The sequence below is a fragment of the Gadus morhua genome, chromosome 19, assembly GCF_902167405.1.
Source record: "Gadus morhua chromosome 19, gadMor3.0, whole genome shotgun sequence".
Taxonomy (NCBI): domain Eukaryota; kingdom Metazoa; phylum Chordata; class Actinopteri; order Gadiformes; family Gadidae; genus Gadus; species Gadus morhua.
In genome coordinates, this window is record NC_044066.1 from 19,393,991 (window position 1) to 19,466,079 (window position 72,089).

The 72,089-nt window shown below is 45.1% G+C and overlaps 1 protein-coding gene and 3 long non-coding RNA genes across 5 annotated transcripts in view; all 4 read right to left on the minus strand.

Annotated features, from left to right (window-relative positions):
- Positions 1-23,305: 23,305 nt before the first annotated feature.
- Positions 23,306-27,110, minus strand: LOC115532132 (uncharacterized). Its single transcript, XR_003973989.1, has 2 exons — positions 25,694-27,110; positions 23,306-25,042 (listed from the first exon to the last, which is right to left on the minus strand). It is a non-coding gene; the product is annotated as an uncharacterized LOC115532132 (long non-coding RNA).
- Positions 27,111-27,946: 836 nt separating this feature from the next.
- Positions 27,947-29,387, minus strand: LOC115532134 (uncharacterized). Its single transcript, XR_003973991.1, has 2 exons — positions 29,175-29,387; positions 27,947-28,523 (listed from the first exon to the last, which is right to left on the minus strand). It is a non-coding gene; the product is annotated as an uncharacterized LOC115532134 (long non-coding RNA).
- A 914-nt stretch (positions 29,388-30,301) lies between these two features.
- On the minus strand, positions 30,302-33,009 carry LOC115532133 (uncharacterized). Its single transcript, XR_003973990.1, has 3 exons — positions 32,921-33,009; positions 32,736-32,825; positions 30,302-31,503 (listed from the first exon to the last, which is right to left on the minus strand). It is a non-coding gene; the product is annotated as an uncharacterized LOC115532133 (long non-coding RNA).
- A 26,249-nt stretch (positions 33,010-59,258) lies between these two features.
- Positions 59,259-72,089, minus strand: part of tmem168a (transmembrane protein 168a) — a 20,132-nt gene continuing 7,301 nt past the window's right edge. For both annotated transcript variants that reach the window (XM_030341858.1, XM_030341857.1), the window contains exons 5-6: positions 65,485-65,762; positions 59,259-61,323 (exon numbers count right to left, since the gene is read on the minus strand). In XM_030341858.1, coding sequence (XP_030197718.1) covers positions 60,767-61,323; positions 65,485-65,762 — 835 coding nt within the window. In that variant the 3' untranslated portion in view covers positions 59,259-60,766. The remainder of the gene's footprint in view (positions 61,324-65,484; positions 65,763-72,089) is intronic.

The following is a 72,089-nucleotide window of genomic DNA, read 5'->3' on the forward strand; positions in this document are numbered from 1 at the left end:
CGCCGTGAATAAATTGAACTCGAAAGTTTGCTCATGCAGAATATATCAAATCAAAACAACAGGCGATCGCAAGCTTATTTTTGGCATTTATTTGCCCACCGGCTCGATTGCAATACATGGAATGACATGGAAAAAATAAATACACTATCGCTATGACAACGGCTTCGCTCTAATAAGACAAGGGTTGAAGCGAGGCGTTTGAAGCCTTGGAAAGACCAACAACTCCAACAACTTCAAATAGAATATGGAGACCTCTCTAAAACAGATTGCGATGACAAAGCTCCTCACCTTTCTCCTTCACATAATCCGTCTTTTACTTTCTTCAGCGCGATCGAGGAGAAAGAGGATGAGCTATAACGAGTTAAAAGGCCTCTGTGTGTGTGCGCGTGTGCGTGCGCGCGCGTGCGTGCGTGTATTTATGCGTGTGTATTTGTGTGTGTGTATGTGCGTGTGCGTGTGTGTGTGTGTGTGCGTGCATGCATGCATGCGCGTGCGTGTATTTATGTGTGTGTATTTGTGTGTGTGCGTGCGTGTGTGTATTTATGTGTGTGTGTATGTGTATGTGTATGTGTATGTGTGTGTGTGTATATGTGTATGTGTGTATGTGTGTATGTGTGTGTGTGTGTGTGTGCATGCATGCATGTGCGTGCGTGTGTTATCAACGGGGAAGGTCGGTGACGGGGCAGCCGTTCCTTCTACCCATTACCCCGGGGACAGGTGGCCGTGAACAAGGGGGGATCCGGGGGTCCCCCCCTACTGAATATGCAGGCTTCCTAATGAGGGGTTGCCCTTGCCTCAGACCCCACCCCATGTAGCCCCCCCCCCCGCCACGGCCACAGCGTCCTTTGGAGATTGTGTAATCATTTCTCAGGGCCCTGACGCCCCCCCCCCCCCGGCCCTGATTTACAGTTACTGCATGCAGAGGTCACGGGAGGTAATTTGGAGATGGAAAAAATGCATGGACAGGAGGAAGAGGAGGAGGAGGAAGGGTTTGAATTCTATAAAGATTTGCACAGGCGTCCTCTCCTCCTCTTCCCAATTTTGCTAACTCCTCTTCTTCCTCCCCAACCCCTCATCCTCCAAACCTTTCCCCTTATCTTCCTCATCATCATCTTCATCATACTCTTCCTCGCTCCCCTTCCTCTTCATCTATTTAAACTCCTCTTCCTCATGCTCTAACTCTTCAGCCCCGCCTCCTCTTCCTCTAACTAATCCTCCACACCCCCTCACACTCAAACTTTTCCCCCTCATCTTTCTCATCCTCCAGCTCTCCCTCCTCCTCTTCCTCCCCGCCCCCTCAACCTCTAACTCTTTCCCGCCCCTCTTCCCCCCCCCGCTTCCACCTCCTCCTCCTCCTCCCTCTCTTCCTCCTCCACCTCCTTCTCCTCCTCCTCCTCCCCCGCTTCCGGCTCCCCCCTTCCTCCTCCTCCTCCTCCTCCCCCCTTCCACTCCTCCTCCTCCTCCCTCTCTCCAACCTCCCCCCATCCTGCTCCTCCTCCTCCTCCCACCTCCCTCCTTTCTCCTCCTCCTCCTCCTCCTCCCCCTCCTCCTCCTCCCTCTCTTCCTCCTCCTTCCACTGTGTATTTTATTCATTGCCATCCGGCCACTCTTTATTTGCTATTCCGTGTTGTATAGCATGGTACCGCGTGCTCCGAATGTTTCTCTGCAAGCGCTCCGGGTTATCTGAGCATTTCAATGCCAGGAACGCCGGCACTGTGTGCACGAAGAGTAAAGTTGGATTTGAACCTGAAGGTCGTGTCGCGCTGAATAACGAGCCATGCAGGGTCCGGTTGTTGTTAGTGTTGTTTGCGAGGGCACCAATCCGTGTTAGAGTGCTCGACCACAGAGGGGGAGAGAGAGCGAGAGAGAGGTAAAGTGTCATCTGCTGCTACCTTCATTGTATTTGTCCCCCACCTGTGTGTGTGTGTGTGTGTGTGTGTGTGTGTGTGTGTGTGTGTGTGTGTGTGTGTGTGTGTGTGTGTGTGTGTGTGGAGATGGATGTTTTTGTAGGTGAACGTGTATGTGTTTAGGTGGGTTTGCATGTACGCGAGTGTGCGTATGTGTTCGTGCGCATGTGTGCACGTGTGTATGTGTGTGTATGTGTGTGTGTGTCTGTATACGTGTGTGTGTGTGTGGACGTACATGAGTGCACGTGTCTGTTTCCTTATGTAGAGGCTGATTACTCAGCCGGTGGAGTGGGCCCAATCAGACGCTGACAGAGAGAAACACCTGATCATTGTAATTACGTCTCTCCCTACTGGGAATAGCGCGCGCACACACACACACACACACACAGCTAAGTACTGGTTCTACATTTCAATCCGTTTCCAAGTAAAACTGGACAATACCAAATGCATCCGTGCGCTTGAGTGTGTGTGCATGTATGCGTGTGTGTGTATGCGTGTGTGTGTGTGTGTGTGTGCCTGTGCATGTGTGCGTGTGCTGGTTCATGCTTGTGCATGTTTGTGCGCATGCGCGTGTGCGCATGTACAAGTGCGTGACGGTGCACGTGTAAGTGTGAGTGTATGTGCTTGTATGTGTGCGTGCTTACCTGCCCATTTGTGTGTGTGCGTGCCAGGGCCCGTGAAGGAGAGAGGAGGATGAAGAAGAGGGGGGTGGGGGGTGGGGGGGGGAGTTGGGGTGGATGACAGAAAGGTCACCCAGCAAACGTGATGAATTCATCGCTGTTTGTTTCTTGGAGGCTGAGGGGTTGTCTGCTGTCTCCTGGCTTATATCCAGGGAGGCTCACTCCCAAACCATCTTGGCATAGGTTTACCTTTTAATTCTGCTTTTTTTAGAACTTTATACATAGAAATCCATGTGTATTATGTTAATCATTACGATTCATCTACAATATATATTTCCATAATTGCTTCTGTGTATTTATTTATTGCGTTTCTTTGGTGCCATTTTTGTACGTAACCGTGGTGTTGTTTTATTCTTTTAATTCTGCTTTCTTTCGCCCGGCCGCTCTTGAAAAGGTAATTCTGAGTCTTGACGAGACTGCTAAATAACAAGGCTCTATAGAATGTCGAATGCTGGGGAGCCTCTTAGCCTCCTGGGAAATATACACACTCCCCAAAGCTATCAATGCATCTCTCTCTCTCACTATATATATATAGATCATGTTATTGCAGAGGTTAATCTTCTGCATGTATTACATTTAATCACAATGAGTTTCACCATAGCCTTTTTATCCAAAGTGACATAAAATGTGTGTGTATGTTAGCGTGCATGCATGCATGCACATGTGTGCGCTTGTGTGTGTGAGCGTGTACATACACACTTTAGCTTTCCCTGTGTGTTCTACACGCAACATACTATCCACTCAGCCATTGTTGAGCGAGAGAAGAAGAAGAAGAAGAAGAAGAAGAAGAAGAAGAAGAAGAAGAAGAGAGTTTTCCGGGAGGTGATTAGTTACGGTAATCCTGACGAGCTTTGGAGCTTCATGTTTCTCCCCCCTCCCGCTCCTGTGTCACACACTTCCTGCCCGCGCCCCGAATCTCAACTCACCGGTGATGAAACAAATAAGCAATCTGTTCCCCGCTGGGCCGAGGTGGACAGCTCCCGCTCTGCTGCCTGTCGCTCCCTCTGATGAACGCTGGGACACACCAAACAAAGTTGGTGAGCCGTCTCTGGATCCAACGTTCAATGGAGCGCCGTGTTAGAACCCACACGCATCAGGTTATTATGTCCTCGGCCTGATCTGTGAGGCTATTGGGAGGTTCGTCCCCAGTGGGAGGTGAAGAATGGGAACGTGGCCAGGGATTCGCTGCAGTGATTGTCGTCGTTTCATATTGTATTTTGTATTAGTCAAGTGTATTGCGTATACTGGCATTTGATAGGACATATTTCTCCTATCCCCCTGTCTGATATTAACAGATGCTGGATTGTCCATACAATAGTTTGGATTGGATACAACTGTTAAAAACTCTCCTGTCATGGACACATATTTTTTTACATCCTTTTATTCAACCACACACGACACTGACTTTTTTAGACAGCGTTGTGCATTATATGCCCAAGCAAATATGTTGCAATGTGCAATATTGCACTCCCCTGTATTCTGCCCCCTTATGGGGTAAGTTAAAAAAATCAAGTTTGCACAGACTACAGGTTGCTTACACTGATGGTTTTAGAATCTTACTTCAAAAACCAAGGTGGAGCAGTGCAAGTGAGCTATTTGTGAATGCAGGAGTTGACACCTCACAAGCTTTATGGAGGAACCTCATGTACAGATTTATCGGTCGCTTGAATGACTAAAAAAATGAAATTATTACACTGCTGTCGAATCCAAGTTATAGCGCAGTGCGCTACCAGTCATACCTTTGGAGACATTAGTATAAGTGGTCGGAATCATTTTATTCTTATTCATGCGTGTGTCGTCTATTTATTTTTGTCTTTTAATTGGACCTTGAGTCTAATAATAAAAGTTGATGATGATGATGATGAAATATGTCCTCGGTCTATTGAATTGTATTGTATTATTACATACAGCTTTGTTCAATACTTGATTCTGATTGGTCAATTAGGGCATTCAATGTGTATAGCAGACCGCTGCTATGAATAATCATTGTGGATGCTTTATCCAATCGCAGAATCAAAAGGACTGTATTTTTTAGCCAAAACAATACAATACGTTTCATAATCAATCAAATATTGAAGTTGTTTTTATATTTTGTGTCAAATGATTGAGTAGTAAGTGACAGTGTAATAATTGGGCGAATGCACAGCGAGCTGGTCGTTATCGCAGCATAAACCCCGATAGGGTATTGCAGGCCCTGTACATCCTCCCCTACACATCATATTATACTGCTGGGACCACCCCTACTGTACATCACAATGTATGTACTCAGAAGTCACTCATGGGAGGCGCTTAGAATGAAAGCGTCCCTGTATAGGGTGTGCATGGTGTTCTGTTGTCTTCTATTAAGCGTGCTTTTGTTTTCCGGAACATTCCCCCCCATGCCTCCCCATTGATATGACAACGCTCTGCCTGCTGTCTGCACTCCAGAGGTCAGCTTAACCAGAGACAACGACAGGGCTGGTTGGAACAATTACCAGGGGCTCGTCTCCCTTACGCAATGCTGAGGAAGGGAAGAGGCCATGACTCACTCACTCACATGCACGTACGCACGCACACACGGTGGGAACGTGTCCATGCCAATCCCCCTGCAGGGGTCCCTTCTCTTTGAAACCAAGTCGCACTATCTGAGTATTTCGTCTGGCTTCTGTGTCCAGCGTATATCCTCACACCTCGTCATACATTAGAAGGAATATTGGGACGTTTTTGAATGTTTGGTGGGGCGACGTCGGCACAGAAGGTAAAGGCTGCTAGACGTAAGGGTGCTAGCTCGATCCCCGACCTTCGAGCGGGGTGTCTGAGTGTCCCTGAGCGAGGCACCTCACCCTGACTGCTCCTGTCACCTTGCATGGTTGACTCCGCCGTCGGTGTGTGAATGTGTGCACAAATTTGGTTGTAATAAGTCGCTTTGGACAAAAGCCTCTGCTAAATGCCCTAAATGTAAATGCAATGTGAAATGGTCGGAATCGCTTGTTGAGGTTGATTCTGATAGTTCCGAGAACCCGATATTCCGATGATCGGTGAATCGTTGCCCCCCTCCGACAGCATGGCAAGAACACCTAGAGCTTCGGGGAACTCCACTGAAACCACATCTGAAATAACCAGTTTCAGTGGAAAGGGGCTGATGTTTCTGGTATGTAAGGTGGATACCCCAAAAGCAAAGCAGAGTGAAATCGAAACCCAGAAGGGTGCGGCGCATTTAAACCGTCTCGCATGCGATTAAAATGTTGCAACGCAGCACAGAACTGAATGTTTTTTTATGCATTGTTCAGCCGCAACATCCATAACTCTTGGTTTGAATTATGGATAGGCATAATGTGCACACATGAATACATACACACACCAGCACCAATTGTGATATATATAAACATTACTGCTCATACCGGAGCAAATTAGGACGTTTTTGAATGTTTGGTGGGGCGACGTCGGCACAGAAGGTAAAGGCTGCTAGACGTTAGGGTGCTAGCTCGATCCCCGACCTTCGAGCGGGGTGTCTGAGTGTCCCTGAGCGAGGCACCTCACCCTGACTGCTCCTGTCACCTTGCATGGTTGACTCCGCCGTCGGTTTGTGAATGTGTTCACAAATTTGGTTGTAATAAGTCGCTTTGGACAAAAGCCTCTGCTAAATGCCCTAAATGTAAATGCAATGTGAAATGGTAGAAATCGCTTGTTGAGGTTGATTCTGATAGTTCCGAGAACCCGATATTCCGATAATCGTGATTCGTTGCCCCCCCCCCCCCCCCCCGACAGCATGGCAAGAACACCTAGAGCTTCGGGGAACTCCACTGAAACCACATCTGAAATAACCACAGTTTCAGTGGAAAGGGGCTGATGTTTCTGGTATGTAAGGTGGATACCCCCAAAAGCAAAGCAGATTGAAATCGAAACCCAGAAGGGTGCGGCGCATTTAAACCGTCTTGCGGGCGATAAAAATGTTGCAACGCAGCACAGAACTGAATGTTTTGTTATGCATTGTTCAGCCGTAACATCCATAACGCTTGGTTTGAATTATGGATAGGCATAATGTGCATACATGAATTCATACACACACACACACACACACACCAGCACCAATTGTGATATATATGCATTACTGCTCGTACCGGACCAAATACAAACTGTGTGTGTGTGTGCGTGTGCGTGTGCGTGTGCATGTGCGACTGTAACGCTCGGGGAACAGGGTGGGCCGAATCTGAGGTTAATGAGTAAGAAAGAACAGTTTTAAGGTAGAGTAGCTACTGCCACCCTTGCACTCATATCTCAAGATGGAGTAAAGGGGATGTTAGGCTCGGCTTAATCACCCTTGTTATAACTCCCCTACCCTCTAGATGAGAAGAAGCCTTGTATGTAAGAAAAACAATATGATATAGCGTTTTTTCATCTTTTGCTCAAGTCACCCCATTCAGGGGTTGATTTGGATGTGCACCAATTCGGTGGAATCGCCCAATGTTGCCAAAGGGAAGTACTATTCCGGAAGGTTAGACGCCCATGATTCATGCGGGGGTGAGTGGCGTGACCCTTCACCCCTCTCTTGGCGTCACGTCGGAGCCGTCGATCGCCCCGTCAGGGGGTTCGCACATGGTTCAGGGGGCAGGGGGTTCAGCTCCGTCGTAGCGATTGATGGCGGCTGACGGCTGGACTCACTGCTTTCGCTCAGGAACGACGACAACGTTGGTGTGTCACACAGGAGCGTAACACACTAGCACACACAAACGGGAGCACAACAGACACACAGGATTGTAACACACACACACACACACACACACACACACAGGAGCGTAACACACACACACACACACACACACGCATGTACTCCACACACACAGTTGCGTAATACAGACAATATAAACACACACACACACCCAAATGGGGACACGCAATTATCGAGGTCGACCCGCAAAAGTGCACCGAAAACCAGACGACCCACCACTTTCGTTGGGCCGGGTCGTCACGGTAACGGTGAGGTCGACGCGGGTGGTCGCGAAGGCATCGCTCTTCTACGAGGACGCCTTTTCAATCTACGAGTGAACGGAGAGAGAGCCCGGGTGAAGGGGGATCCCTGGCGACGTTCCAGGTGGAGCGTCACGCCCGAAGACGTCCATTCGAGCCGTACTCAGAACTGTCAAAGGTTCGCCGTTTAATTCCTCTTTTATTGGCTGTGATTTCCTCAAGCGCAGGGATCATCAGCGCCGACCAGACAGCACGGAGGGAAAAACGCTGAGGCCATTCTCTTTAAATGTCAGACAAAATACCGAGTCACCAATATCGCACTCCACCCTGAAAATAAGGTTACACAGACATTCTCGCCGTGGGGAAACAATGTTGTTTATTGCAAAGTGTCGGGAGTCAACCGTGCTTATTTGTCTGTTTAGGCTCCTACCGATGCAAATGCGTGTTAGCAGGGTTGGGGTTACCAATAATTACGATTGAACATCTCTGTCAGTTCAGCCAACGAATTGAACCCCAACAATGAAGGCAATATTGGCAAGCCATCCGGAAGACAGAGCTAGGAAGGGAGGAAGGAAAGAAGACTAGAAGGAAAGAAAGCAACAGAGGGAAGGACTTTGGGACCAGACGGCGGCAAGCTTGTCACTGTGGGCCTGCCGTTGCAGGGAACGCCCCACAGCGTTCAGCGCGCACACCCCTAAATCAAGACCATAACAGCCTCCCACACACACCCACACTCAACACCAACATCCCCCCCCCCCCCCCCCTATCTAAACCTGCCACACTTGGGGGAGAAACAACAGCCCCCCCTGCCATCTCACTGTACCCCAGTCCTCCCCGGCCCTCAAAGCAGAAAGCAATTTCAGCTGTGAGTACAGACGTTATTAGGGCTCCTGATGGAAATGAATGGAGGCAGCGGGAGAGCCCGACGTGGTCATAGCTCACACGGCTTGTACTGCTTTCTGGGTCATGTGTTTCCTAACCTCTCGCAATAGGCTAGGAGTGGGGGGGGGGGGGGGGGGGCAACAACACAGACACACATGCACAGGAGTGTGACACACACACGGGAGGGTAACACACACACACACACCTGAGGGTAACAAATACTAAGAAGCAAAACACACACACACACACACACACACACACACACACACACACAGGAGAGTAACACACACACACACACACACACACACACACACACACACACAGTTTCCTAACACAGACAGCATAAACACACACACACACACACACACACAGGAGAGTTACACAAGCACACACAGACAGACTCAGGAGAGTAACACACACACACAACTCAAATGGGGACACGCAATTATCCAAGTTGACCCATTGTACGCGCACACGCACGAAAATGCTCGAGCACACACCAAATGGGGACACGCAATTATGCAGGTCGACCCGCACCCGCACCCAAACCCAGAAGACCACACACACTCAAAGACACACAAACCGAGATAACACACACACACACACACACACACACACCTCAAATGCTGACACACAATTGCGCAGGATGACACACACACACACACACACACACACACACACACACACACACACACACACACACACACACACACACACACACACACACACACACACACACACACACACACACACACACACACACACACACACACACACAAAATGGCGCAGGATAACCACACAAGCACTCAATACAAACAAACACACAGTCACACACACACACACACACATATAAGTTGGTATCTTTGTGAGGTCAACGCGGCGTCCTCTGTGTGATTCTGAGGCTGCTGACGAGAACCGTCAGCCCAGCGCACCTCAGCCTGGCGCCCAGAGAGTGGCGGTGGCGGAACTAACGACCAGCGGGGGATTATGGGAAATGCATCCAATAGGCCTTAACAAAACGACCACTGCTAATGGACATGGATCGTTTGTTTGGTGAAATACTCTGATTTCTGCTACGGAATGGATAGGTTATTGGGTTAAGGCAAGCCTTAGTAGGTGCGTTTCTATCCCCCTGATTTTATGCAAACTTTGAAGTATCGAATCGGTAAACGGTGATGGAAACACCAAAATTTGCATAAAAATCCTCTAATTCGCAAAAAGGTTTATCCGCTCGCTTGACGTGGTTTTTGAGAAATGCGAAAGAGAGTAAATTCGCAAAATGGGAGATGGAAACACACTTTTCGAAACAGCTGTGACATAGCGAACTTTGAACACACAGGACTGACAGTCTTTCCGATTTCCGCATAACGACCGGCCATAGCAACCCTGCCGACATCAACGCGTAACGTCAACCTATTCCGCTCCAACCACTTGATGGAAACGCACCTAATTCGAATTACTTTTTTGCGAACTTTCTAAAGATTCGCATCACCTTTTAGATGGAAACGCAGCTAGTGCTTAGCTATGGTGTTCCACTCCCAGTCACCTGGTACTGGGTTCGTTGCCCGATGTCATCAGCCTACCTGCAGGCTTCCTTGGGCAAAACCCCAAATCTATAAACTGCTCCTTAAAATGTCTGCTAAATGGTAGTATTAGGCCTCGAACATACTGATTTAGTAGAAAGTTGATGTTTCCTATTTTAGTACCTGACGTAGTACCGGTTTGTACCACTCAGCTACATTGAGATTCTGCGTGGAAGTCTGTGTGCGTCACACATGTGTTTTTGCGCACACTTTGTTCAAGGCTTGGCAATGCAAGGTTACAAGCTCCACAGTGCCTCGCTTTGGAAACTAATGGGCTTTTTGTGAGACGCTTCGGAACCACCACAGCAGTATGTACAAGGCCTTAGTACGAGCGACGCTATTGGTTATTATTAGTACTGATGCCGACGGCACTCCAATGTGACCCGACCACACTGCCTTGTTATTGGCCTACCCTTCACTTAATTCCTACCTCCATCGTCATTAATCCCCTAAGTCTAGGAGCCGGATGTTTTGATATTGGTCTTAGCGAACATCCTTGTGTTTAAAAAGGCCCGCCGCCCCTCCAGAACGAATGACTATCTTTGCCCCAGCTGTGCAGTGTGTGTGTCTGGGGGGTTTTAATTAGCACAGTGAGAGCTTTCTGCCGGCGTACTTGCTCACTACACGGCAACACACAAATCCCGACAAGAGCTGGAACACCACACAGCGCCCATGAGGGGATTATGTGGTTTTCTGGGCACATGCGTGTGCATGCACACACAAGCACGCACGCACGCACAAATAATCACACATGCAGACACACACAACTACACAAACACATGTACACACAAATAAGCACACGTACATACACATAAACACACAAAAACCGACACACACATACATTCAAACCAAACATAGTAAAACCCTAACACGTACACAAACAAAATAACACACCTACACAATATACACACAAATAACCATTCTATCACACACACAAGACATACCAATAACACTATCGAGCACACAAACACACAAAGAGGTAAGTGAGAGTTAGAATGGGAGAGAGACTTAAAGAATGAGACAGCAAGCTAGTGAACAATACATGATGGTGGACAGAGAGATAGATAGAGAGAGAGAGCGATAGGTCGCATTTGTAAGAGAGTGGGAAAGTTATATGAGGGAGAGAGAGAGGAAAGCAAGAGAGAGATGGATAGGAAGAGAGTGAGAGAGATAACTTTTGACAGCGAGAGGGTGAGAGAAGGAGCGACTGAGAGAGATATATAAAGAGTGCGAGTGAGATGGTGATAGAGGGATAGAGAGTGAGATAGCGTTTAAAGAGTGAGAAAGGAGAGAAATAAAAGAGATTGAGAAAGCGATGAAAGTAGAGAGAGAAAAAAAAAAAGAGAGAAATGGATAGAGAGAGAGGAAGAGCGAGAGGGTGGTAGCGATAGAGAAAGGGAGAGGGATAGCAATACAGACAGAAAGATAGAGATAGAAATAGCAATAAAGAGTGCAACACGAAGGTCGGGGTACAAAAGAGGCTGTTGATCATTTGGAGCAGCCGGAGAGTGGGGGCCCACACACTCCAGCCAGATAAACACACGCTGCCAAGGACCCGTGCACGGCCACGTGCACGTGCACGCGCATCGCGCCTTGCCATCCCCTCCCAACCCCTTGACGGATACACAATCGCAGAATTATAGTTATGAATTCTTGTTTATTGCGGGTGCAGCCAATATAAAACACCGCCCCCTGGGGTCATGACCCCGTCAACCCCACCCTTCCTCCATCCCTCTCCGCCGGTCTGGGGAACGCCCTGGAGGAGTATGTGAAGAACGCCCGGAACGGCTTTTGTGTGTTTGGTTGGGTTCACTTCAGCAGGTGGATTTGACTCTGTGTGCGACTTGGGTAGTGGCGGTTTGTCATTTGATCAATGCGGTCCCGAAACGATGGCTAACAGGATAAAAGGTCTAAAAAGCGCCTGAATCCACTCACCTAACTTTAAGTGTGTGTGTGTGTGTGTGTGTGTGTGTGTGTGTGTGTGTGTGTGTGTGTGTGTGTGTGTGTGTGTGTGTGTGTGTGTGTGTGTGTGTGTGTGTGTGTGTGTGTGTGTGTGTGTGTGTGTACGCGCACGCCAGCATTGCAAGTCACAGGTAGATTAAACATGTTGATATTTTCCAGACAGGCACTAAGGGAAGTATAACTTCTTTGTATTCCACACAGCACTTAAGAGGCAATAAGACTTTAAAATTTACAAACCAATAATCCTGAATGCGTTTGTCGGCCCCCCCCCCCCCCCCCACCCAAGTGCCTCTGTAAAAATGCATGATTCCTCCATTTGGTGCCATATAAAAGAAAAGTGTTGTTGGTCATTTCTGTTTGATTTGTTCTACTGGGTTCAGCCGTGTTTGAAATGAGACTTCCTTTACTGCGTCAAAGGACTTTATATGTGTTGTGTGGTCCATTCAACCACTTAGACCAGACTAAAGACACAGTCTAGTACTGGAGGTCTTATTGAGATCTATGATTGGACAGCCATATCAGGACGTTGAAGTACCATCAATTAAAGTTAAGTAGCTTTTTTTTTTATAATTGTCGTTATATACACTATGGTTTATTCTATCAGATGTATTGTACATTACAGATTCCACTTATATTATCATGCATAATTGTAATTCCTATTTTCTTTTATTTTGCTGCTGAAACACATTAATTTGTGATACGTGTTCAAAACACATTCAGACATGGAGACTTTTAATATTAAAGATTAATTCAATTTTCTTGGTGACATCGATATCAATCGCATGTCACTATCCCTAACCATTGCTTAGCAACTGCGGTAGTGGAAAGGTCATCCATTCCCAAAGCCTTTGAGGCGGAGATTAGTTTGCGCGCTAAGGACAGCCGTTCAATTTGCTGTTTAGGTCAATTTATTGAAGACGCATCAGAGCTGCAGTTTTTTTATTGCTCCTCCCTTCATTGTGGAGGTAATTAAAAACCAAGTATGATCCACTGACGGACATTAAAACAGGCCAACCTGAACCACCTTGCATAGCAACAAGAGGTTGAGCGGGTATTATGGGATGGCTGAAAGGGAAAAAGGTCGGGCGTTCTTTAATGGTATAGGACAGAAAGTCAATTAGACACGCGCGATGGGAAATAAAAAGGGGGGTGAGAGAAAAGACAAAATATGTTGCGTACAAAAGCCGCGACCTAGCAATGTCCTTCAAGGTTGTAAAGGGAGAAAGAAAGCCAGAAGGTATATGTTCATTTATCAACAAAACCCAAACAATGACACAGTCTGACAACCTTCTAAACTTGTTGACCCCAGCCTCCCAGCCATGCGTCTGCAGGGAGAGCGTCCATTTTCTACGCAGTCTACCGCTTGAAGGGCCATAAATAAGAAGGTACGTTAGCAAAACAATGTTTTCATTTACCAATTGAACCCGACAAATTCCAGGTCAACAACCTTCTGAACTTGTGCAATCCAGCTTTCAAGATCTGTATTATAGGAATACAGACCTTTAGTCTGAATGTCTAAAGCCTCCCTATTGAAGAGTTTTACATTGAATTGGAAGCACATCAGCATACTATATGTTCATTTATCAATCTAACCCACACATCTCCAGTTCAACGGTCTTCTGAACGTCCGAAACCCTGATCGTATCTCAAGGAGGACCGCCTTGGCTGAACTCAATTAAACCAACTTTTGCTCAGAAGTAAAGTCAAAGAGTCGGCCTTCAAAAGGTTTTCCGCAAGTTTCAGTTAATAATTGATTGCGATATGCATTCTCAGAATTTGTGCTAATTAGCATAATCCAGATTCACATCAACTGAGCTGGAAATCTCCTTGCCCAAGAAAGCAGCAGTATTTTTCCCCCCAAACATTGGACCAGGCTATCTCTGTTTTTCTTTATGAGTTTTCATTACAGGGCACCACATTCCGCCTCAATGTGTTTACCTTTTTTTTCTCCTCTCCTAATTTGATTACTCTTACTCGATTGGCTTTCAAAAGGCACCTCTATCATCGTCCATTTCACACACACTCATCTGTCTGGGTAAATGTGTCCGTGTTACGATGCTGACCTTCCCCACTCGTTATTACCCGGGTAGGTGGCCCGTCACCTATGTCAGTCCCTACGTCGTGCGTTTATCTTGAAGTATGGTCCTGATCTTCCCCTGGGTGAGTGAAACCTTCCCTCTCTAGGGGGTTAAGTGTGTGAGGTACTCACCAAAGGCCCACCGTAGGCCGAACATCTCTCTCCCGTGACACGCCGCACCAGCACTTCGTCTCAAAATGACCAACCCGCGCATTGATTCCAGTTCGTTCCGGTTCCACGTGTATTTATGACCAAAAGTTCCTTCATAGAAATGTCTTGAGCCAAACGTTTGTCCTTTGTTTTAATCCAAGAAACTCGGGAGTCTCACCTGCAGAGAGCCACCTCCACAGAGTCTCTACCCAGAGGCTCACAGCCTGAGACTCACCTGTAGACTCAGCTGTTGCAATTTAACGCTAATGAGTGCCTCAACACCGCTCCCTCTGTGTGGAGTCAGTACTGACCCAAACCATAAGCATCCTGAAGCTTAACCTAATCTAAACAGTCCGACTCAGCAACAGACTCAGACGTGGTCGGAGTCTTCCCAGGACTGCACACGACTGCTGCCTACGCAATGTCCCCCGGCAGCAGATAAGTTTTTTTTTGTGTATTTTCTAATTGTGTGTGTCCGTGTGTATACGTGTGTGATATTCTCATTGGATTTGGTGTCACAAAACAAATGTCCCCTTTTATTTATTTTTTGCCATCCATTCTCTCCTACTTTCTGTTGGATCCCGGCATCGGGTTCATAAATGAGGCCGGTTCAATGCGTGGCCCAGTTGGCTTCGCTCGGGAATCTGACCGCTGTGGTCCCACTCACCACCAGCACGCCTTTTATACCCCAAAATAACACATCTCTATTCGCACACTGTGGTGGCCAAATCCTTACAACGGGTGACAACAAAAATAACCCTGTTACTTTAGTGCTTCAAAGTGTTCATGATGCACAAGATACCAATAAAACGCACAAAAACATGGGTTGTCGCCGGGCAACAAAACGACGTATGAATAAAATAAAAATAAAAATATGTATAAAGTTGAGTGATCAGCACACGATTCGTGCGGTGCCGCGGAAGTGTGTGTATTAGTCACATGCTGACGGACCAACAACACAGACACAAATACACACAGCACACAGCCAACACACATCCCACAGTTTGAGTCATCGTGTTCCGTCCACTCGCACCCCAACTCCCCCCCCCCCCCCCCCCCCACACGCACGCACGCGCACACACGCACAAACCCACACACACAATTGAAGCTGTTTTAAAGACCCTTCGGAATACAATTTGTGTGGCGTCATGTCGTCACTTTTTATTCCGCGTTTAGTCAAGCGTTTTTGGGAGGAAATCTGCGTTCATACGGTGACGCAAAAGTGTGTGGAATTCGATTGGGTATGCATGTCAGGCGGCTAGATGGTGCTGTGATACACTATCACACAACACCGCCATGTCTGAGCACATGCGTAGAATCTTCCTTCTTCTCTTATCTGCGCCGCAAAAACCTAAACATAATTACAGATCCTTCTCTGTTCAGTAATACTGTCTGTACATATCCTGTACATTTCGTGGAAAGACTCCTGTACGTTTATTAGAGCTGCCAGAGCAGCTTGACGGTCCGACGCATGGAAATAATCCAACATGCTTGTTTATTTCCCTGTACTGACGCTGTATGTGATGTAAACGCGTACGCGACGTGAGCAGATCTGAGTAGAGTTTTGCGTCTTGGCAGTGTAGACGGAAACGCTACGGCGGAGCGTATTCAAGTTTTCCACTCTGGAGGGTGGTTTTAGATCTTTGCGTTTTTAAGCCCCAAAAACGCAGTCACCGTCTAAACGAAAGGCGATTCCGATAAAATATTTTGTTGTTTTTACCCGCAAGCGTCCTCGTGTAAACGGGGCCTTGGATGTGAGGTGAGTGTGTAAAAGCTGTTCACACAAACGGAAGTCACACACACACACACACACACACACAAACACACACACACACACACACACACACACACACACACATCCTTGATCCATCCAGCTGATCTCAATGCCTGTACAGTCTGTACACACAAGCCAGTCAGCATGAGTACAGATTGTGTACAGTTCAACTTAAACTATTTGAGGAAACCGATTGCCTTGAACTAGTTAAGTTTACTAACTCAAATAAATTAAGTACCAGCAATTATTTTATGTAAGTAAAGATAACTCTTATATCTAGAGTTATTGTGACATGTGTATTATGAGTTAGCATTACTTATTCCATTTACTAAAGTGAAATGTAAAGAATTAGCTTTTTACACTTAAATGCAGCAATTCATTCAACGTATATAACATGTGTTCATTAAATGTATGTGAATTAAGTAATACTAACTTAAATGCCTCTTGTTGCTAAATCTTTTTACTTAAGTATAATCAACTTTGTCTTCCTACTGAAATAACTTATTACATTCTAGTTGCGACAACTTAAAATTACATTTCGTCTACTCAATTCATTTGAGGAAACCGATTTTTCTTAAAGGCCCACTATGCAACTTTTTTAGCCAAAATTACATTAAGTATGCAGGTTGAGAGTTATGCTGATGGTTCTGCATCCATTTCTGGGTCGATTGGTGGGTGTGTCATTTACCCATGTCGCCTCTCCAGTGAAAAAGCGCATATGCAACTTGCTCTGTTCGGACCGACACAATCCGGATGTGACGCAACGGAAGTATCCTCGAAAATGTAGTCAGATTGTAGTTTCGAAAATGCTTTACGGCACAGACACACACCCAAACATGGCACCGGCTAGATATAAACAGCCAGTTACGAGGCAATTGTTGCATTCATCATGGATCAATCGACTAATGGTACGGCCACACCAACCGCGTTACGGTGCGGCCACACCAAACGCGCTTGATCATTGTGTGGTGGTTACTCGGTTCAACGCTTCCAACGCGTCAACGCAGCTAGATGAGTCCATGTCCATGCAAGTGAACGGAGCGTTCCCTCTTCGTCATAACTATCAAACCAAACATCCTTCACATTCACCGAGCGAGTATTATGAAAGTAAAATGCACATTTCTCGCTAAAAATGTTTCCATAAACGCATTTAATGGCGTAACTATGTTACTATTTCCACCCTGAATAAAGATAGTTGTCGGCCGTGGCTGCGCTGGAGTCCGAGGTAGGAAACACAAACGCCGCCGTGTTTGGGTGATAGAGTTTAGATCGGGTTAGATTAAATAATCTCTGATATAAATAACAATAATCGGGTTGAATAACTTCACATGGTGTGTCTGGTGTGTTTCCAGCATTCGTAGTGTTGATCAGGAGAGAAATAGTCCGCCAAGACGTTGAGGTTGCTTAGCATCCAGAGACTCTGTCCATGCAAGTGAACGGAGCGTTCCCTCTCCGTCATAACTATCAAACCAAACATCCTTCACATTCACCGAGCGAACATAATGAAAGTAAAATGCACATTTCTCGCTAAAAATGTTTCCATAAACGCATTTAATGGCATAACTATGTTACTATTTCCACCCCCAGAATAAAGAAAGATGTCGGCCGTATGCTTCTGTGCAAGGGTCACTACTCTCTGTCGGTCATGTCGGGTCAAGCTCCACGCTGATTGGCTATCGTGGCTAAGCGTCACGCGTTGGAGCGTTGAAAGTTCTGAACTCCGGGCGTTGGTGCTTTACGGCACAGACCCCCAAACGCGGAACCGGCTCGATATAAACACAAGTAACTAAGGGATTGTTATATTCATCATAGATCAGCCGACTAAAAAGAGACAGAGAAACCCAATGTCGGAGGAACAGAAGAAGAGAAAAGGGAGACTGACCGACAGAGAGGCCAGACACGAGTAAACGTTGAGCAAGCTTTTCAGGAATAGCGTGAACTGAAAGAAAAAGAAGACTGCAAATCAGACGCCGACTCGGCCGTGTTGCTTTTGAAATTGAAAGTACCTTTGGGTGATCTTTGTCTTCGTGGTATTCTTGATGTTGATAGTCTCTGTACAAATGTGTTTGCTCAACCATTTTGTTGTGAGCCCTGTAAAAATTGTTTTCTCGACCGTTTTGTTGAGCCCTGTATGTTTCTAGCTTGCTTGGTTGCAACCATATAAACACCTTTGTTTCCATGGGTGTTTTGCTGTTCGTCCGTCTCGTCCCCCAGATACAGACTGAATCCCCGAATCCAGGTTCTTGTTTATTTAGATTATTATGTTGGCCAAACCTCTTACACTGATTGTTCTGTTCAACCTAAGATATAACAATTATAATCTAGGATATACATTCTCCCCGTCAACTATAAAAAAAGGATGGATTTATGTTTATTGCAATACAAATACACCTTTTTAAAAATGTATAACCTTGCCTACACTTTATGAACATCTACTTCGGACATGGCTCCACGCATTCGCCGGCTTCTTTGAAAACAAATGCACATGGCTCGCGTAGAAGTGCATGGGGAAGGGTCGTCAACGAGTTGTTACGACAGTGTTGTGAAATATCTACTACGAAGCTGTAGGGGGCGCTGTGTAGAGAAATGTGCGTGCCAAAACCAAGAAAACAGCCAAGAAATGCCCGAAGTTGCATAGTGGGCCTTTAAACCAATCAAGTTAAATGAGCACAATGAATTCACCAATCTCTGATCCAACTTAAATTACTGTGGCGAGCAGCGCGGGAAGGACGAGACAGGAGCCCAGGTTTAAATGGCGGCGCAACTCTCGTGCCTCAGTACTACGCACGACCACGAGAGCTGCCTTTATTGAAACACACATACAGAAAACACGGCACATCTGACCAACACACACAACACTCTCAGTAATGGTCCCGATCACACTACACATCACAATTAACATACAAACAATAAAGAACCCAAACCCGTTAACCCCACTTAACCTAATAACACAACAAGTTATACAAAGACAATAAAACCCCTTTTCCCCAAACATTATGAATACCCAGACTCCCCGGGGGTAGGAGTCGCCACATTATTTATTAAGCTGAATGCAGAACATTCATAACATTTCCATGTTCATTTCAAGTAGTCATTAAAGCAGCTTTACTAATTATTATTATTTTTAAACATGCCATCTCTGTATGGCAATATAACACAAGAAACACACTAAACTAAACACATAGTCCCTTGAAAGGAAGAATGTTAGGCAAAACAGCTTTATACTCAAGGCCGTCCCGTCCATCGAAACATGTTAACACGGCTCAACAACAGTACAGCCAGCGGGACTCGAGCAGACAATAAAACTTCCTGCACACTTGCACAAGGCCAACCTACCTGCACAAGTATCACTAATTAGAAAACAATCACAAAGCTTCAGTCCCTCTGAACCTTGACCGAAAGATTTTGATTTTTTAAATTTTTAAGAACTACTTATCAGGAACAATAAAAAAACAACAAAGATCTTGATAATTTACTCCGGCTCATTTCTCAATGCCTGCAACTTTGGTTTGAGCCGCTTTCTACGACGTCTTCCTGTTGGTGTCGGGTCAGCCATCTCTTCTTCGCTCGTTACCCGACTCCGGTTGCATTGTGGGATAGCGTAGTGAACTCCGTGGTTTACTTTGGCGGTAGCACCAGGCCCCCAGGATAGGCATATACTTCCGCAATCCACCCGTGCTCAGAGGCCAAGCCTGGGCTGTGTCCCAATTCCTAGGACGCATCCTTCGAAGGCTGCATTCGAAGGATGAGTCCTAGGAATTGGGACACAGCCCTGGTATTGCAGCTGTTTTAGCTGGGAGTGGACGGGGGTCCGTCATTTCATGTGGCCCAGAAGTAGATATCGCCGTCCACTCCAATACAAGTGGGGAACAGGATTGTGTCTCCGCAAAAAATGTCTGGATATCAATCAAAGGCTCATAATTATCTTTCTACCCTGTTCTAAAAAAATGTAAGTTTTTTCTTTTCAAAACGCCTCCTCAAGCGTTTTATTAGCAGTTGATGTTGGGTGGGCAGCTGAAAGGAGCCGTACTGAAACAAACGGCTCCTTGCTATGGACCTATTTTTAAGTGCACGGCTCCATTAACTTCCGAATTAAATTAAATTCCGAATTAACTTCCATTAACTCAATGTGACAATGTGGTATTGGCATATATATTCCAGAATTTGAAAAAGGATATGGATATAGAGTGGGTGACTTTATCAGTATACTCAATCGAGATGGCCACAATAATAACCGCTCTTAGATGGGTTAGACTAAGTTTTATAACAAATAATTCAAAACGTGAAGATTTGGTGATAGAGGTAAAGCATCTTCTTTTAAATATTATAAGCCTTGGTTTAGTTATTCAGTTCTGTTGGATTCCAGCCCACCATGGAATATATGTCAATGAAATTGCTGATAAATTAGCTAAAAGATACTAACCTAATTAGAAGAATTTAACCTTAACTATATATATTTTTTATTTTTATTTATTCATTTCTTTTGTTAGTTTGTTTTATTTTGTTTATTTTGTTTCGTTAGTTTGGTTTTTTCTTTGAATTTATTTGTATGATTTAAAGTATGATTTGCCAACGTCCTTGTCCTTGTCAACGTCCTTGTCACAAACTCCTGTGTAGTAGTCCAGTAAGTCGCGGTATATGGGGAAAAACTATGATCCGCCACTAAACTAGAAGAAGAAGAAGATCTCTGCATCCGGTACGTCACGGACTAGGTCACGTGTCCTGGCCACATACCGCGGAAGCAAATCGCTCCTGTATGTTACCATGCGCCACTGAGCAGTTTGCATAGGAATGAATGGGCGGCCATTTTCCAGTCCGTGGTCCATCCTTTATTATGTCCATGGGTAGCACGCATTCGGAAACGTCTTCCGTACTACACAATGCGTACTGAGCATTCCCACGCGCTATATTTTTTGGCGTACTGCAAAATGCATACTATATAGTAGTCAAGTATGAGTATTCGGATTCAGCCGTTTTAGATAAATGGGTTTCCCACATATAAAGAGCTAGCGCCTGTTAAAAGACACACAAGCTGTTTCAGACACAATCAAAAAAAGTTGAACGAAAATGTGTGTCATAAGCTTATTTATTTATGCCAATATTCTGTGATTAACTTTAAATCTTTACACTGTGATCATTGAAATTATGTCACAGTAATTATTAGTTTTAATTGGGCATTGCATAATCATCAGAAATAATTATAAATAATAGAGATAGCAATAAAAACGAATTACACAAAGTGTAGCTTATATAGTCTAATGAAAATGATATAGCTACACTTAAGTTAAATAAGTCAATGGAACACACTGGAATAAATAAGTTAGACTTAAAATGTTCCATATTTGAGCAGCACTCAAAACAAAAGAGTTATTACATCAATTATTGATTCTTAAGTTCTGTTCATTCAGGTGAATGAGTAACCCCAACGATTTTTGAGATTTAAGTTACGTCTACTTAGTTCTTTTAGTAAGATGTACTGTTAGGTTTTACAGTGTGGCCCGTAGTTACAACAACACAGCGAGGACAGCAGCACATTGGGTGGTCGGATGTTGCTGAAGGGACAACACAGCACCTCGCACCTACGTCTCCATCACCTTACTGTTATTATTTTGGGGACAGACTCAGCGAAGATGAGGATGAGGAGGAGGAGGAGGAGGAGGAGGAAGAGTGCTGAGTGAGTCGTGCATCGTGGCCGCGATAGTGTGGTTGGGGGTGTAGAGAATATGCACAACAGACCATAATACTATGGACAGATGGTGAGGGGAGGAGAGCAACTCTGTTGCTCGGCTGGCAGATGTCATACTTGGCTTGTTCCCGTAAAACGTGTCTCTTATCTGGAGTGTCACACGAGGACATTGCAATCGGCCTTAAATTATTACGTGCTGGAGGTGCATCAGCTGCTTCACAGCCCTGAGCTAAACCGCTAATAGAATACCAGAAAGCTCATCTAAAATAATGTCATCAAATATGTAACGGTAATGTAATCAAATGATCAATCAAATGACTAAATTTTTGTTTTTTCAGATTTGATTGATCATGCCATTAAACCTTTAACGTCGGAAATAAATGACATTTTGTAATTTCTTGTCTTGAGGACTACACTGAAAAAATGCTGGTAAAAACCAAATCAACAACTCAAAAATCGAAATCATTAAGCACTGTTATTTCCCCTTATTTCACATCTGGTACACTTCCTACGAAGACCACTGAGTGGATCGGCCTTCTCAAGAAGAAGTGTGTCCCAGATGTGAGATGTGAAATGTTAACCTAATTTGTTGTCGCTCATAACCCTGGCTTAGACCTGCCCCTGCCAACTGTGGCAAGGGAGGTAATTAAAGCTCTATCAGTCACATGTCATCATCAGTCCTGTTGGCCCTCCAATTTAAACTAGTAATTGAGTGGCGGTCATCATCTGGCTGATAATATATAGAAGTATATTTGGTTCTGGAGAGGAAGTTCTCTACGGCATTTTGGTCAGTAATGGAGGCTTTTACATCAACAACTACACACTCTTTTAAAATCCAAAGAGGACCTAGTTCTCTACTGAGCACAAAATACAAAGTATGATTAATGTGTCGCCGACTTGAGTTTAAAACTTCAGGTTGAATATGAGTAGGCGACACGTTTATTACCAGTATAACTTTAGGCCCAACGTATTCTCAAAGCCTTTTCCAAGAAAAAGAAATTCTGCGTCAGAAAAATCCATAAACAATTCCTGGCTACACTCAGTCATCAAGCTTTTAATGAATATTAGTCACTTACAGAATGACTCACTTCATCACAACCTACAAAACAACAATATGCTGCACCGATATCGGCCTTTTTCAAGAATGCCTTATTAGAAATGCTACAAGCATCACCTACTTCCCTGGTGAAAAGTAAATGTACTAAGTATACTTCATCTCAGAATACTTAACGTACTTAAAGCCCCACCTACCTCCCCCTGGTGGCATGGACAGCGGTTAGGCTGCCGGAGTGCTCCGGATCGAGGCATGCCTTGATCTGGCAGCGCACTGTTGACTGGGGGTATTCTAACGGTGCACTGTTAGAATACCGAGACGGGACTTCCGTTTCTAACAGCGCGCTGCTAGATCGAGGCCCACGTGAACAGGCACGCTATGTGAAATGCGCATGCGCGAGACGGGACGTCCGTTTCTAACAGCGCGCTGCCAGATCGAGGCCCACGTGATCAGGCACGCTATGTGAAACTGTCCCCGGGTGTGACACGCCAAGGCAGGAAATGAAGCACTGAAGAAAGAGTAGATTTAAATGAAACCATTAGGAGGATTTTATAGCTTGAAGACGTCAAACTAACCTAAAAAATGTTAAGCATGACCAAGATCTCAATAAACATGAATGTTTATTTTCCCCAACAATATGCCCAAGTCATTTTTTGCACATAAAATACTTTTGTGCATTAGATTGGAAGTATTCGTTTGAAAATGCTTATTTCAGCACTGCATGCACATGTGAAACAGCAGAAACATAACTGCCAGAGTATACAAGTAATAACCACGGCAGGCGCACTGTGCGAAACCGTGCCGGTTGCATCAAAGACGCACATACACTTTACCGGAAATATATTGCAAATAACCTTTAAGGAAGATCAGTTAAGTATACTTGTAAGTACACCTACATTGAACTCAAATAGATCTCAGGCAGGCACGCTATGCAGAACCCTGCACTGAAGCACTGAAGAAAGAGTAGATTTAAATGAAAGCATTAGGAGGATTTTATAACTTGAAGATGTCAAACTAACCTAAAAAATATTAAGCACGACTACGATCTCAATAAACATGAATGAATGTTTATTCATTCATATGAATAAACATTCATCAAACATTTGATTCATAAAACATTCAATAAACATTCATTCACATATGAATAAACAACATTGACTTATAGGCATAAGTCATTTTTTCCACATAAAATACTTTTGTGCATTAGATTGGATGTGGCCTCCGCACGCGAGGAGGGACTCGAGACCGACGGTCGAGCCAATGGAGAACGACGCACCCTGCGTTATGGGAGTGCAGCGCCCCCCTTTGGCCAAGACCGGAATGGCTGGAGAACTAGCAGCTGCCTACCGCCCCCTGGTGGCATGGACAGCGGTCAGGCTGCCGGAGTGCTCTCGGGCAACGGCACTGGAGCCTCACCTGGCCCAGTTCCGGCTTGCAGAGTGGCACAACTGCTGGGGTGCCGAGGAGGCGGTCATCCACCTTGCGCTGGCCTTGGAGGGGACGGCAGCACGGGTGCTGCTCGACCTGCTGACCTACGCACTGACCTACGCACAGATCAGCCCCTAACCACCTTTCCCGGCCCCCCACATCTTTTTTTTCTTTAGACAAACCAGCAACCCAACAAGCCAGTCAGGACAGCCAACCATCACCTCCAAAGATGCATTATAGCCTCCAACGCCCCAATTTCCCTAACCCCAATGTCCCTATCCCAATAGCGTTCCCAGGAGATGAATTGGCCTACCCTCCACCCGGTCCAATGCCTCAATTCCAGAGGCCATCTCCTGAAGGTATGTTTGAAGTAATTCATGTCAATTCAAACATCCAAAACAACTGCAGTATATCCAGTCAAATGGTTTAATTTCTCTCTTCATACTTGTTACAGATTCTCCAGGCACTGCCAGAATGGCATTAAAAGGCAAGTACAGGAATGTTATGTTCTAAGGCTATTTCTAGGCTTTCATTCATGTGTAAATGTTTCCTCAATTCTTTGAATCATTGAAGGATGTACCATCTATCAACAATTAGCTTAAACCAATGGCATTGCTTAAATATATATAACTCTTCAAAAGTTGTTCAACACTTTCTGAAATTTTTAAGTAAAAGGGCGTCAGCTTTTACATTCAAATGTTATTATTTTCTTTGTCAATAGATGTGGCTATGCAGAAACTGCTGACTGCGGTGACGGAGTTGTCCAAGGAGGTGAAGGAACTGCGGGAGGAATTCAGGCAATACGTCCACTCCTGCAAGCGTGGACAGACTGTGTCTGTGGGACTGGCCTCCTTGGAGCCCTTGGAGCTGCCCCTCCACACCATGGAGGCCCTGGACCGTGCAGAGGAGACACTGCAAAATGGACCAAACCGCCAAAATATGGTAGTTTAATAGTTACATCATTCTTCGGTCAGAAAACTTCAATATATCCTAAAAACTGTTGTTTCAGTACGACTTTATCAATCCAAGTTATATTCAGACTGAAAAAATATATAATCTGCACAGTCTATGAATATGTTGGCATGAACAAATATGATTCCAGTCTGCGTGTGTTTACCCTGCAAATGTGTTATACTATGCCAGACTGCCCGTCTCGCCATTATCGGAGGGACTACCCTAGAGGTGAGGGTCCGCCGGATGATGGCCAATTTGTTGACCAACGAACTGGCTTCAGGACTGAACTGGGCCGGAAAGAAGCAGGGCAAGGAACAGGCCAAACAGAAGCGGCCCTTTAAAGACTTGGCACTCTGCCGATCTATGTTTGGTAAGTCCTGCTACATTTTCAATCACCATAAGAATATTCTATGTCATGAAATTGTGGACACTTTCTTACCACGCGCCTGCCAGTGTGATGCTGCTAGCAAGCACGCTACGGCAGAGCGACTCCTCCGTTTTCAAACCAACTACTTTTTCAAACTTTCGATGCACGGCTATAACACTCTCGGCATGTTCCCTAGCATTTAAACATAAATACATAAACAGTTACACAACCACTGTTCGTACCTGTATAGAAAGTTGAAGTCCAAAGTTGAAATGGCCGAGGAGACGGCAAGCACGCTATTCCCCTACAGGCTGCACGAGGCAAAACAAAAGTAATCGAACACCATCTAGACTAGAGATTGAACTCAGAATGAGTTAACGTGCAGAATAACGTGCAGCGTCGGTAAAGAGCTTTAGCGCAATGATTGACATTACCCCGAATCAATGACCATTAGTGGGTGGGGTGGGGGGGGGCATACAGGGTGGCCAATCAGATTCAGATGGACAGATGGTGAGGGGAGGAGAGCAACTCTGTTGCTCGGCTGGCAGATGTCATACTTGGCTTGTTCCCGTAAAACGTGTCTCTTATCTGGAGTGTCACACGAGGACATTGCAATCGGCCTTAAATTATTACGTGCTGGAGGTGCATCAGCTGCTTCACAGCCCTGAGCTAAACCGCTAATAGAATACCCAAAAGCTCATCTAAAATAATGTCATCAAATATGTAACGGTAATGTAATCAAATGATCAATCAAATGACTAAATTTTTGTTTTTTCAGATTTGATTGATCATGCCATTAAACCTTTAACGTCGGAAATAAATGACATTTTGTAATTTCTTGTCTTGAGGACTACACTGAAAAAATGCTGGTAAAAACCAAATCAACAACTCAAAAATCGAAATCATTAAGCACTGTTATTTCCCCTTATTTCACATCTGGTACACTTCCTACGAAGACCACTGAGTGGATCGGCCTTCTCAAGAAGAAGTGTGTCCCAGATGTGAGATGTGAAATGTTAACCTAATTTGTTGTCGCTCATAACCCTGGCTTAGACCTGCCCCTGCCAACTGTGGCAAGGGAGGTAATTAAAGCTCTATCAGTCACATGTCATCATCAGTCCTGTTGGCCCTCCAATTTAAACTAGTAATTGAGTGGCGGTCATCATCTGGCTGATAATATATAGAAGTATATTTGGTTCTGGAGAGGAAGTTCTCTACGGCATTTTGGTCAGTAATGGAGGCTTTTACATCAACAACTACACACTCTTTTAAAATCCAGAGAGGACCTAGTTCTCTACTGAGCACAAAATACAAAGTATGATTAATGTGTCGCCGACTTGAGTTTATAACTTCAGGTTGAATATGAGTAGGCGACACGTTTATTACCAGTATAACTTTAGGCCCAACGTATTCTCCAAGCCTTTTCCAAGAAAAAGAAATTCTGCGTCAGAAAAATCCATAAACAATTCCTGGCTACACTCAGTCATCAAGCTTTTAATGAATATTAGTCACTTACAGAATGACTCACTTCATCACAACCTACAAAACAACAATATGCTGCACCGATATCGGCCTTTTTCAAGAATGCCTTATTAGAAATGCTACAAGCATCACCTACTTCCCTGGTGAAAAGTAAATGTACTAAGTATACTTCATCTCAGAATACTTAACGTACTTAAAGCCCCACCTACCTCCCCCTGGTGGCATGGACAGCGGTTAGGCTGCCGGAGTGCTCCGGATCGAGGCATGCCTTGATCTGGCAGCGCACTGTTGACTGGGGGTATTCTAACGGTGCACTGTTAGAATACCTAACAGTGCATTCTAACAGTGCACTGTTAGAATACCGAGACGGGACGTCCGTTTCTAACAGCGCGCTGCCAGATCGAGGCCCACGTGATCAGGCACGCTATGTGAAACTGTCCCCGGGTGTGACACGCCAAGGCAGGAAATGAACCACTGAAGAAAGAGTAGATTTAAATGAAACCATTAGGAGGATTTTATAGCTTGAAGACGTCAAACTAACCTAAAAAATGTTAAGCATGACCAAGATCTCAATAAACATGAATGTTTATTTTCCCCAACAATATGCCCAAGTCATTTTTTGCACATAAAACACTTTTGTGCATTAGATTGGAAGTATTCGTTTGAAAATGCTTATTTCAGCACTGCATGCACATGTGAAACAGCAGAAACATAACTGCCAGAGTATACAAGTAATAACCACGGCAGGCGCACTGTGCGAAACCGTGCCGGTTGCATCAAAGACGCACATACACTTTACCGGAAATATATTGCAAATAACCTTTAAGGAAGATCAGTTAAGTATACTTGTAAGTACACCTACATTGAACTCAAATAGATCTCAGGCAGGCACGCTATGCAGAACCCTGCACTGAAGCACTGAAGAAAGAGTAGATTTAAATGAAAGCATTAGGAGGATTTTATAACTTGAAGATGTCAAACTAACCTAAAAAATATTAAGCACGACTACGATCTCAATAAACATGAATGAATGTTTATTTTCCCCAACAATAGGCATAAGTCATTTTTTCCACATAAAATACTTTTGTGCATTAGATTGGATGTGGCCTCCGCACGCGAGGAGGGACTCGAGACCGACGGTCGAGCCAATGGAGAACGTTAAAAGGCAAGTACAGGAATGTTATGTTCTAAGGCTATTTCTAGGCTTTCATTCATGTGTAAATGTTTCCTCAATTCTTTGAATCATTGAAGGATGTACCATCTATCAACAATTAGCTTAAACCAATGGCGTTGCTTAAATATATATAACTCTTCAAAAGTTGTTCAACACTTTCTGAAATTTTTAAGTAAAAGGGCGTCAGCTTTTACATTCAAATGTTATTATTTTCTTTGTCAATAGATGTGGCTATGCAGAAACTGCTGACTGCGGTGACGGAGTTGTCCAAGGAGGTGAAGGAACTGCGGGAGGAATTCAGGCAATACGTCCACTCCTGCAAGTGTGGACAGACTGTGTCTGTGGGACTGGCCTCCTTGGAGCCCTTGGAGCTGCCCCTCCACACCATGGAGGCCCTGGACCGTGCAGAGGAGACACTGCAAAATGGACCAAACCGCCAAAATATGGTAGTTTAATAGTTACATCATTCTTCGGTCAGAAAACTTCAATATATCCTAAAAACTGTTGTTTCAGTACGACTTTATCAATCCAAGTTATATTCAGACTGAAAAAATATATAATCTGCACAGTCTATGAATATGTTGGCATGAACAAATATGATTCCAGTCTGCGCGTCATTACCCTGCAAATGTGTTATACTATGCCAGACTGCCCGTCTCGCCATTATCGGAGGGACTACCCTAGAGGTGAGGGTCCGCCGGATGATGGCCAATTTGTTGACCAACGAACTGGCTTCAGGACTGAACTGGGCCGGAAAGAAGCAGGGCAAGGAGCAGGCCAAACAGAAGCGGCCCTTTAAAGACTTGGCACTCTGCCGATCTATGTTTGGTAAATCCTGCTACATTTTCAATCACCATAAGAATATTCTATGTCATGAAATTGTGGACACTTTCTTACCACGCGCCTGCCAGTGTGATGCTGCTAGCAAGCACGCTACGGCAGAGCGACTCCTCCGTTTTCAAACCAACTACTTTTTCAAACTTTCGATGCACGGCTATAACACTCTCGGCATGTTCCCTAGCATTTAAACATAAATACATAAACAGTTACACAACCACTGTTCGTACCTTTATAGAAAGTTGAAGTCCAAAGTTGAAATGGCCGAGGAGACGGCAAGCACGCTATTCCCCTACAGGCTGCACGAGGCAAAACAAAAGTAATCGAACACCATCTAGACTAGAGATTGAACTCAGAATGAGTTAACGTGCAGAATAACGTGCAGCGTCGGTAAAGAGCTTTAGCGCAATGGTTGACATTACCCCGAATCAATGACCATTAGTGGGTGGGGGTGGGGGCATGCAGGGTGGCCAATCAGATTACAGGGGGGGCGGGTTGCCCCCCGTGCCACCATGGAAGCCCCCCACTGGATATGTATATCATTTTAAGAAAATGTCTCCTAGGCTGCCGAATTTGTTTCAAAGTGTGCATATATGTGGGAGTTCTGTTTAACTTTAAGGCTAATTTTTTGCATTGTGCTTGTATTCTCTGTTTTAGATGCTATTACACAGCAGCTCGGGACAGCCGCCGTCACCCAATACATTTTTGCCCAGGCTGTTCAAAAGTGGCTGCGCTATGCCCCAGACCGGGCAGGAGGGAGTGGAAGACGTGACGTCATGTAATCCTGTAATAAAATGTTGTTGTTTTTACCTTAAACAGTGTGGTGTGGTCCGTGTTTTAGGCTAGGCTATACACTGTAAGACATTTCAGGTCAGTTCAACTTGCAAATGAAGGTTCACCTGCTGCCTTAAATCTGCAAGTTAACTCAATTTAAGATTACCTTTGTTTCAACTCTGAAAATAAAGTTCAAAAGGTTGATTATACTACACTGTTCTAGTTGTCACAATGTTGTTTTTTAAGTTGTCAAAGTTGACTTAACTTTTAATCACTTGTAATCATAACTTGATACCATTAGTTGAAACAAAATATAATTATACATCATTGATACATGAAAACTTTTAATCACATCTTGTTTAAACTTGATACTGTGAGTTAAAACAACATTTTTTTAAACATTATCAATACAATAACATTCTTTAGCTAGTAAAACAAACAGATATTTCATTATTATTGTAACTCACAGTTCTGAGTTAAACTAACTTAGCCGTATTTATACGACTCCTCATTTAAAGTTAAGAGGATTAAAATTCTAAATTTGTTTCAACTTGCATGGTAAATGACAGAGCTTCACACTGAATTCTTGCAGTTGTCCAAGAACATTTATTTTATAAATACATTTATATAAACTTTAACAGAAGTTAAAGGTTTTAACATGCCATACCCAATGTATGTCTCTGTAATGTACAGAGGGTGGACTTGCAGACAGACATGACAGTCAGACAGAGGGTGGACTTGCAGACAGACAGACAGACAGACAGAGGGTGGGTGGACTGACAGCGAGTGGACTCGTAGAAAGAAAGTAGGTGAGGTGGGGTTGAACAATGACGTATGTGAGATAGTAAACAGATAATCATAAAATCTCAACATGAATATGAACAATGTGGAACATTGATACATCTTAAACATGTCTTTGCATCAAAACAGGCCTCACTGAGGTTGACAACCGAGAGTGCTGAGGAAAGGGGGACAGATGGGCAGGTGTCATAAGTAAGCAAAAAGTGAGATAACCGGTCCATATCGTCATATGAACAAAAACAATGGTGTACATTATAAATACTTACTTACATTTCACTTAATTTAACTGTTAATTGAACACAATTTTAAAACTGTGAATGAGAGAATAAGTATGGCGAAGTTGTAGAGGAAAAATGTGGTATACGCAGAGCTTTACAAAACATCAACATCCACGTCTAAAAGATTCTTTAACCACAATTCGAAACAAAAGTTTGTTTTCATTATACCTCAAAATGTTTTGCACATTTAAACTATTTTAGATTTTTCAACAATTTCAGATTTTTCAACTTCACAAGTGACACATCTGTCACGCATACCTGACTTGTGCTGAACAAACTAAGCCGATGAAAACCTGTATGCTAGTGTAAAGAACAAGGCAAGCTTCCCAGATAACTGCTGCCTCCTAGTAGTTGCTTGACAAGTGCATTTCTTTGTTTACATGCGATATCTAAGCATTTTATTTCTGAGTCCATGGATTCTGGCTGAACATTGGTCCGGTTTAATGTTCATGACAACCCTCTGAAGGAACTCAAAAGAATACTTCATATTACGTGGGTACTCAAGGTTTAGGCAGTAGATTGCACCCAGTAACATGGCAAAGCCTGTGGACACATCTCGGAGGTCATGTAGGATTATCTTCTCCTCTATTACCAGAGCCACGTTGAAAACATCCAATGGAAATGCATCATGCAGAGGGCCTTCGTGTCCAATCAACAGTCCAACTTGCATCCCGCTCATTAGCACGTCAAGGGTTTCACCATGAGCCTGAAAACATAAAGACAAAAACACACATCTTAACTGACTTAAACATCACTGCTAGGCTAATAGAGAAAGGCTACAAATGTCTTTGACATTAATTGAGTGAGTGTTGTCATTGCCTTTCTGAATGTTCATTGTTAAGCCCAAATAATAAAACAAACCAACAGTAATTTTGAGAAAATGTACTGAATGTTAGCCTGGCGATGTCATACTCATAATTCTAGTCAGAATATGAGTCTGAGACCGAACCATTGGGCTGTGATTATAGGGCGGAACCAGGAAGGAAAATGCCTCTTCGCTCAATTGGATAGACCTAAAACCAATCAGAGCAACGTAGTATGTGACGTATGTTGTGCGAAGCACAGCTATTCTCAAACTAACTCAACTGAGCGCACGTTCGAAGAAGTAGAAAAAGAAGATGGACATAAACGATTTATGCCTGTTTTGTAAAAAGAATTTAAGGATACACGGACAAATTGGCAACACGGTCAGCATTTTTGGGAAAAAAAGTAAAAGCGCTGAGCGCTCTTTGGTGACGTGGTTGATTACGTTAATGTGTATCATCTGTCCATCAACGTATAAAGCCCGCCCTTACAATTTGATTGGTCAGATCACTTTTTGATCTGACCTAATACCTCCCAACGAGCTCAATTCCAGACTGAATCTCCAGACCAAATATTTTGTGGGCGGAGTTCAGGCTGGTATCCAGGCTAACTGAATGTGCTCCATTTCTCAAAAATGTAGTATATTCTGATTTTAAGTATGAATAACAATTCAATGTTATATACATTGCATTTGAAATGAAAGAATGATTATAATAGACTATGCATCACACAGCTACATGCACACGGACAGAAACTCCGGGACACACCTCTTAACTAGCATATAACATGTGGTCCAAAAAAATAAATCTAGGATGCAGCCCACTACTTTATCATCCCAGCAAACCCTTCTCTGATATACTATACTACATACTAAGCTATTTTAAAAAGTAGCCTAATGTGATATGTTAACATTCCATTATTTAAAAACAATATAAGTCTGGATATTTTATTACATATTGGTTAAGTTACTGCATTTTAGGTTTCATTACATTTTCAATTTAAATTAAGGGCACATTTCATTAATTTTTCACTCATTTACTATTTTATTTGTAAAAAATTACCCCTTACGACTTATGAAAATAAAAAATGTTAAAACAAAACAATGTCATAAAATGTGTAAATACGGTGTCTTACATCACACATCCTGATTATGTCAGAGGAATCTTCTGCAAGGTAGCATGGAAGACCAAGTAGGACAGCTGCTCTTTTGTTTTGGTTCGTGTCCTACAAGAACAAGACAAGAGTTTGTGAATAAGATACCCAAGCCAGAATACTAATTTTAGTACATTAACAAGAAATGATTTCTGTGCAGTACATACCTCCTTTTGAAGACAACTGAGAATACTGCTCAGGCGCACCCTCCTGCCTGATGCAGCAGCTTCTCCGTACATTTGTAGAACACCTGGCACCAAGTCCATCCAGGAATGACTCCAGCAGGTCTTTGGTGACGATTCTACTGAACTCAGCACTGAGCTGAAACCAATAATAAAACAGCAGAGAAAAGGGCAATGAGTGAGGGAAAAATAAGAGCAGCATAGAGCTCTAAGGGACACAAAAAAAACACAAATATGATTGAAACATATAGTGCGTAGTTTGACTACCTAAAACAACAAAATATAGGATTTCTATGCTGTACTCAGTTGGCAAAGAATTACCTGTCTCTCACTAAACAATGCAGGCCACCTGTCCTTGACTGCAGAAATGAGTGGCTCGTCACCAATGATCTCCTGTCTTCGCTGGGAGAATGTTGCAGTCATCAATTCATCGAGCAGGTGCAAATCTGGCTCTCTCTTCTGCACTTCCAAAAGCATGGTCTCACGATCCTTATCTGATTTAACAGTACTTTGTCCATCAGGTGGCTCTGGTAAGTAGTTGATCTCTCCCTTTTTTGCCTTCTTGACTGGCTTGGTGTTTCCCTTTCTTTTTCTTTTATTTACAAGAACTTCAGGGCATCCAGCTGCCATCATCCTCTGACGGTAATTGCCCATCTTGAATATCAGGCTGAATCTCCAGCAGTACCATCCTTTACCTGAACCCGGCTCCCTGAGACAAGGATGCTTTGCAACAAGAGCTTTGGCTACGCTTTCTAAATTGTCTTTACTTGGATAGCAAGTGATTCTGGTTATGCTATCAGCCAGTCTGTCCAGTATTTCACTCTTCACACTCTTTGAGATGACCATCACAGCTCCATCCTTGGCATAGGCATCATTTGCTACCCTCAGCTGAAACTCAACGTCATGGGAGAAATCTGAAATAACAAAGTGATCAGGCCATTCTGAAGAATCACCACTACGAGGGGGCTCGGGGCTTGCACTATTCTGGGAACTGGGGCTTGCACTATTCTGGGAACTAAGGCTTGCAGTATCTAATGTCGAGTCAGAAACTGGTTCAGAAAACGTGAACAGAACTTTCAGTGTGGCTCGTTCAGTTGGTAGGTCCTTGATGTCTGTCAAATTGCAGAGCTCATTCCCAAAGTCTGGATCTTCAAACTGTAAAAGGAACTTCCCACGGAGGCCCAGAGTGTTGCCCAGAACTACACATAACTCATCAACTGATGGGGGAACCTCCTGTAGGGTGACACGTCTTATTTCCTGAGGTGAGACGATGACTCTGAGAAGCATCATTGATGAGATACCAAGAACTGAAACACAGTGAACAAACAAGAAAACGCTTCATTAAACAGTAAATAACATAAATCTAAAAGCTGTGAATGGAGTTAAAACAGCAGAGAGATTACAACAGATAGGGAGGGTGAATTCAGAGATCAGGTAGCCATTTCTACACTACATCGTTATATAGCAAATAGTGTCGTCTAACCTTTTAAGTGCAGTTTATATCCCGTTATGTGGTCCAAAGATTAAGAGTTTGTTTAAATGTATGACAAACCAACCCAATCAAATATTACCTTAATGTAACATGAATGTCCTTGGAGTGACGAGCAGCTTTTCCTCAACAGGGTATGCAGCAAGGGGAATGTAGTCATTCAGACGGTCCGGATCAATGACCACAATTGTTGCAGGATCTCTTCTGGCGAGCTGGTAACACCTGAGATGCTCTTGGAAGGTCGCTGTGAATAGTTCAGTAATGAATGATATGCAACCATCCACTACACAGATCTCCAATACTCTCCCAAAATCTGGCAGTCCACACGTATGTCCAACTGAGAGTACCATGCCTTTAGAATATTTTGTCCCATTCAAGTAAGCAATGGAGGTGAGTGAAACAGAGTCCAGACCTTCAAACTTATTCCATACAGCCTCTCTGATTGCAGCATCTAGGATGCCCACAGACACAACTGATACTCGTCCAGTCTCAATGCTTGGCTTGAAAATAGTTGGCATCTCCAAGTAATATGACAACATCAGTTGATGTCTTGTGGCCAACGTGTGCAGAATATTTTTGAAATTGCCAGTATTGTGAACCATTCTTTTAAAAAAAGAATGTTTTGCCTCAAATCGTATTGTCCAGAACTCAATTAATGGTCCAAATTTCTGAATCAGAACAGGATAATGTTCAAGATAATGATGTTTAGGGCGTAATTTAGTAACAGGAAATAATTCTAAGAGCAACTGTCTGTGGTCAGAAATTTTGGCTTGTAGGTAGCACAGGGTTTCTGTTGTGAATGAGGGGCTTGATAACACCTCCACAATGTCTTTCAGTTCAAGGATCACAGACCAAGTCTTTTCACTCTCTGGAATATGATGGCCAATCAACAGTGGAAGAAATCTCAGAAGTGCCCAGTTCTCGTGTCCGTTGCCACCAATTGTTCTTTTTTTTGAAAAGTTTGTTGGTATTGTCTGAGGCCTGTTAGTTTTGTCAGAAAACTGAAAAGGAAATGATGCTATTCTATCATTAAGATCATTCAATTTGAAATACTTTTTAGCAATAAGATCTGAAAGACATATGCATAGTTCCACAGGTACAATTCCCTCCAATAAATCGTGCAGAAAATCAGGTGGAAAACCTTTTGCAGGATGAAAGTGGGCAAGTCTGCTTAAAGGACAGTTTCTCTTCAAACCATGAACACACGAGGCATTAGTTGTGTTAAGCACATTAATGGCTTCATCAAACAGTTCTGGTGTTCTCAAAGTAAATGCCCCACTTCTGACATCATGATGCTGAATATCTTTAAGGTTAGCCAAACAAAATCTGCAAAATTTCTCCACGTTGAAAGACTCTTGGTATCCAGCAAGGGAGTGTGCACCTAAGTTATCGGCAGACACATACAAAACAGTACCTTTGACACAAGACCCAAGTCTTTTCACAAATACACCAGTCGTCTCTAAATGCTGAAGGTCTCTAATCAGAGGCTCCAAAACTTTGCTGTAACCATATTGTTTTATATGTACAGTTTTGCACAATGCAGCTAGATAAATTGATGATAATGTTGATCTAAGTCTTATGGGTAAGTTAGCTATCACCCAATATATACCACACAATTTATGTTTCTTTCTTGAAGTTCCCAATGGATTACAGATTTCAAAATCATCAATGTATAAGCCAAGAGCTATGCCTAATTCTTCAGCAAAAAGTTTGTTTTCTTTAAAGTATTCACCATCTTGAAATGAGCAGTAATGACCTTCCTGTCCATTGGATCTCTGTAATGTCTCTAGAATCTCACTTCTTTCCAACAACTTACTTAACAAATCTAAAATAGGAACATAAACAAATGAATGATTTTTTTCTTGTGGATTTAGCACATATTCAACCGGTTCAATCACTGTAAAAATCTTTCTGTAAAATGACTGCCTTTTACGTTCTGTGCCCAAAGGCCCTGCTCTTGAAAGAAATTTGAGTGGGTTCAACGATTGTATTTCATCAGACAATGATGTTACAACAGAGGCATCAGCTGCACAGTTATTTTCCTCCAAAACTTTCTCTATAATTGTTTTAATATTTTTATAGGCAAAGTCTCCAATGTCAAATAACTCATCAATTACTTCCTGTACTGCAGAATTTGAAACATGCAGAATTGTTTGCATACGGATAAATAAAGATGCCAACTGACGTTTAATTGACTCTCCATTTTCAAGAGGAGGTACACCCTCGGGTACTGAATCATATGAAGTTGATGCCTCAGTCCCAGAAACAGAATCCTCTTCTAGCACTGCATTTGTAAGTGCATGGTGTACAAAAAGCTCTGGTCTTAAACTGTTTATGGTGGACAACCTATGATAGCGACTTCTATGAGAAGTAAATGTTGACAGTACATTGGACTTGAAAGAGCAACCTGCAAACGGACATTTAACTGTTTCCCTGTTCCTCAAATGAGTCTTCAGATGGGCACAATATTTGATAATGTTACTAGGCTCTGAGAATGTACACAAATCACAGCATAACTTGGTCACAATTTTATGACCTTTTGAATGTTCTTTCAAGTGGTTTTTAAGTTCAGTTTGGGTTTGAAATGTGTTCAAACAGTCTTGATAAATGCAGACAAGGCCTGAACACCTCCGGTGATGTCCATGATGCTCTTTATAATGCTGTATTATTTTTCCTTGGCCACTGGAGGAAAAGGTGCAAAACTTACATTTCCGGAATGAACTGGAAGTGCTTGAATTCTGTGAACAGAAAAATTTATAATTAAATTAACATAACATTTATTTAGACAACTAGTGGTTAAGAACAGTTATCTATTAACCTCAAAAAAACAACAACTATAAACCAATATTCTATGTTATTTTGAATTACATTTAGTTTATTGGATTACATTTAGCTAACACTTATGCAGTATGATTCAACAACCCTGCAAGAATTAAAACCTTTATGGTGTTTAAAATATTCAGTTTGGGTTTGTTATAAGTAGTGTTGCTGCTAATTATGAAGACTGTAAATTGTGATGTTGAATATTACCGTACATTATAAACTGAATAAAACAAAAACACAAATCAATATTATTATTCAATTCATCAGTAGTGCCAACATGAGTTAAGTAGGCTCTAAAACCTCCAACCTGTTGATAATGATTAGTTAAGCATTTAATATATCCTATCCTTCCTTTCCTACCTCTCTGACTAAACATTAAAATAAATATATTTTACAATCTGTTCAACTCAATGGTTTAAACTGGTAAACAGCCCTGTGCCATCACATATCCTCTCCTCTGTCATCAGCCTAATCCTCTGTCAACCAAAGTAATAATTCAACTGTTCTCAGACACTTAACGTTAGCTAAAACAATATATTTTTTATCTATAAATGACGTTCATTTTCAGTTAATTCATCAAATTGCAAGTTGTCATGGGTAGATGTGTTCGAGCGACTTGAACTAGGTGGTAAACACTCAGTCGTGACGTGAATTTAAACCACGTTGACGCGGCACGCAACCCCTAATACAAACACAAGACGAGACGAACATTTACGCTGTGTTAACATGTAACTAAACTAAATAAACGGACATGGAATTTAACAACGACATACTTGTTTGAGTGGTTATTGCAAAAGAACAGGTGACGTTAATGGTAAATGGTATTAAACAGAAAGTTGTAATGATGGTACTTGCAAGATTATAATAAACTGCCGTAGCGCGTCGTGGTTGATAAACGATTTGAAAACAGTATGAAGATAACGATTTGAAAACAGTATGAAGATAACGGAACACATAGACAAACACACAGGCAACATTTACACTCAAGCTGTGTTCGAAATCGTTCCCTGTACACTCGTTCCCTATTCCCTATATAGTGTACATGATATAGTGCACTATATAGGGAATAAGGAACAAGAATTCGGACACTACGCTGAACATTTCTAAACGTCATTTGCGTCAGTAAATGCGCCGGGTATTTGTGTGACGCAGACAGATGCGCCCACATCAAGTAAACAAACCGGGCACTCACGACGAAAGCTGGAGGTTGTATTGATGTTGAATGTTACATTTCCTTGATTAATTAATTTTTGAATGTTAAATATTCTATGTTATATCCCAAATAAATTGTTGACATTTCTAAACGAAAGCCGGAGACTCCATCATTAAATGTATTCGTTTTCGCGGTTATTCGGCTTCTTCTTCTCCCCTGGAAAAATACAACCGCATTGCATTGTGGTATACGGGAGTAACATGTAGGGAACATCGTATGTACCCTATTTTAAGTCGAGAATTCGAACACCCTAGAAAATGGCGTGCACCCTATTTAGTGCACTACATCCATGATAGGGAACGATTTCGAACACAGCTTCAGTCTCTTAATAATGTCCTGGGTAGCGTATCGCTACCGTGACGGTAGCCATACGTCCCGTCACACAAGCTCCATCTGTCTGTGTAAAACATACCGGTAACAGGGGACCGCGGAAAAAAAACAGCGCATGCTGCTCATTATTAATTATCGGCATAATATCCATGTTAAAACAACTTTACTAAATGAATTGGAGTAACTAGTCAATATAAAATACAAAGTGAGCAAAGCACGAGCACGAAGTGACAGCAGCCCTAACACGCAGCCTCAACCGTTAGGTGGCTAACTAGCAAACTAGCCAACTCATGTCGGGCTCGAATAAAAACTAATGTTGCAGTCACATTTTCCAGGCTATTAAAAAAGCACAACCTACACATTTAACGTTATTACGTTACTACACATGAGGTTAATGTTAAAAGACTTAATTAGAGATAGATACGAGGCTAAACTCACCTGCTGTTCCTCAGCCTCGTGTAAAGAAATCTACTTCGACACGTTCACCACTCGTCACTTCGGTCCCCGCGTCGTGTTACTCCGCCTCGGTTCTAGGCCGTTGTCAGGCATAGTCTCTTCCCGCGTGTCGAAGTAGTCCTTGATCATTTACTACAAAGTGTCTGTATTTCGATATGATATATGAATTATCTGCGGTGTTTAAATTATTCTGTTCATGCTTCAGCCTTGCCATGAATTAAAGAAGACAATTAAACTCAAAAGTCCAAATATTAATTTTGCAGCTCTCATTGGCCCACTCCCGCCTTTTCCCCCACGCCCCGCCCCCCCATCTGATAACTTTGAAACCCAAGTTCAATCAACACACACTTATCTGATAACATTTTCAAATAGTCAACACAATTAATAACAGCAAGTTCTACTTTTTAAAACTCACGCAGATGAGTTCAAAATCCAAAACTTGTTAGAGCTCTTTGTGTTAAAGAGAGGAAGTAAGTGGACTTAACTAAACGGAGCTGTCCTGTTTTACAGTGTAGGCATACAAGCTTTCAAATTTTCCATAACTTTTTAACATCCTGGCTGTCGATAAAGCAGGATATTCATTATAGGCTATTTAATTTAGGGCATTACATTTTCGTATGCCTAGCAATCATAATAATGATTGAAATTCCATTGATATTACGTTGATCCTTAGTTCAGTGGAAATCTCAACATTGTTTCAATATTCCTGATAATTGAAATACCATTGAAATTCCATTGATATTACGTTGATCCTTAGTTCAGTTGAAATCTCAACATTGTTTCAATATTCCTGATAATTGAAATACCATTGAAATTCCGTTGATCTATGGATAGGATTTCAACGTTGTTTCAATATTAAAAAATGGTGCAAAATGATGTAGAATCAACATCAGAGTTCAGATGTTGATTCAATGATTTAATGTTGACAACGGAATGTTGATTTAACATGGTTTCAATGATTGTTTGCTATCTGTTCAGTGAGCGGGTCTTCCGCAACCAGAGCCGGCAGTTGCCGGCTTCCCAACGCCGCAAGGAGGAGGAGAGCCTGGGGGTCTATGCTGCTGATGTCCAGCTGATGACCCAACGCGGCTACCCGGAATTCCCCCGCGGCTGCACGGGAGGCCCTGGCGCTCCACGCCTTCCTGCGGGGACTGGTGCCGGAGTGTCTGGGGCAGCATGTCCGCCTCACCGAGCCCCAGACCCTCGACGCAGCTCTGGACCAGGCCGTACAGGCTGAGTGCTCCGCCCCCCTACAGCAGAACCTGGTGGGGGCCTCGATGGAGGTGGTCCCCGACCACACCCCCCGGACTTCTTCAAGTTATAAAATCCTCCTAATGGTTTCATTTAAATCCACTCTTTCTTCAGTGCTTCATTTCCTGCCGTGGCGTGTCACATCCGGGGCGGGTTTCACATAGAAAACCGCTAATAGAATACCCAAAAGCTCATCTATCATTGTCACCATTTACAGACCACCAAAACCCTCCGCCGTTTTCCTCAATGAATTCTCATCACTACTTACATCTGTATGTGCAATGTCCCCCACTGTTATCCTCCTTGGTGATTTCAACATCCACATTGACAACCCATCCTGTACTTTTGCTAATGACTTCACATCACTTTTGGACTGTCTTGGCATCACACAACATGTCAACCTCCCAACCCATAACAAAGGTCACATTCTGGATTTAATCTGCTGCACCATCTCCTTCAGAAACATCAAACTTATCAACACCACAGACCTCTCCACCATGATCAGCTCCTACCCCAACCCTCCCCCAGCTTCCTCCCTGACTGACCTGGTGACTCGCTACAATAACTGCCTCTCCTCAGGCCCGGTTCCAGAACAGAATGCCTTGGGGTGCATCTGAGATTACCGGGGGTGCACCAGTACTATACTAAAACCAGCTACCCAGCTTCAGTTCAGACTTCGCTTTTTTACACACAGGCTTTTCCTACCATAGACAAGCACTTCTGCGTAGTTCTACTGACATGTTGGGACAACAAACAATTACTGTGCTTAAAAGATGGTATCATATCATGTCTTGTGATGTGGAGAACATTTCAGCTGCAACATTAGCTTATTGATATCTTAGATAGCTTTGAATATGAGATAGGTTTTTGAGGTGTAAAAAAGAACAGAATTCTACACAAAAAAAACCCATGTGACTGCAATTCAAAAATAACGATTATTTTTTTTATAAATTGTGGCAGGATATTTGACGTAACAAATAATTGTACATTGCCACTCATAAATAAAACAGATTTTAGCTGAACAAGGAAAGAACACTTTCAGACTTTGAACTTTGAACAAAAAGTAATCATACTCTTAAAGTTAACACGATTGTAAATAAATGCAATAAAAAGAAATATGGGTTCTTATGAACATAATACATTTAATACATGTATTGGATATCCAACGGATATCCAACGGATATATAACTGTTGCTGCCGAAGAAGTTCAACGTCACTACCGTGCGCACCATAGATATACTATATGGGTGCGTGCATTTTGCACACGATGCCGGCCGGCGGCCAATCACAGCAGCGCTGATATAGAGCGACAACATTGCGACCTCAAATGTGATATTGCTTTATACAACAGTTATACTAGTAAAATGTACTGTTAATAATAATAATTGACAATAGATTTTGATTTGTTTGTTTATTTAATCATATAAACGAATGAAATTGCTTCCGGCAACAAAAATAGATCCCCACTGAGCGGACTGTTGCCAAGCAACATATAAACAAAACACCATACATAAATGCGGAGGGATTTTGTCAGTTTGGTGAACAGTCAGAGTGATGTTGGATACTGATATCTCAACGGTATTTAATGGAAATTGTCACAGGTTTCATTACAATTTGTTTTGTGAGCAAGTATTTTATTATTTTTTATCATATTTATAAAAAAAATAATCATTTTTATTTTTTTTCAATTGAGGGTGCAAACATTTTTTTTGGGGGTGCAATGCATGCTTATGCACCCCCGTAGAACCGGGCCTGCCTCTCCTCCTCCCTCACCACCTTGGCCCCCCTGAAAACCCGCTCAGTCTCATTCACCCACACTGCTCCCTGGTTCACTCCTCATCTGCGCCAGCTCAAAGCCACTGGTCGTCGACTGGAGCGACTCTACAATAAGACAAAACTCACTGTACACCGCCAAATGTATTCGGACCACCTCCATCACTACAAGAATGCCCTCACCACTGCCAAAACCTCATACTACTCCAACCTCATCAACACTGGTACAGGCAACAGCAGAGTCCTCTTCTCAACAGTCAACCACTTACTTCAGCCTCCTAAATCTCTCCCTCCAGATATTTCCACCACCCAATGCACTGCGTTCCTTGACTTCTTCAGCTCTAAAATCAACACCATTCACCAACAACTGGCCTCATCTCGCACCCCCTCTGATGACCCACCCTGGATGATCACCTCTGGCCAACCTCTCATCAGCTCCCTCTCTGACTTCACCCTAGTAACAGAACAGACCGTCTCAGAACTCATCCGCAAAGCCAAAACCACCACCTGTCAGCTCGATCCTCTTCCCACCTCCCTTGTCAAAGCATGTCTTCCGTCCATCTCCCCCATGATCACCAACATAATTAACTCCTCCCTCACTACTGGTACTGTACCCCTCACTCTCAAGCTGGCTGCCATCACTCCCATCCTGAAAAAACCTGGTGCTGACCCATCTGACCTTAACCATTACCGGCCCATCTCCAATCTCCCTTTCATCTCCAAAACACTTGAAAGGGTGGTTGCCGCACAACTACAGTCCCACCTCGACATTAACAATCTCCACGAACCGTTCCAATCTGGCTTCCGTCCAAAACACAGCACTGAAACAGCCCTAGTCAAAATCACCAACGACCTCCTCCTTGCAGCCGACTCTGGATTACTCACCATTCTCATCCTCCTCGATCTCAGCGCAGCATTCAACACCATCTCCCACCCTCTGCTCCTGGACCGCCTAGCTGGTATTGGGATCACTGGTGCTGCACTCTCCTGGTTTACATCCTACCTCACCGGCCGTCAACAATTTGTTCAACTAAGCAACCACAAGTCTGGGTGTTCAGATGTCTCACTGGGTGTCCCCCAGGGGTCAGTCTTGGGTCCACTCCTCTTCACCACTTACCTCCTCCCGCTGGGCACACTCCTCCGTCACCATGGGGTCCATTTTCACTGCTACGCTGACGACACACAGGTCTACATCTCTACCAAACCCACCGCTGCCATCCCCCCCACCTCCCTCATCACGTGCCTGGAAGAGATCCGGAGCTGGTTGAGCAGGAACTTCCTGAAACTCAATGGAAACAAGACCGAGGCCCTGCTCATCGGATCCAAATCCACCCTCACTAAATCACAACACACCCCAGCTCCACTCATAATTATCGATGGATTCCCAGTACCCTTCTCCTCCAAAGTCAAGAGCCTCGGTGTCATCCTGGACAACACCCTCTCATTCGCACCCCATATTCACAACATCACCCGGACTGCATTCTTCCACCTCCGCAACATCGCCAGACTCCGCCCATCACTGACCCAATCCAGCACTGAAATCCTAGTTCACTCATTTGTCACATCACGCATAGACTACTGCAACGCCCTCCTCACCGGACTCCCCACCAAACTCATCAACAGACTGCAGATCATTCAGAACTCAGCCGCCCGGATCATCACCCGCACCAAATCATCTGACCACATCACCCCTGTCCTCATTCAACTTCACTGGCTCCCAGTACACTACCGTATCCAATACAAAACCCTACTCCTCACCTACAAAGCTCTCCACAACCTAGCCCCCAGTTATCTCTGTGACCTCCTCCAAGAATACACTCCCTCCCGCTCCCTCCGCTCAACCTCTTCTGGACTACTATGTATCCCCACATCACGACTCACTACAATGGGTGCCCGGTCATTCAGCTGTTCAGCACCCAGGCTCTGGAACTCCCTCCCCCCACACATAAAACAATCAGACACCATTACAACCTTCAAGTCACAACTCAAAACTCACCTGTTCAAACTCGCACACAACGTCTAACTGATCACTGTTTTGATTGTTTTTTTGTTTTGTTTTGTCTTGTTTTTGTTTTATTTATTTCTTATTGCTTATGTTTATTTATTTTTACACAATGTCTTGTTTTTTTAAATAATGTATGATGACTATATGCTCTGTAAGGCGCCTCTAAATTAAATGTATTATTATTTATTATTATCTAAAATAATGTCATCAAATATGTTGTTCAGATTTGATTGATCATGCCATTAAACCTTTAACGTCGGAAATAAATTACATTTTGTAATTTCTTGTCTTGAGGACTACAATGAAAAAATGTTGGTAAAAACCAAATCAACAACTGAAAATCTGGCAGCGCGCTGAGAGACGGGACGCGCATGCGTGGCAGCGCACTGGCAGTGATCTGACAGCGCGCTGCCAGAATGCCGGCACGCTATGTGAAATGCGCATGCGCGAGACGGGACGCGCATGCGTGGCAGCGCACTGGCAGTGATCTGACAGCGCGCTGCCAGAATGCCGGCACGCTATGTGAAAGTGTCCCCGGATGTGGCACGCCACGGCAGGAAATGAAGCACTGAAGAAAGACTAGATTTAAATGAAAGCATTAGGAGGATTTTACAACTTGAAGATGTCAAACTAACCTAAAAAATATTAAGCATGACCAAGATCTCAATAACCATGAATGTTTATTTACCCCAACAATAGGCCTAAGTCATTTTTTGCACATAAAATACTTTTGTGCATTAGATTAGAGGTATTCGTATGAAAACTGCTTATTTCCGCACTGCATGCACATGTGAAACAGCAGAAACATAACAAACCAGAGTATCATACAAGTAATAACCACGGCAGGCGCACTGTGCGAAACCGTGCCGGTTGCATCAAAGATGCACATACACTTTACCGGAAATTGCAAATAACCTTTAAGGAAGATCAGTTAAGTATACTTGTAAGAAGTACACCTACATTGAACTTAAAAAGATCTCAGGCAGGAACGCTATGCAGAACCCTGCACTGAAGCACTGAAGAAAGATTTAAATGAAACCATTAGGAGGATTTTATAACTTGAAGATGTCAAACTAACCTAAAAAATATTAAGCATGACTACGATCTCAATAAACATGAATGTTTATTTTCCCCAACAATAGGCATAAGTCATTTTTTTCCACATAAAATACTTTTGTAAATTAGATTGGATGTGGCCTCCGCACGCGAGGAGGGACTCGAGACCGACGGTCGAGCCAATGGAGAACGACGCACCCTGCGTTATGGGAGTGCAGCGCCCCCCTTTGGCCAAGACCGGAATGGCTGGAGAACTAGCAGCTGCCTACCGCCCCCTGGTGGCATGGACAGCGGTTAGGCCGCCGGAGTGCTCCGGGGCAACGGCACTGGAGCCATACCTGGCCCAGTTCCGGCTTGCAGATTGGCACAACTGCTGGGGTGCCGAGGAGGCGGTCATCCACCTTGCGCTGGCCTTGGAGGGGACGGCAGCACGGGTGCTGCTCGACCTGGACCAAGCAGACCAGCGAGACCTTCAGGCCCTGATCCGAGCACTGGAGAGGCGGTTCAGTGAGCGGGTCTTCCGCAACCAGAGCCGGCAGTTGCCGGCTTCCCAACGCCGCAAGGAGGAGGAGAGCCTGGGGGTCTATGCTGCTGATGTCCAGCTGATGACCCAACGCGGCTACCCGGAATTCCCCCGCGGCTGCACGAGAGGCCCTGGCGCTCCACGCCTTCCTGCGGGGACTGGTGCCGGAGTGTCTGGGGCAGCATGTCCGCCTCACCGAGCCCCAGACCCTCTACGCAGCTCTGGACCAGGCCGAACAGGCTGAGGTGGAGCTCTGCCCCCCTACAGCAGAACCTGGTGGGGGCCCCGATGGAGGTGGTCCCCGACCACACCCCCCCGGACTTCTTCAAGTTATAAAATCCTCCTAATGGTTTCATTTAAATCCAGTCTTTCTTCAGTGCTTCATTTCCTGCCGTGGCGTGTCACACCCGGGGACAATTTCACATATTGTGCCGGATCACCACATGCAGCGTTCTGGCTGCTCACTGTTGACCGAGAACGTCAACAGTGCGCAGCTTATCAAGGCATGCCTCGATCCGCATGCGCATGAAATGCGCATGCGCGAGACGGGGCGTCCGTCTCCAACAGTGCGCAGTCAACAGTGCGCAGCCAGAACGCCACTTGTGGTGATCAGGCACGCTATGTGAAACTGTCCCCGGATGAGACACGCCACGGCAGGAAATTAAGCACTGAAGAAAGAGTAGATTTAAATGAAACCATTAGGAGGATTTTATAACTTGAAGATGTCAAACTAACCTAAAAAATGTTAAGCATGACCAAGATCTCAATAAACATGAATGTTTATTTTCCCCAACAATATGCCCAAGTCATTTTTTGCACATAAAATACTTTTGTGCATTAGATTGGAAGCATTCGTTTGAAAAATGCTTATTTCAGCACTGCATGCACATGTGAAACAGCAGAAACATAACAGCCAGAGTATAGTGCAATATTAACCACGTCAGGCGCGCCTTGCGCAACCCAGCCAGAACGCGGCCGGTGTGGGTGTCAGATCGACTCGGCTGCCAGATCGACTCGGGGTCCTAGATGCGCAATAATGACACACTTCCTGTAAACGCTGTCCTTTAAATGCGCATGCGCGTTTCAGTCATTCCCATGTTATTTCCAAGTATTAACCATCTCCTTTTGTTTTCTAATCTATGAATAATAATCTAATGTACAAATTGTTGTTGCCTATACTTGGGTTGTCTATAAAAGAAGAAGCGGTTAACTCCATTCACTGAACGGGGCGATCCACTTTATTTCCAGCGCTCCCAACACAGAGTCAAAACAGCGACCCACACGCAGACACTTCCGCTCTCCTCCTTCAGGATAAGAGTCCCTAACAGGAACTGGGTGACATATGCATTCATCAGTGCTTTTAGACGTGTTTCAAATGGTTTTGTTGTGCGAAAGAACGGGCTGCGTTCAATGAAATCAAAACCAAAACGGATTGAGCCTCCTTTTTATGTCCATGATCGAGCCCCGTTTATAAACAACCCTTCCGGGTTTTGTCCGTTGGCTTGTGTCGATACGTCAAGTGTCGATACGTCATCTGTAAGCGCAGGACCCCAAGTCCATCTGGCAGCCGAGTCAATCTGGCACCCACACCGGCAGTGTGAACCCATGCCAGAACGCCGCATGTGGTGATCCGGCACGCTATGTGAAACCCGCCCCGGATGTGACATGCCACGGCAGGAAATGAAGCACTAAAGAAAGAGTAGATTTAAATGAAACCATTAGGAGGATTTTATAACTTGAAGATGTCAAACTAACCTAAAAAATGTTAAGCATGACCAAGATCTCAATAAACATGAATGTTTATTTTCCCCAACAGTAGGCCAAAGTCATTATTTTTTCCACATAAAATACTTTTGTGCATTAGATGGGAGGTATTCGTATGAAACCTGCTTATTTCAGCACTGCGCGCCTTGCGCAACCCAGCCAGAACTTGGGCGGCGTTGTAAACCCATGCCAGAACGCCACTTGTGGTGATCAGGCACGCTATGTGAAACTGTCCCCGGATGTGACACGCCAAGGCAGGAAATTAAGCACTGAAGAAAGAGTAGATTTTAATGAAACCATTAGGAGGATTTTATAACTTGAAGATGTCAAACTAACCTAAAAAATGTTAAGCATGACCAAGATCTCAATAAACATGAATGTTTATTTTCCCCAACAGTAGGCCAAAGTCATTATTTTTTCCACATAAAATACTTTTGTGCATTAGATTGGAGGTATTCGTATGAAACCTGCTTATTTCAGCACTGCATGCACATGTGCAACAGCAGAAACATAACAGCCAGAGTATAGTGCAATATTAACCACGTCAGGCGCGCCTTGCGCAACCCAGCCAGAACGTGGCCGGTGTGGGTGTCAGATCGTCTCGGCTGCCAGATCGACTCGGGGTCCTAGATGCGCAATAATGACGCACCTCCTGTAAACGCTGTCTTTTAAATGCGCACGCGCGTTTCATTCATTCCCATGTTATTTCCAAGTATTAACCATCTCCTTTTGTTTTCTAATCTATGAATAATAATCTAATGTAAAAATTATTGTTGCATATACTTGGGTTGTCTATAAAAGAAGAATCGGTCAACTCCATTCACTGAACGGGGCGATCCACTTTATTTCCAGCGCTCCCAACACAGAGTCAAAACAGCGACCCCCACGCAGACACTTCCGCTCTCCTCCTTCAGAATAAGAGTCCCTAACAGGAACTGGGTTACATATGCATTCATCAGTGCTTTTAGACGTGTTTCCAATGGCTTTGTTGTGCGAAAGAACGGGCTGCGTTCAATGAAATCAAAACCAAAACGGATTGAGCCTTCTTTTTATGTCCATGATTGAGCCCCGTTTATAAACAACCCTTCCGGGTTTTGTCCGTTGGCTTGTGTCGATACGTCAAGTGTCGATACGTCATCTGTAAGCGCAGGACCCCGAGTCCATCTGGAAGCCGAGTCAATCTGACACCCACACCGGCAGTGTGAACCCATGCCAGAACGCTGCATGTGGTGATCAGGCACGCTATGTGAAACCCGCCCCGGATGTGACACGCCACGGCAGGAAATGAAGCACTGAAGAAAGACTAGATTTAAATGAAACCATTAGGAGGATTTTACAACTTGAAGATGTCAAACTAACCTAAAAAATGTTAAGCATGACCAGGATCTCAATAAACATGAATGTTTATTTTCCCCAACAATAGGCCTAAGTAATTTTTTGCACATAAAATACTTTTGTGCATTAGATTGGAGGTATTCGTATGAAAACTGCTTATTTCCGCACTGCATGCACATGTGAAACAGCAGAAACATAACAGCCAGAGTATAGTGCAATATTAACCACGTCAGGCGCGCCTTGCGCAACCCAGCCAGAACGTGGCCGGTGTGGGTGTCAGATCGACTCGGCTGCCAGATCGACTCGGGGTCCTAGATGCGCAACAATGACGCACTTCCTGTAAACACTGTCTTTTAAATGCGCACGGGCGTTTCATTCATTCTCATGTTATTTCCAAGTATTGACGATCTCCTTTTGTTTTCTAATCTATGAATAATAATCTAATGTAAAAATTGTTGTTGCCTATACTTGGGTTGTCTATAAAAGAAGAATCGGTTAACTCCATTCACTGAACGGGGCGATCCACTTTATTTCCTGCGCTCCCAACACAGAGTCAAAACAGCGACCCACACGCAGACACTTCCGCTCTCCTCCTTCAGAATAAGAGTCCCTAACAGGAACTGGGTTACATATGCATTCATCAGTGCTTTTAGACGTGTTTCCAATGGCTTTGTTGTGCGAAAGAACGGGCTGCGATCAATGAAATCAAAACCAAAACGGATTGAGCCTTCTTTTTATGTCCATGATTGAGCCCCGTTTATAAACAACCCTTCCGGGTTTTGTCCGTTGGCTTGTGTCGATACGTCAAGTGTCGATACGTCATCTGTAAGCGCAGGACCCCGAGTCGATCTGGCAGCCGAGTCAATCTGACACCCACACCGGCAGTGTGAACCCATGCCAGAACGCCGCATGTGGTGATCCGGCACGCTATGTGAAACCCGCCCCGGATGTGACATGCCACGGCAGGAAATGAAGCACTAAAGAAAGAGTAGATTTAAATGAAACCATTAGGAGGATTTTATAACTTGAAGATGTCAAACTAACCTAAAAAATATTAAGCATTACACCTACAAAGAACGAGAGGGGAAACACAGGAAAACACAAGGACAACAACCACACACACTAGGTAACTGGTTGGGAACCTACATGCGGGTGATAAAATTCGGCTGCAGAGAATCAACTTGTACACTTTAGCACCTGAGGTTGTTTATGGCATTCCTATGCACATCAAGTCCCACACCGTTGGAGTTTCCCGAATTGACCTGTCGCTAAGTCACGCCCCCCATCGTTACCATGACGAACCCGGACAAACAAACCAGACTAGACAACAAAAACATATGGAAAAATGTCAGCTGACAGTATATACAAGATACAAGATCGTTTATTGTCATATACACAATGGAAACATAGTTTGCACTGGGCAATAAAATTCTTAATTTGCAAGTTCCCTTCACACAAAATATACTTAAAGGGGACCTATTATGCTTTTTCGACTTTTATGACCTATAAACGTTGTTATAATGATTGATAGTCATATTTAACCATACACAAAAAACGATGTCGATTTTCGGGAAATTCCTCTCATCTGGGCGCTTTCAGCATTCTCTGTCAACGCTCGGTTTCGTCCTTCTCCGCCCCCTCGCCCCCCTCCTGCCAACCCAACTCCGTTGTGATTGGTTATCTTCCTTGAAGTGCGCGCGCGGACAGATTTGACCAGGCATATGGGGGAGCGGCAGGAGTGCCTCTACGACTACGTAGATGATTTCCCGGAAATGTGAACAAGTGAATCGCAAACGTTGTACCGAGTGTTTAGCGCTCTGCACAGCCACCCCAGACTGTCAGCAGAGAATCCGTCGAAATGCATGTACGTCATTATTTGACACTTAAGTATTTAAACATGTTAAACATGACTTTCAATCATTATAACAATGTTTAAAGGTCATAAAAGTCGAAAAAGCATAATAGGTCCCCTTTAAAATAAAGTAGATAAATAAACTAAACTACTAAAAATATCTGAACAAATAGCAGAATTCAGTTAAACAAAAACAGTTAAATATAAGGTGCTGTTTAGCATGTGCAATGTTCGCATACAGCAGAAGGCCCTGAAAGACATTGAAATATAGACGTTTTTGAATGTATACATTGGATATTGAATATTATTAGTAGATAAGTACATAGTGCAAATGAAGCTCACAGTTGAAAATAAATACAGTTCACAGTATTGAATGTAGTGCAAATACAGGGTGTCATCAGTGTTTGAGAGTCATTCAGCAGCCTGATGGCCTGTGGATAAAAACTGTTTTTAAGTCTGGTTGTTCTGGCTTTCATGCTCCTGTAGCGTCTGCCAGATGGTAGCAGTGTGAACAGTGTGTGCTGGGGGTGTGTAGTGTCCTTGGTGATGTTGTGTGCCCTCTTTGTAACCCGGGTGTTGTAAATGTCTTGAAGTGATGGGAAGGCTGCTCCACAGATGTATTGTGCAGTTTTAATCACACGTTGGAGAGCCTTCCTTTCCTGTACCTTGCAGTTTCCAAACCACACTGTGATGGAGTTGCTCAGGAGGCTCTCCACTGTACACCTGTAGAAGTTGCTGAGGAGTTTGGATGACAGTCCAAATTTCCTCAGCTTTCTTAAGAAGTACAGCCGCTGCTGAGACTTCTTGGCAATGTGCTGGGTGTTGTGAGACCAGGAGAGGTCCTCGCTGATGTAGGTGCCGAGGAATTTAAAGGTTTTCACCCTCTCTACCTGAGTCTCGCCGATGTGTAATGGACTGTGCTGGTCTCTCCTCTTCCTTGGGTCGATAATCAACTCCTTAGTCTTCTCTGTGTTAAAGGAGAGATTATTTGTGTGGCACCAGGACACCAGCTGAGCCACCTCCTCCCTGTAGTCTGTCTCCACCCCACCAGTGATCAGTCCGATGACTGTAGTGTCATCCGCAAACTTGATGATGGTGGTGTTGCGCTGGGTGGAGGCACAGTCGTAGGTGAAGAGGGTGTACAGCAGTGGACTCAGCACACAGCCCTGGGGGGTCCCTGTGCTCACCGTCCTTGTGCCTGATGTCCGGGTACCAACACTGACTGTCTGGGGTCTGTCTGTGAGGAAGTCCAGAACCCAGCTGCAGAGGGAAGGTGTCAGTACGAGGATGAGGAGCTTCTCAGCCAGTCTGGTTGGGAGGACCGTGTTGAATGATGAGCTGTAGTCGATTAACAGCATTCGAACATACGTGTCCTTGTTCTCCAGATGCGTGAGAGCTGTGTGGATGGCGGTGTTTACTGCGTCGTCAGTGGACCTGTTCCGACGGTACGCAAACTGTAGGGGGTCCAGGGTGTCCGGGATGGTCTTTTTAATGTGGGACATGATTATCCTCTCAAAACACTTGGTGTTTTTCTTAGACACAATGGCGCTGGTCTTGAAGCAGGTGGGCACAGAATATTGTGAGAGGGACAGATTGTAAATATCTGTTAGCACCTCAGCCAGCTCCGCTGAACAGACCCTCAGTGCACGACCCTCGATGTTGTCAGGGCCTACTGCTATCTGGGGGTTTGTTCTCCTCAGCGCCCTGCACACCTCAGCTGATGTCACCGTGAGTGAAGAGCTCTGTGCTGCCTCTGTTGGTAGAATCCCTCTGTTGGTGTTGAGGTCGTCGAAGCGAGCGTAGAACTCATTCAGCTCATCTGGCAGTGTGCTTTGTCTGGTTGTGACCCCCCTGCTCCGCTGCTGGTAGTCCGTGATGTGTTGCAGGCCCTGCCACATGCGCCGTGGATCCGCGGTGGTGTAGCATCCCTCCAGCTTCATTCTATACTGTCTCTTGGCTCCTCTGATGGATCTACGTAGGTCATATCTGGCCTTTTTGTAGCCCTCAGCGTCACCAGAGGCAAATGCAGTGGAGCGGGCATGCAGCATGTACCGTACATCACAGCTAATCCAGGGTTTTTGGTTAGGGTATGTTTTGCAGCACTTGGTGGGGACAACGTTGTCTATGCATGTGCTGATGTAGCCAGTAACCACTGAAGCATATTCCTCTCGTCGTCGTCGTTTGTGTAATTTCCTTTAGAATGATCACACAGGGATTGCTACATTCAGCAGCCAGATCAGTGTCTCTCCATCCAGCTGTACCAGGCCTCTGCGGCCATGTGGGGCACCAAAGGTCGGGCACTCGTTGATGATGTGTGAGACCGTCTGGGTAGCCCCACATTGGCAGGTGTCTGAGGGGCTTGATCCTGTCATTTTCTGGAAGGACTGGGTTCTCCCCCAGCCTGTTCGGAGTCAGTTGAGCCGAACCCATGCCTTCCGCGGGAGAGTATGTCCAGGTGGTGTTGGTGAAGGGGTGGCGACGAAGGCGTGCAGGTTGGTGTTTGCGTCCTTCCATTCATCTTGCCACCTCATGTCCATCCATGTCTCAGAGACAGGGCCAGACCTTAAGAGATCCGCAGCTCTAGTGGCGAAGTCTTGCCTCGTGATCCTTTGGGGTGTGTTCTGCGGTGCTGGGATGATGTTATTTCCGCCAGGCTGGAGTGCCTTCTCCGCAAGCTTGAGGATCTGGAAGTTGCGCCTTACTTTTGGTGGATGGACTCCGGATAGTACAGGTAGAATCTCTGTTGGAGTTGGTTTCATGGTGCCTGAGATGAGGCGCATAGCTTCATTGAGGACAACATCGACTGATTTCATGTGGACACTGTGAGACCAGGCTGCTGCGGCATACTCAGCAGTGGAATACACAAGTGCGAGGACTGATGTGCGCAGTGTTGTAAAACTAGCTCCCCAGTCTAGGCCGCAGAGTTTCCTTATTAGGTTGACGCGTTTGGATGTTTTGTTGGCGGGGTTCTTCAGGTGAGGCCCAAAGGTTAAGCTGCGATCAAGGGTGACGCCCAGGTAGACAGGTGCAGGGTCGAATCTTAACTTCCTGGCCTCAATTCTCACTTCTAGCTCCTTTTTGGCAAGTCGGGTTGACAGGTGATAGACCGAACAGACAGTCTTTGACTTGCTTACTTTCAGGTGCCAGAGGCGGAAGTAGTTGCAGAGAGTAGAGATGTAAGCCTCTAGGATGCTCTGGATCTCCTCGTATGTTTTTGCTTGGGCTGCAATTGCACTGTCGTCCGCATAGAGGTACTTTAGTGAAGAGGTGGCGAGATAGTCCGCAGCGTAGATGTTAAAGAGAATGGGAGCATGTGGACCTCTAGGTCCACAGTACAGTCCTCTCTCATAGCAGCAGTCTTAAACACAACCCAGTCAGTACTGTCAAAGCAGTCCTGCAGCAGAAGATCAGTCTCTTCGTTCCATACTTTAACAGTTTTACTTACTGGAGAGACCTGTTTGAGGAGCTTCCTGTAAGATGGTTAGAGGGAACACGGAGATGTGGTCCGACTGTCCGGGCGGGGGGGCAGCCTTGTAGGCGCCCTTCACGTTGCTGTAGACGTGGTCTAGAATGTTGTTTTCCCTCGTCGGGAAGCTCACGTACTGGTGGTACTTGGGGAGGACAGTCCGAAGGTTGCAGTGGTTAAAATCCCCTGCCACAACAAACACAGCGTCCGGGTGTGTAGTCTCGTGTTAGCTGATGGTGTCGTGCAGTAGTCCGAGCGCTGCGGTCTGGTCCGTCCGTGGCGGGATGTAAACAGCCAGAATAAAGACAGCACTGAACTCCCTCGGTAAATAAAAGGGTCTGCACTTAACCATCATATCAATTCCCTGGTGAAAATCAAATGTACTAAGTATACTTAATCTCAGTATACGTAATGTACTTAAAGCACCACTAAAAGCCAGTATATTTTAAGTGGGACATTTTCATGTATATTTAAGTATATTTAATGCATTTAAGTTTAAATAAAGTAGTACTATCTCTATACTCATACTAATAATGTGCTAAGATGAAAATACTTTGTGTACTTCGCGCATACCTAGTACACTTCAGTGTCATGTTTCATTTATAACATCCAAGTTATCTTAAAAAGTGCTAATATTGTGTTAGTACATATTATGGAAATCAACACAAAGCACACTAACTACATATTTCAAGAGTAGTATTTTAAGCCATTTAAGGTTTTTAGATTTAATTTAAATAATATTTCAAATGCATTGAATAAGTACTTGTAATGTTGTAAGTGTATATTGCAAACATAAAATGACTACATTTCAAGTGTGTTATTAGTTCACTAGACTTGGCATATCTACTTCACCTTGAACATATTCCAAGTGTGTTTAAAGTGTTGTTTAAGCATTATCCAAGTGTATGTGAAATATATAAATTCTATAAGTTTCATGTTACATTTAATTTGGTCTCTTTACATTTCACTTTCAATATGTTACTTCTACATCAGAAATGTCTTTCAGGTGTTATGATTGAATGACCGGAACCGAAGCACGGACAACCGATGCTGAATTAGAACAGAGGTTTATTGTAGTGAGGGCGAGAGCAGTAGGGAACAACAGGAGATGGACAGTCAAGGATGGATTCCAGGCCGCTAGGCTGGCAGAAGTACACCTACATTGAACTTTCAGAAGAAGTATACTTTTCCAAAAATCTACCTAAATTATACTTAACATGAAGTATATTCCTGAAAAAAATACTTACACTTCAGCACTTCATTTTCACCAGGGTTCCTTCAAATACCGTTGCTGCTAAATAAATCGAATTAACTGGCAACGACAACGCCACAACAATAGCAACAACTTGCATCCATTCAAAGTGTATCAAGGGGGGCTCTCCACTCAAAGAATGCGAGGGGGGCATTTCATCGCAGAGAATGCACTAATCGCATCACTTTAATGTGTGCGCGACGACAGCGACGCACCACACACCCAATGTCCCGTGGTCTCAAGTCCTGTTGAATAGCCTAACAAATAATAATAATGATCGGACGCAGATGCAAGCGTTGAATTAATAGCAGCGTGTCGTGTCCCTTCATGACTCTGTATAGAACGATATGAGAATATGAGAGAGAGAGAGAGAGAGAGAGAGAGAGAGAGAGAGAGAGAGAGAGAGAGAGAGAGAGAGAGAGAGAGAGAGAGAGAGAGAGAGAGAGAGAGAGAGAGAGAGAGAGAGAGAGAGAGAGAGAGAGAGAGAGAGAGAGAGAGAGAGAGAGAGAGAGAGAGAGAGAGAGAGAGAGAGAGAGAGAGAGAGAGAGAGAGAGAGAGAGAGAGAAGCGTTTACTTGTCTGGCAACGGTACACTGACGGTCTAATGGACATCTGGTGGGAGCCACCCGAGTGTGAAAACAAGCGACGGCCGCGGAACAAACAGCAGGAGAGACAAGAGACGACCACGGATGATCGCTTTGGAATGCTAAACGTACCTAACCGCGTGTGCTCGTCGTTAGGACGTGAACTGGAAGGCGATTATCATTCATCAAGCCCAGCCCGGCCGTTACCGCCAGCAGAGGACTATAGCGCAGAGTTATTCGAGTGGAAGTGGACGGAAGTTAACTTAGTCTGAAATTAAACTATCGACACATCCCCAGCATTGGCAGCGAGGGTGGGGGAGGAGGTGACTGTTGGCGATGTGATTAAGCCATATTGAGATTAAGCCGTAAAGAGTGTGAGTATTGTGGTGTGGGCTGGTGCCATCTGGACAATAAGGCCCGTTGTTGTATTTCTCCTGAGATGTCATGGAGGTGAGTTATCTCCTCCTATTTTCCAATGATGTCCACACTACTTATTTTAGTGAAGGGACACAGTTGCAGGAAAGACAGCTAGGACCACACATGTCTTTGAGAGGGAGAGCGAGAGAGGGTTTGACTCAGCATTTTGACTTAGACCTCACAAGGCAGCTCACTCTTTTATTACTTAATCCAGTTTAGAGGATGAATCCAGAAGGTAATCTAATACTCCCATCCGCAATTTCCGCTGTATACACTCAGACCCCCGACCTTAGCTCTCCGACATTAGCGCATTCAACCTACAGCCGGTGAACGGATGACCCACGCACAGGCCATGCATGTATAACTAACACAGAGACGCCTGAAGTGTCATTATACTGATCATTATTTCATCACTGGCTCTCGCTAAATCCCTTTCCTGTGTGTGTGTGTGTGTGTGTGTGTGTGTGTGTGTGTGTGTGTGTGTGTGTGTGTGTGTGTGTGTGTGCTCATTATGACCAACAGCACCATAAAAGTTTGGTTAATTAAAGTCCATACCAAAGTTACAAATCATAGTAAGTTTGATATCCGATTCTTGTGAATCCCTTCATTTCCCTACATTTGTGTAATTTTATGTATTCCTTTAATATAGGTATTAATGGGCAACTAACACAGTATTCAAAGACGTTCCCGAAATTCAGCCGTGGTGCAGAGTTACAGCCACTCCGAGCCAGTCGCACATTGAGCTTCCCCCAAATGCGCTGTTTTGGTGTCTCTAGCTATAATGCAAATGAGGAGGAGCGAGGCGTGTCAAGGAGGAGGGTGGGGGTGTGGCCCTGAGCAGCTTGCAGCCACGGTACCATGCGCTCTGTTTACAGTGGATGTATCGCAATGGCGAGTCGCACAGAGCCTTTAGCCGTGTTCTGTAAATATTCTAGAACATACGGGAGTCCTGGAGCTCTATATCTAAATATTATCATATAGCCTACATAGATATATCATATAATATATTATCACGGCCAAAAGCTGTGTGAGCCGATATTATGAATCTCAAACGACCTCGTTGGGTTCTCCGACGTTCCTGGTTCTTCAACGTCCTCATCAAAGTGAAGTAGACTGAACCGCGACAAGGAGGAGAAAGGGATCGCTGCCGGTCTTTGGAACCTCCGCCTCTGGCGGTGGTCCCTCAGCGGGGCTCAAGCGGGAGACATTCACCGCCAACAATCCCTTTCTCCTCCATGTCGTGGTTCATGTGTTTGAGGGAGTCAAAGCCCCTTCCCCCCAATTCATTCTCAACCTTGGCTGAGATAACCCCCAATACGAGTCTCGTTGTAGAAATACCAGAGACGAGAGTCCGACGAGAAAGTGTACAACACTTGCGTTACAGTCCTGGAGCTCTATATCTAAATAATATCATATAATACATAGAAATCTGTATCATTTAATGCATATTATCACGGCCAAAAGCTGTGTGCGCCTCCAGACGATATTATTAATCACAAACGACTTTGTCGGGTTCTGCGACGTCTCTGGTTCTTCCACTTTCACATCAACCTGAAGTCGACTGAACCGCGCGCTGCCTGCTGCCGGCTGCCCGCTGCTGGGCGATGGTGCCTCGCGGCAACCGGCGGCAAGTCGCAGTTCATGTACTTCAGCGAGTCAAAGCCAAAGTTCCTTTCCCCAATTCCTTCTCAACCATGGCTGAGATAACCCCCAATACGAGTCTCCTTCTAGAAATACCAGAGACGAGAGTCCGACGTGTTATGCACCATATAACACCAAAAGCAGAACGGTTATCCAAATAATAAGGAAGTGTACAACACTTGCGTTACAGTCCTGGAGCTCTATATCTAAATAATATCATATAATACATAGAAATCTATATCATTTGATACATATTATCACGGCCAAAAGCTGTGTGCGCCTCCAGACGATATTATGAATCACAAAATACTTTGTTGGGTTCTGCGACGTCTCTGGTTCTTCCACTTTCACATCAACCTGAAGTCGACTGAACCGCGCGCTGCCTGCTGCCGGCTGCATGTCGCAGTTCATGTACTTCAGCGAGTCAAAGCCAAAGTTCCTTTCCCCCAATTCCTTCTCAACGGCTCAGATAACCCCCACAACAGTCTCGTTGTGGAAATACAAGACACGTCAAAGAACCGGCAAGAAACAGCGTTACAGTGTGCACGCACGCACGCGCGCGCGCACACACACACACACACACACACACACACACACACACACACACACACACACACACACACACACACACACACACACACACACACACACACACACACACACACACACGGTCGAGTCTCAATGGCGGGCCAACGTCTCTGGGCGGGACAGGCAGAGTAAGGGGAGGAGCTGAGATTCTTGGTGACGTCATGAACACAGACATTCCAAATCAGCGCACTTGAGCCTCCGTTTTTTCAAAGGCGAGCAGAACAGCTAGTGCTCGTTTTACACCAAACGCAAGTTTTAGCCACTGGGGGACCATAGGCAGGCTAGGGGAACTCATATTTATGTTAGAAAACCTCATAAATTGAGATTTTCATGTCATGGGACCTTTAAGTTGTATTCATACAGTAAAACCATCCATTGCCAATTCATAAACCTAACCATGACAATAACGCAGGCTGCATGAGAACCATCCTCCATCAGCCACTTCCTCACACCTTCCTGTGCTCAAACCGCTTCTCCCTCCGCCCCCAATAGATCACAGTGGAAGGTTGACGGCGTGTAAAACATTTATTTCAATATTAAAATGCAATATTTTGTAGAAGGCGATACAGGGAAAGTCAAAGTCAGAAACAGGCATATGCAAACATTGTCTCAAAACATGGTACCAACAGGTACAAGTACAACCCCCCCCCCCCCCCCCCCCCCTTAAATTGTTAATAGTCCACGAAAGGCACTGGATAATCTCTTCTATAACAAAAGGAAAATATGTATAGGCCTACTATACATACGTTCTCCCACCCATTCTGAAGCCACACTTCCCACTAGTTTAGAGTCTGTCCGACGTAGGTACAAAAGCAAAGGGAAGTCGAGCCTAAGCGACCCCTTCCTAACGCGCTGTATCCTGCTGCTCTGCCATCCAAGGACTTTGTTCAATCATGGCGTCAGAGCACTGCATATAAAAAATATATAAACCTATAAATATTGCAAAGGACCGTCACTCCAGTCGCGGTACTGGTGGTGGCGGGCGGGGCGGGTGGGTTAGTGACTTGTGCGCGCCGTGGTTCTTACGACGACAGCACATCAGTAAATCAAACCCCATAGCCACCCCGCTAATCCCATTTGAGGGTGCTCAAGAAAGCCCTTCTAATCCCTTCCGTCCGTCACCTCAACTACCCCCCTGTCTCATCCCTCCTACCTCTCCCGGCCTGCCGGCTCGAATCGATCCCGTCAGCTGAGCGCCCATAAATGGTCATGTCAATAAGTGAGCCACGTCGGGCACGGTTCCGACCACAGAGCGACGTTCACCTCGGCCCCGATCGCCCCGTTGCCAAGGCACTCTAGAGAATGAACAGTTATTTAAAAAAAACATTACTTCATTTGAAAAATCGGAAAGCCATTTTGTCGTAACACAATACCGCGTTGCAAGCAAAAAGGGGAGGCACTTACATTTTTTCAGTACCCATAAACGCATTATATCCCGTTAATTAAATACAGTTTAAATAAGAAGGCACATTTTGCACACTTTTTTTCCCTCTCGATTTTTTGCGAGGCACTCTTGTGCCAAAGGATGACAATCAGTAGGATCTCCCCAAGGTAAAACAAAATCTCTCAGAACATCAAAAACAGAACAATTTGAGTCCTATTTGTGTGAAAGTGCGTAGCCGCCCGCGACAAGCCATCAGAAGCTGCGGCACTAATAACAATATTAGACGTAATGTGTCACCGACTTGTGCTGCCGCGATTCAAGTAGCCTGACTCTACACTACGAAATCAAAGGAAAGGAATTGTGCCAAAGTTGAACTCGCAGGTGATTTCTGATGAGGCGAATGAAGAGACTCTCATGAGGAGAGTTGGAAGGCTATTAGTCCTTTAAAATGTCAGTAACGACGTTAACCGTGTCTCAGCATACTGGCTATGCACGACTTTCTCTAGTCCCTCTGGTTTAAAACCCCAACATGGTGCGAGGAGGAGGGAGGAGGGAGGAGGGGGGGGGGGGGGGGGGGGGGACACGAGCGTACAAATCGTCCCCATACTGCACAAACACACCGGCGAACATCTACGAGTGCACGAGTTTGATCCCCTGCCCGGTGTCCAACACGGCGGGCGGGAACCAGCCCAGCTTCACGCGGCGGAAGCAGCGCAGGCAGACGCCGCAGAGCCAGAACAGGTTGAGGCCGCAGCACCAGTTGGACAGGTGCACCATGGGATACGTGGCCTTGGGGAAGTGCGTGGTCCAGTGCTTGGCCACGTCGCTGCCGGTGGGCAGGTGCAGCGCGTAGTCGCCCCAGCGCCGCGCCACGCCGTAGGCCGCCGCCACCGCCCGCCCCTTCTGCGACCACTGGGTGGCGCTGTCGGGGTTGCAGTTGAACTCCACCCACTCGGCGGTGAAGTCGCCGAGGCGCGGTCCGCCGCCGCCGCCCTCCTCGTCGGTCGAGCGGGACGGGGTGAGTGTGGCGCCCTGCACGGCCACGTAGACGTCCTCGAGCCGCCGCACCTCCTTCACCCAGGGGGCGGAGTGCTCCGTGTCCAGGATGAGGATGAGCCGAGAGCTGTGGCCGCCGATCTTCTCCCGCCACAGCTCCAGCAGATGGGCCAGCTGGAGGCACTCACCCCCTGGGGAGGGAGGGAGGGAGGGAGGGAGGGAGGGGGATGGAACGGAGGGAGGTTGGAGGGAGGGAGGGAGGGATGGAGGGGAGGGAGAAAGGGATTGGGGGGAGGGAGGGAGGGAGGGAGGGAGGGAGGGAGGGAGTGAGGAAGGAAGGAGGGAGGGGAGGGAGGGAGGAAGGGATGGGGGAGGGAGGGAGGGAGGGAGGGAGGGAGGGAGTGAGGAAGGAAGGAAGGGATGGGAGGGAGGGAGGAAGGGATGGGGGAGGGAGGGAGGGAGGATGGGAGGAAGGGATGGGGGAGGGAGGGAGGAGGAGGGAGGGAGGGAGGGAGGGGAAGGAGGGACGAGGGAGGGATGGGAGAGACACAAAAGAGAGATTTGGTCAAGAGAAGGATAGAGGGAGTCACAAAGTGAGAAACACAAAATCACAAAGGGTGATGGAGGGGTGGATACTGCGAGAGACAGAACCCAGGTGGAAACTAAGAGAGGGAGTCAGAGAGACACAGGGCCCCGGGGTTGAGGTTGAGAAGGGAAAAGTGGTCGATTAAGCGTGCGAGGTAGTGTTGCAAAGGTCTGGACACTTTCATAGCAGTGGATGTTCTTCTGACAGCACCGTGGTAGCACCAGAAGCATGGTGGATCCGGCTAGTTTGCACTGTTTTCTGCCTATGTGATGAAGCAGATTGATTGCCATAATCACGGTTCTTTTTTTAATAAGAAGCCTTGGACGTAAGCTGGTGTTTTTAGGGTGGCCAATCATCCCGGTTGGAGCCAGACAGTCATGGTATTTAATCCTCTGTCCTGCATGCAGCTAATAGAGAAGATTGTCCCTCATTCAAGGCGGGACCGAATACACATTTCAAGCTTTGAATAATTGTTGGGTTTACTAATCGAATATTCAAAGTGGTAATTTAAAAACAAAACAAGAAGGAAACTCACAGTGCGTATCTTTCCCCGTCTGACTCAGTGCCTGCGGAGACCATAACTGCAGAATCACCTTTTTAATCAACATCCAACCCTTTGAATTTCTAAAGCGGTTTAATAAGTTAGCAAAACTTATTCTAATAACTACAATATCATAGCAGGATTTCCGTGTGGACGAACAAACAAGGGTGTTTGAACGTTGTGCAAAGTTTTGATGAAATTGCAAGGCAGGACGATCACCATTCACCCGTAGAGGGAACACGCGAGCGCCATCGTGGACCGAATGCCAGATCATTTAAAAGATTGCTCCAAGTTCTATTCATGTTTATTCAATTACAAACCCCTTATTAGTGGTAGAGCTTTTTTGGTATAATTTGCCTTTGTATAAACACTGAAATAGCAGCCAAATACTTTCATTATTAAAACCTTGTCTTTATTCAAACCATAATCCCCCGGCTTGCCGCAAACTCTTATTTCTACGGCCCTAACCAACTAGTGGTACCGGCACCAAAATGAATCAATTATTATGAATAAATAATGGTAGGATTTCTGATATAATGTTAAATATTCTCATTTTAATTGAGTGTCTAATTATAAAATCGCCATCCAATGCACCGACCCCATCAGAACCACATCCATGCCCCAGACAAGACATTGTCCTATTCATGGATCCAACCATACACTGGTTGTACTATGGTACTATGCTCGGAAGACTTATCGCCAACTTTCCACCGCAGTGTCTAGACACAAACGACACACTTTCTCAAAAATAACTCCTTTCAAACCGGTCGAAGAATGTTTCAAGTGTACCGAACAAAGAGGCAAAACGGTGCAAGGTCCAAGTTTATGACAAGAGGACGGGCGACAAAACAGCGATAGCGAACATCGACTGAGCCCAGCAACCCTGAGAAAAACACACCGTCATTGTCAGGTCGGATTCTACGGCTGCCCACCAATCCCCCTGCTAAACATTTGCCCGCTCCCTTGTTGACATCGCTCACATTGTCAAGGTTACGTCTGACGTATACGTAGAGGGTCGAAGCGAGACGAAAGCGTCCATGTTTTGAGTACACAGCGGCGGGTTCCTGACGTCAAGAGGAACCCGAAGTAGTTGTGTGCTGAAACCAAAGGGATCGGCCATTAACGTGCAGAGGGCCACCGATTCAATCCACCCCCGACAATTGATGTGTTTCCAGGGTATCCGGCTCGTCCCTGACCACGGCTATGAACCCTTAAATGGCCCCCAGGAAATGTGAGTCTTGCTCACATATTGGGCGGCGCTTCGGAACGGGAATGTATGTCGGCCGACCGCGGCCGAGACAAAGAGCAAATACAAACAAGTGAGAACGAGCCATTAGGTTATGCTATCATACTTTGTCTGGCCAGCTGGAACCGATTTGGGGGGCCTCGCCAGCCTAGAAAACACATTCCTCTAGTGTGGTTCATCCTTCTCCCCATAGGGCTTCTGGGAGATTGTCCTTGTCCGTTTAAGGGCCCACCGTGGTGGGATGAAGGGAACTAAATCTGGGCCAGTGAGGCACTTCATGGGACTAAGCTTCAATTATTGCGGCAACATTGCCTTCTTTGTTGATGAATGCATCGATTGATTTGTTTTGTTGATTAATCATTCATTTACCATGAAATGTAATAAATGAAAACCAGTAAGGCTTAATTTTGCTTTCTTTCTTCGTCTTGATGAGAAGCCAAGTGAAATTTTATCAAGTAAAATAAAAAGTTTTACCAAAAACTTAAGAAATTATGAACATTTCTGAAGTTAATGCAAGCAGAGATTAAGTATATTAACCGCTGACGATTAATTGATTGAAAATGTAACGAACAGATTAAATGCATTCCAACCAATCAACTGACAAAATGGTTTCTACACCATCGGACACTGTTACCGGAATATACATTGGCATCAAACTCAATACAAAAAAAAGATCCATCGAACTAAAGTACAGTCCAAAACATAAAGAAAATCTAGAAAGCGACTTTTCGACAAAGTGATTAAAATCCGTGCATGGTTCGTTCTTTGAATATTCCGATTTAAAACAAAATCAGAAAAACCAAATAACAGTCGTTTTTTGGTTTTTCTGATTTGGTTTGGAATCAGAAAAAGGGCAAAAGGAATAAACAAGTAAACTGCATTGTATTTGTCTTTGTGTGTTTTGGGTGTTGGTTTTTTAAACCCGAAACAGAAAAACAAAAACAAAAATAGATAGGCCTACATTTAAAGTTATAGGCTACACCAGAAGGCAGAACGCAGCGAAGAAAAAAGAGCCAACCACCTAAATCAGCAATAGATTGTCTAATTATATTTAGCCTTAGTTATGGCCGCACTCGAACCTTATGGTGATTTTATTCGTGAACTATTTGACACTGGAAAGACACACAACGAGATTAGCACCGCTCTAAAGCAATCTGGTGCCCCGAAGTGCTCCGTTATGACGGTGAGGAGGTTCTGTGTGGAGCACAACCTTCGAAGAAGAAATCTAGTTTCAAATTTAGTTTCAGATTGTCCACTCGCAGACTAAGTTGCCGGCTCCCACGGAAAACAATAGAGCTGGCCATTGTAGAATGCGAGAGACTCGATGGAACGTTTGAAACGTCTTATATATGTGTTATTTTTTAATCCGTGTCCCCTTTCGTTCTTTGAATATTGAAGGTGATTACGTTTTTTTATATAAATATCACGCAAACAAAACAAGCAACTGGATTATTCAGTTTTCCCGTTTTGATTTAAAAAACAGAAAAATGCTGTTTATTTGTTTATTCCTTTTGCCCTTTTTCCGTTTCAAAACCAAATCAGAAAAACCAAAGAACGACTCTGTTATTTGGTTTTTCTGATTTGGTTTTAAATCTGAATATTCAAAGAACGAACCATACACAGATTTATTTGTTTATTCCTTTTGCCCTTTTTTCCGTTTCAAAACCAAATCAGAAAAACCAAAAAACGACTGTTATTTGGTTTTTCTGATTTTGTTTTAAATCGGAATGTTCAAAGAACGAACCATACACGGATTGATAAACCGTCAATTTGTTTCATTAACCGAAACCCGATCGGAATCTAATTTCGTGGGTAAACGGATTAAGCATTAGCACTAACAAAGACCCTATCAAAATAACAAAGAAAAAATGTCAAAAACATCGGCAAAGCGACTTTTCGACAAAACCGATCATCCGAAAGATTCGTTTCATTAACCGATACTATCGGAATCTTACGTTGCCGTTTTGGCTATGACTTACCGGCGAGCAGCCAGGCGCCGGTCCCCTTCTGGGTGTGTCCGCTGTAGAACACCAGGTAGGTGTCGTGGCGTGGCCCGTCGGCCGTGCGCAGGTCCAGGAAGCCCCGGAGCTTGGTCTGCACCGACTCCAGGGTGACGCCGCCGGTGGAGTAGTCGCAGCCGAACGTCTCCACCATGTGGTGGGAGAAGAGCCGCTGCACGCTGTTCAGGATCCCCGTGGAGCGCAGGTTCGACTCCTGGGCCCGCTCGGGGGACAGCAGGCTGGGCTGCCCGTCGGCGCTGGAGCGGACACGACGTTTGTTAAAGGGTTACGTATTATTCCACCGGGTGTGAGTGTGATTCGCCGTTACAAGCCGTTTTGAAAATCTGCCCCTTCTGACATCACACGTGGGCGAGTGATGACAGATAGATGAGCAACGTTTGCTGCAGTCCACTGGGTAGGTTGGTAGACTTGGCGATCCAGCAAACATTTAAGTGGACGCGCAGATTTTCAAACACTCACACCGGGTGGTATATGTCACCTTCAAACCAATCGGTTAGGGAGGGTGAATCGACGATGGATAGGGAACAGGAAATCTGATTTTGTGCATTTGATCGTTTCTGAAAAGGCACAGGTGAGGAGAGAAGAGGAAGCAAAGAGAGAGGCCAGGAACGATAAGCATGGACAGATGGGGAATTATGAGTCATTGTAAACAGGGAAATATACAGCGAGATTGACTGCTTAATATTTTATCAATATAAAGTATTTTCCAAAGCGATCAATAGGGAACTCAGAGAGGTCATTAACAAACAGGTAGGGATTAGTCAGTGTGCAACTCTCAGAGACGAATTCCATGACAAAGGGAGAGAAAAAGTAAAGAAAATAGAATTCTCAACAAAAAAGGCAACCCTTGGTTTCATTGAATCTAGAAACCGTAAAGGAAGGCCAGAGCAATTAAAAAGCGAATGTTGTTGTTGAACACGATGGATAAACGCTAAATAAAAAAAGTCCAAGTTGGAAGGCTTTTCACTGCACTTGAGCCTCAGTTCATTGTCAGCCTTGGCGATGGGACGCTCACACAGAGAGAGAGGAAGGTTGGAGTAACAAAGTGAACATTTGAGTGGAGCAGAAGAAGAGTCGGGACAAAAGGGAGACAAAAAATGTATTCAGCTGGAAAGGAACGCGAGACAGAAGGGCGATGGAACCGTTTCTATGTGTGCTTGCACAAATGTGTTCCCAGGAGAACAGTTAGTCCTCTGCCATTGCCTTCCAGCAAAGCGCACACACGCCCCTCCATAAAATAATTATTCACACAAATCTTTCACCCAGCACGCACACACACACGCACGACTCAATATTTAAAAGTGACGCACATACGCGCACACTGACTCATGCACGGCAAGGCTCGGAAAAATACTGAATGAACCCATATTTATGTTTTCATGTGTCAATTCTAAAAATACAAGACCCAGTAGTGTCCGTCTTTTGGGGTGTTCAGCGATTCCCATTGTTCTCCTGTAAAAGTCCCCATAAACCCCAAGATGCGGTTTCACCGCTGACTCCTTGTGCGCCCCTGTAATCACAGTCACCCCAGCCCCTGAGGAGGAGGTGTAGGTGTGTGCAGTGACTGTGGTAGGAGCTGAATCCCTTTTGCAATGTTCCCAGCCAACAGAGTGTATAATGGCCCTCTCCCGTTTTAGCCACGGCCCACCCCGAAGGAACAAATCCACTCTGATCCTTGAGGCGGACATGTGCGATGCAACAGGGTCGTACTGGATGTTCGTATCCTTGCAGGTAAGATCCGAGTATTGAAACTCGAGAATAGTATAACCCTCATTATGCGAGTCAAATAAGTCATGCATTAGATGGCTCATTAAAGGTAGGGTAGGCCATTTGAAGAAACCAGCCAGAGTAAGTTTGTGTGAAAGTATCCAAAGAACCTCTCTCTTCAGTCCTCTTTCCAAAGCCGCTCCCCCAAAATACATGGCTAGCTCTGCAAAGTATGCATAGGTAGGTAGGTTGACAGACAAGTCGGCCGTCCAATCCGATTGGACAAGCTTAATTCAGCCCTTAAATCACAGTTCACATAGTGCTTCAGGGAGACTGGCAAAAACATAGGATTTTCTACCGCTTATGCTAAATTAAGGTCTTATTTCAGGAACAGTGATTAAGTGCCACAGATTAATATGACGCCGATCACATAAGACATTTTATCCGGACCGGTTTATGGGATACACAACCAACGTAATCCGGCACCTGCGACAGACATGCAGTGGAATGGCAGGCCGCAGGTGTGTGTAACACTAAGAGACGCAGATGCCAGCTCAGGCCACAAAGCGCCTGCAAAAAAGCATGTAGCCTTGGCAGCAGCAGTTTCAACTTCCGGCGTTCCTTATGACTAGAAAGGGCCATGGTGGTAGGCGATCACAGATGCAGAGACATATTACATCGCAAAATATATTGTCCCCAATTATAAAGGAAAGGGGATGATTAGGAGGTTGCCAACGATGGATCATATGTTTTGGAAATCAAGGTTTAAATCTGAAATTGTCCATTAGTTTGGAGAAGAAAAATATCAGGGTTTTATTTTTAGGCCAATTCGCCCATCACTTTACATTCTCTTTACATGCTGCGATGTTGGATATTAAGAAAATCACATTATAGTTCACCCGCTTTCGCTAAATTAAGGTCTTATTTCGGGAACTGTGATTAACAAAAAATGCTTCTTAAATAAATTGCATACCCTAAATTATGTAGATTTAGAGTTGGGCTTCAAACCCAGAACATTTTGCATGAGTGTCAAACACTCTCTCCACTAGACTATGCTACACCCCGTGTTGACATTTATTCCCTTTATGCTTGGCTGTACCAAGCAGCAAGGAATTCCGGTAATTCTGACCTTTAAACACTTTGCCAAGCTACATCGCAACGCTGAATGTCTCGAGTTGAGCATTTGGGTCGCTCCCAGGGATGTTCCAAGTTGTAGAGCATACAACATACGATAACCTGAGGGGCAGGTTATCGAAGCGGAGAGGGTGTCTGACGCCAAGCCAAAAGGTGCTGGGTTTAATCCCCCACGACTGCGATCCAACTTTATGCATCCTTGAGCAGGGCACCATAACCCATAACCCCTAACTTCAGAACAGTATCTGAATTCACAAAAAAGTCCCTTTCGATAAAAGGCACAGACTAAGTCACAAAAATTCTCGTCAGTAAGTCGGTGAAGTTCGAATGGCTGAGCTTACCATTATGTCCACAGGGTCAAACCTTTTTGAACAAGACTTGAATACGGAACTGGCATGAGTCAGCGTTTTTTTTCTTCCTTTTTCGGAAACTGTAAAAATTGTTCCATCTCAATCCTGGTTTGAGCGCCCCCCCCCCTACTAGACGTATAAATCGCCTGACTGCGGGTTGCTTTTGGCCTTCTGACAGCGCGGCAGTTGGAGACCCCGCCCTCATATATGTGGACGGATAAAACGAGAAATTAAATGGGCCGGCCCTGGCCCGGGCGAAGGGTCTGCCGTTCCCACAGCTCTGTTTAATCTCCTCTGATCGCAGCGCGCTCTGAGGGCGGCGCAACTCGCAGTTTGGGATTCAGACCACATCTCACACCATTAGGCTGAGCTCTCTCTCCGTCCCGTCTCTCTCTCTCTCTCTCTCTCTGCTTCCATCTCTCGGTCGCCCTCTCTCGCTCTTTTATGACCCCCCCCCCCCCCCGACCCATTCCGCCGTTACCCACCCGCCACTGTTTACAACCGCTGCTCCCCAGCGCCGTATTCTCTCCGCTATCTATCTCTCTCTCTCTCTCTCTCCATCTCTGTGTCTATCTCTCTTACTTGTTGCTTCCTCTATTAAAGACTCTCTCTTCCTCTCTGCCTACCACGCTTTTTGTATCTCGCTCTTCAACTCTTTCTTCTGTAACCCCTTCTCTCCAGCTCTTTCTCCCCTAGGGTATTCCTCCCTGCCTCCTCCCTTGTCTTTGTCTCCTTCATCTCTCTTCCCTCCCTCCCTCTGTCCCCTATTATTTTATCCACTCCCTCCCTCCCTCCCTCCCTCTGTCCCCTATTATTTTATCCATTCCCTCCCTCCCTCCCTCCCTCCCATATTCTTTCATTCCCTCCCTCCCTCCCTCCCTCCCTCCTCCACCCCGCCAGCTCAAACATAACTCTCGCTCGCTCGTCATTCTGAAAAAGCTGATGCGCAGCCATCAAACGGGAGAATCCACGCTGGCGCATTCTCGTCATGTCCTCGCCCCTCCCTCGCCGGGGGGGTGCGACGGCCTCTGCATACAGACAGAGCGAGAGCGCAGGCGGGAGGGCCTCTCGATCCGAGACTTTTAACGAGACACGGGCTGCATCCCGAAACACAGAGAGGGCTGCGGGCCGTCTGGGTGACGCTGCGTTTGAGGGCCATTCTTCTGAGTGGAGAAACCTCCGGGGTTAACGTTCAGATAACACTAACAGGCCTGATTATGGTTCCACGCTCACACAACGCAATGACCCTGCAGACGCTTCGACGCAGTTTTGGACTTTGGTTTGTTCTGCTTCGGGTTTTAGTAAGCGGACCAATCACAGCCCTTGCTGCAGTGTCGCCTCGAAGCTAACCATTTTTGGGAGGCGCAAGTAAGGCCCTAGCATTGGCCGCAAATGAGGGTCCGCAAGGACCCTCCTTGCGGCCACCGCTAGGGCCTTACTTGCACCTCCCAAAAATTGTTACCTTCGAAAAAAATTGTTACCACATTGTCCCACAAATCCTGCACACATTGTGTCAACGTGGGACCATAATCAGCCCTTAACATAGGGGCAGCGACGAGATGGAGAAAGATAACGACATCAAGCCCCGAGAAACACAGAGCACCTGCCGCTTTGCACACGTAAACAAAAAACGCGAAACCCGGGAATGAATGATATGCTGATTCACAAATGCGGCGGCTATTGGCTATTAGCGTCAGATAGCTGTCCAGATTAAGAGGAAAGATGCTGACATTAAGCCCCTTAGAAACACAAAGCACCTATAGGCCGATAAAACAAAACAAAGAAGGGTGGAAGGAAAAAAAAACCGAAAAAAAAACTGATTCAGCCGCTTTCAAATGAGTTTGGCAACCGGCGGAAAAACCCCGGCTGATTGTGGCTGGCAGCTCGCGAATAACTGCTCCAACTTTGTATGCCGGTGAACGAGCGCCGTCCCTCAAGGGCCCCAACAAACATTAGCGCGCACGCCGCATGCATAGTTATCAGCCCACTTAGCCGCATGCTCCACCGCTAACCACGGAGCCACCTGAGTGGGGAGGACAGGACGCCACGGAACACAAACAAACAGGAGCCGCGCCGCAGACTCTGACACGTGGCCATGGATCACAGGCACGACAGGGAGGGCCCGGAGTGAGAGAGAGGGGGGGGGGGGGTGGGGAGAGAGAGAGAGAGGGGGGGGGAGAGAGAGAGAGAGAGAGAGAGAGAGAGAGAGAGAGAGAGAGGGGAGATAGAGAGCGAGAGGGGGGAGATAGAGAGAGAGAGAGAGAGAGAGAGAGAGAGAGAGAGAGAGAGAGAGAGAGAGAGAGAGAGAGAGAGAGAGAGAGAGAGAGAGAGAGAGAGAGAGAGGGGGAAGAGAAAGAGAGGAAGAGAGAGAGGGGGGGAAGAGAAAGAGGGGGGGGGTAAGAGAGGAAGAGAGAGAGAGGGGGGGGAGAGAGAGAGAGAGGGGGGAGGGGAGAGAGAGAGAGGGGGGGTAAGAGAGAGAGAGGGGGGGTAAGAGAGAGAGAGAGTTAGAGGGGGGGAAGAGCGAGCGAGCGAGCGAGCGAGCGAGAGAGAGATTTTAACGCAGCCATTGTTATTGCTGGAGCCCAAAGCAACATGCGTGTTCAACACGTGTTGTGCTGCAAACTGGCAGCTCTCCCCGGTCACAAGCTTCCCCATGGGAGCGCCCGTATCCTCAGATGAGTGGAACTGATGTGCGCGTGCATAATTCATGACCTTTGAACCCGTTACGCGTGTGTGTCCACATGTGGCCGCGTGTGTATACCTGCAGAAGGCTGACTGTTCTCCCAGAGCACCCGTGTGCATACATGCGTTTGTGTCTTCATGTATGCATGTATGCATGTACGTATGTATGTATGTGTATGTCGATGTGCACATGTATGCGTGTTTGTCTCTACCTGCATAAGGCCGTAGGTATGACCAGGGCACCCATGTGTGCATAGATGCATGCATGTATGTATGCATGCTAGGGCTGCACAGTATATCAAATTTTTATCGCAATGACGACATTGGCATCCCACGATGACATGTAGTGTTCTTGCGATATTTTCGCGATATTTTTTTAAAATAATGAATCCGCAAAAAAATGAAAACCAAAAAAGGAACGAGCCCCGCCCATGCAGTATACGCTCTACCTCCGCTGCAGAGCAAACCAAGCGCTCCCTGTACACCTGTCTGCGACTGCGCGAGTCCCTCCTGCACACAGCGGCGCGAAGCCTGAAAAAGGGGGGGGGGGGGGGCGTGGCCTGGCGGCAATTTGCCGCTGATCAGTGTGTGGCTCCTACCACTAGGGGGTGGTAGAAATTCTAAAGATTTTTTTTTGCAATGAATAATCGTGGTAAATAATCGTGATATCAATATTGATCAAAATAATCG